A 66,241-nucleotide genomic window follows, 5' to 3' on the forward strand; every position below is an offset into this window, starting at 1 on the left:
GATGGTAGCTAACCTCCACTTTTAATAACCTGCTAATTACCTTCGCCAGGGAGGTTATGTTTTCACCCCTTTCTGTTTGTTGGTTTGTTGATTTAGTCAACGGGATTACACAAAAACTGCTGAACGGATTTCAATAAAATTTAGTGAAAGGGTGGGACATGGGTCAGGAAGGAACTCACCAAATATTGATGCAGATCCAGACAAAGGGGTGGATGAAGGATTTGTTTTTTCTTTAATATAGTGTGATAGGGCGTTAGCCTTGGCGGAGGTATGCAGTCTGTGTGTGGCCTTCTGCTCAACTCTGGATAGCTGGGTCATAACACAGTTCAACTGAGGTTGTACTCCACAATCTCAACAAAGCCATCATCATATACATCATTTAAAGGATCAACAGATGCAAAGACAATTGGACTGATCAGATGACATAATGTAAACCTGGAAGACCCCAGAACTGTAGCATGTTGGTGTTTTTAAACCCTTCTCCAATGGGACCTCACGTTGCTTGTGAAAAAGGAATGAAATGAAACCTCATATGAACATCCAGATTGATGCTCAAAGTTTTTATCAACAGGCGTCCGGAATACACCAACAGGGAACTTCGGGAAATGTGAGATATCTTCCGATGAAACAAGGTCCCCTGAGTAACAGGAATCATTTTGTTCTCAGAACTCACTGAGGGATTTTAAAGGGAAATCTGAGTGATGGGATTCCACTGCAAGAGTTGCTGCCAAATCAGTGTGAAACGATGACATGAGATTTTCATAAGCTGGGAAAAAACACCATAGAGCCGCTTTGTATTCTTTTCCCAGCCGCAGCATCCTACAGTCAGGAGCTTTCCAATTTCACACTGGGTTAAGTCAATGTTTGTGAGATTTTATGTGCATGTGGTGGCTGTGAATGTGATGTGACTGTGGACTTATCAGTGATCAAGCTTCTTTGTCGTCAGCTTGGAACGTGAGCCAGAACAACTCATTCTCTGGCCTGACTCCCAACAATGTCAACTTCACTGGCCAGGAGATCTCTGTAGGGCCATGACACGAATACAGAAAGACTTGCTTTGTTTTGGCTCAGGACAACTTACACATACATTTCATGTTAAACTTGAATGCAAAGACAAGTGAAGGCCTGATGACTGCTGCCCATGCATGTACACTCTGCACTCAAATGTCCTTGAATGAAGATTCAAGTGAGCATCGACAAGTAAGAACAGAAAGCATTTGTTTACCCAGGTCAGTTTTAGAAGGTTTCCCTTTGTGAGCCGAAATTGTGGACAGTGGAACAACCAGAGTAGGCGACTCTACCCAGTTGGAGTAAAATTTAAGTGAGCCTTGGATGAGGAAATTTACTCAATGGATCTGACTGGGACAGAATTTTCCCTCAACTTATTCACTGGGACCAGAGAGAGGCCAACTGGGTCGGTTAAAACTTTATGGATACTTTTTACGGCCCACCGGGACGATGGCCAGTCCCACAAAGAACAGAGCTCTTAGCTGACATTCAGTGGGCATTATTTCTACTAGATCAGTAAGTAAAAAAACATTATTTCTTATCAATATACTCAGGTGTTTTACCCTGGCTTTATCGTTGCAATAAGAAAAAGGGATATTTATGGTTGTCTGCTGCTTTGGACAGTAGCGAGGCTGATAGTGAAAGCCATGATGCTAATGCTACAGCTAGAACTCAGAAACAAATGATCCATTGTAGGCTTGATACTCTAAACATGTGTTTTAGTGGTATAAGCGGGCCACTAACTACATGATCAAGGAGTTGATGACCCGGTCTTTGTGACAGCGGTGCCAACACTTAAACCACATGGAGACACAAAAGGGAAGAAGTTGTCTATAGCAACGTTACAACCACAGCAAATGGGTTAAAGCACTGGTTTGCTGTAGGAAAAACTACTGCTTATAATGACAAATACTCAACAATGGCTAAGAAACATTGGTTTAGTGCTTCAGGCCCCTTTATAAAAATGTTCCGTATCTGGATGATCTCTGTCTTTCCCTCTCTCCCTTTTTCTTTCTGATAAAAAATGTCTCTTTCGGTTAATTATTCATGTCGTTGCTATTTTTACCACTCGTCATTGAATGCCACCCCTCTCTCTCACCATCTTACCAGCATGGGTCCCCTCCCTCCCTCCCTCCCCTTCCCCTCTTTCCCTCCATCTCATCACTGTTCATACTCCTGATGTTGGCTAATCTGATGCAGCCACAGATTTCCCTGTCTGATCTCGCATGGCCACATTTTCCATTACATCCTCTACAGCACATTTATCTAATAGGGACACGTCATTTTCCAGGTCCATGTCTGTCTGGAGGACCGATTACTGTAAAAAAAAAAAACATAGTCAGAGATCAAATAAAATGCTTCTTGCTGGTAATCAAGGCTAAAGTGAAGCCCATTTTCTCTCCGTGAGGAGGGTCAGATAAATGATAGATCATATGCACACAAAACAGATAGCTGCTTTACTGTATGAGCTGGTTCCTGAAATTTACAGATTAGCGGAGAGGGTGGCATGAGGAAGGCTGAGGTTCCCAGAACATCATTTTCCCATCACACACACACACACACACACACACACACACACACACACACCACACACACACACACACACACACACACAGGCTTCTATTTCGACAACCTCGAATACCAAGGAAACTAAAAAAAGACATTAACATCGATTCGTCGTCTTCCACATTCGGTTAAATTGCAGTTGGCAAACCACAGAATGGTTCTGGTAAGCAGTGGCTGAGGTGGAGAAGCTATTTCACAAACATGTTCGACAATGTAGTTTTCAGGGCAAATAATTCCGTGGCCCTTTCTGCTATCACTTAGCACGTGCATGGTTCAGAACAGCCGAGCGTAGGTGTTGTATTGAGATATCTTCCTCTGCGGTCAGATGTTGGCTCAACTTTAAAGAATCTCATGTTCCTTGTATAGCAAACAGGATTCACGCCACACAATTAAACCACTTTTATAGCCTTGTTATAATCGGATGTTTAAACACAGACATGGCTCGATTCACAGAGCTTTTATTTGGAAGTCCGTCTCAAGGAACAAACACTTCCTACAAATGTTTCAGACTCCATTGACTCTGAAAGATGAGTCCGAAGCTGCACTCAGCACTGCGGGCGTCTTCCTGAAATTTTCCGAAGGAGCTCTATGTGTCCGAGTCGGTCGCTTTAGACATTTTCCAGAACTTTTCCTGCCAGTCCCCTGGTAAAATGTGCGGGTGATTCCATGTGAGAATACAGCAGGAAAATGTCTGGAAAGTTCACAGTGATCGAGTGGCGATGACGTTTTCTAACACATGACAGAGACAAAACTGACCAAGACAACAAGAATACAAATATCTTAGGTGCCATACACATGGAGACACCGACGAAGATTTAAATTTGGAGGGAAAACAGGATTCGAGAGCTTTTGGTGATGAAGTCTGATGCCAGTGTCAATGAGCTGAAACCCCACAAAACGTGATTTCTGCAGCAGAGTTTATACATTGTGCTCTGCCTCCTGCAGGCTCTGTCCAGACCTTGTTTGAACGCTCCAGAGATTCTCCTGCTCTTGTGAACACGTCTGACCCAGAAAATCTCCGACCCAATTTTTAAGAAATTCATGTTTGAAAAAAGAGCCACGACACTTTGGATCTTTTAAATTTTTCTCTGAAGCACCTAATGAAGCCATTCAAATCTCTGGTCTGTGTTATGACCCTTATCTACAACAACGGATCAACGATTGAATGAAAAAAAGTTTGGACGGAGGACTCAAAAAAACAAAACAATATCTGCTTTCAAACTATTTGTTTGAGTTTGCTTTGCTCAGTTCCAAACGATATTGATTCTCTGAAGGCTCATTCACATCTCATCCCAAAGACATTAATAACCAGCGGCTGGTCCCATGGTGCTCGGACACAATGCAGCCACTGGCTGGTACTTTACCCCCTCCTGTCATCCCACTAGCCCAAACACGCCTCTCCCCTCCCCTCTCCTGCCCCCCCTCAGTCCTTCCATTTCATGACTATTGTGCCCTCCTTTTCACTCATCCTCATATCACCCATAACAAATGGGTCCCGTATTTCCCTCTCTCTCTCTCTCTCTCTCTCCTCCTCCTCCCCCTCCTTTCTCTTATTTTCTCTCCCTCACTCTCTCTCTTTCTCTCCCTCACTCGGTGCCGATGAAAGGCAGGCATTGAGCCGGCAGTGGCATTCCAAAACCTCAGGCCTCGGCTCCAGTGTGTCTGGCTATTCAACACTGCTGGGAGCCATTAGTTTAAGTAAGGCCTGACCCGCCTACTCACCCACGGAAAACCCTCAGATCTCCTATTACACTCGGCACACAGAGGGGAGACACACGGCTGCTCCTCGGGTGCAACGGGTGTGTGCATGTGTGTAAGTACAAGACAGAACCCCAAAAAATGAGTAAATATACAGAAGTGTGGGAGTGCAGGAGGGAGAGAAATGTACGTGTGTTTATGAGCGATGGGGAAAGTGAGTGTGCTGAGTGTGTATGAGAGAGACAGAATGAGAGAGTGGCAGCATGTGTGCTTAAAATTTACGAGCGCTGGGTCACACGCTCACTTGGCCGCATCTTCCTAAAGTTTCCACACGGCGAGGCCAAGTTCGTAGCCAGACGCCAAACGCTCCTCACCAATAACTCGCCTTAAACGATATTCAATAAGCACGCACTTCTCTAAGTCTCTCCAGCCGCTCTCTTGTTTAACTTATGTACCAGACACAGTCAGTTCTCTCCATCTATGTTACTCACAGCTCACAATCCATAAATGCACCAATTTTGCTAATTGGAAAATGATACCTCGGATCAGAACCTGCTCCTTGATGCCTGCCTCACACAATTGTCGGCACATAAACATGAGCAGTTACTCATAAACAACCCAGTGTTTGGGAGAAGCTGAGTTAAAGTAGTGTGCGTTCGCTAAGACGTGGGTAAGCCCACACACAGACATAACACACACTCACACACTGGACGCTTCTCTCAGTGCAACATGCTTCATTTTAGTGACAATACCGAATATTGTTCACAGCTGTCCAGTAAAAGACTTGTAACTTGCCATCTCTTTGCTTTTGAGTAGGGAATTAATTATGGTCCAAATCTGAATTCAATCAGCTGCATCATTTATAGGTTAACACAAGACTTTGTGAATGGTGTCATACTATCGCTGCTTCAATTAAAAGCACATTGCTGGAAGGCTGAAAAAAATAGTCTTTCCTCAAGCTACGTCCACAGTTATATGATTTCATTTTTTATTTTAGCATTTTACCTCCATATCAGAAATAATCTCTGTTCATACTTACACACCATAAATCATTGCCACAGATTCCTTGAATAATAGCTCGCCTCCTATCAATGTAGGCAGGTATAGCAAGATGAAATGCAGAATAAACTAGAAACGACCACAAGGTCAGCAGGCTTGTATTTTGTTGTGCAAATGGTTTCACCTCTGGCAGTTTAACTGATGTTGTTTGTTTTCTTATGGTAAAAGGTCACATGGCGAATCAGGGAAGGACACGTTGGGACCGATAAGACTCAATCAGGAAGCGTAAGTGTTGATACAAAAAAAAATGTTTTTCTCCACGGTGCATCATGTTCACAAAAGCACCAAAAACTGAGAGGCACTCTCACTTCGCTGTCTTACCAAATTAGTGCGTTCACCTGGGTGTCACATTTCCATCATTACCGATCGGCGCTGGACCCGGGGGCAAATGCCGATTGTATCCATCCGCATTGCAGAGCAAACGCCAGATGTTAGCAGGTGTTATTGGTTTTTTTGAGCAGTGGAAAAGGGGCTTAAGTTGCAGTTTCTGCCCGCCAAGCATTAAAATGCAGCCCCAGTTTTCAAACTAAAACAAAGCCAGCAGCGTGTCTGAAAGTCTCAGTTTTAAGGGTTCGAAAACTCTTTTAAAGCACAAACATGTGTGTGGATGTAGCCTGAAAGGCAGGTGACGAAAACACCTCTACCATATAATGTTACTTTAAACTTTATTTTTGCCTGATGTGCGTGAAGCCTCCTGCTACCAGCAGTTCTCTTTATATAAACCTTCCTTCTCTGGCTTTCGCTCCCCGAGGCTGCAGGAGCAGCTGTGTTGTGCTCTTCCCTGTCGATGGCCACACCTGTGATCTGCAGGTGGTTCATCTGGCAGCAGAGCCAGGAACACCTGGCCCGGCAGAGATAGAGCCTCCAGGCTTTCCTCTGTGTGTGTGTGTGTGTGTGTGTGTGTGTGTGTGTGTGTGTGTGTGTGTGTGTGTGTGCATGTGTGATAGTTTTTGGGATTTCTGAAGGGCTCAATTAAAGCTGAGGGAAGATAACGGCTGGCTTCAACCCCCCTCCCCCACCTGCACCCCCACCTACACACACACACACACACACACACACGCTGTGGCATGTGTTGGCATTTCCCAAGGTTAATGTTTGGACTTGTCAATGCTTCCTCAATTGAGTGTGAGAATTTCGTGGGGAGAGGGTGAACTTAAAGTTTTTCAGTTCTGCTTGTTCTTATTTCAAGACATAACAATGTGAACCAAACCTCCTTCTGCCTTCAAAGTGGTTCCTGCTTGGTTTACCGGATCAAATATGTCCAAACACAACGACGGGAGACTGTCGCAGCACCTGCTTTGTTGTTGTTTTGCAGATCCGCCACGGGTCTGACGTCTCGCTGCAGCATTCTGCGAGGACAAAGCAGCAAAGACAACAAGCAGAGACACCAGCTGAGGACAAGACACATAAACAACAGCACCCAGCACACATTCCACCCTGGGAGCAAGAGCAGACACAGTGCAGTACGAGTTTGTGTGTGTGTGTGTGTGTGTGTGTGTGTGTGTGTGTGTGTGTGTGTGTGTGTGTGTGTGTGTGTGTGTGTGTGTGTGTGTGTGTGTGTGCAGCGGACGTTCACAGGCCCTGTTCTCTGACAGCACAAGGCCCAGCAGGAGCGGCAACAAAGATGGGACAGATGAGGTGAACTTGACAATAGTCATAAAACTCAAATGTGACATGTGCGGAGACGAGCGTTAGCGTGAGGGACGTTGGCTTCCGCTAAGATCCTGAGTCACATTCAGTGCATGTGACTGTGTTTGTGTGTCAGACCAAGTGAGACTAAGCCAAGGCCACACATCACCCTCCTCATTATCTGTCAGGATGTGAAGCAAGTGATTATCTGGGTCAGAGAGGTTGCTGGGTAATTGTTGCATATGCTCTACACGAGCGCTACAATTGTCTCGGCCGATAACTGCTGATAATTTATATGCGTTTCTATAAAACCGACAGTTATCGTTTGATATGCAGAGATATTCCCGAGAGGCGTCTTGTGAAGCCCCTGTAATAAAATGATGGGGAAGCGAGAAGTGGAAAGAAGATATAAAAGGATTTTTTTTTAAACGTGTGATATTGCCTACATCTTGTCAGAGTCTTCAGCAGGAACTCAGCGGCGCAGCTGGACGTCTGCTTTTCTCTGGGCGATGACAAGCCAGCTGCAGTTGGACTCGGCATGGCGGCCAAGACAGATGAGTGGGGAATGGAGCGAAGGGATAAAGACAGATAAGTGCAGGCCACAAAAAAAAGGGAATGGCCACAGAGAGACAGTGAGGGAAGGAAGACGGGGGGGACAAAGAGGGATGGCTGGAGGGAGGGAGGCCGAACGTGAGACAGACGACACAGGAGGTGAGAGAGAAGCGCTGGGGTAACCCTGGAAGGCATGGAGAAGAGGGGGAACCAATGCTAACTCCTCTTTGTCTGGGGCAAGTGGGAAATGATGGAAGGAGGGGATGGGGGGGGGGTGTAAGGCATGAGGAGTGGGAACAGAGAAACAGGGGCATTAAAAAAGCATTAATGTGGTGATAAGTTCCCTTCACTTGCTCCTTTTTCTCTTTGCCCGGCCACTCTGAAGTGACTGGGTCCTTTTGTTCCCACATAATATCCCCCCCCTCTTAAAGCAAAGGAGCGAATAAATGCCTGCACACAATCCTGGGGGCCTGCATCCCGCCATCCCCGTGAAGGATACATGCTTTTTTGTTTTTTTTTATCCTCCTCGACGATTTAAATGAAACACTTTTAATGCACAAAAGAAGCATTAATCCCTTTTGGTTGAATAATTCTAAAGCCATATGACACAATATGCAAAGCCGCTCTCGAAACCCGCGAGCCACCATTTTGTAATAGTCAAATGTGTCAAGGCAATGTTTACGCTGCCTCGTGACACCTGAATGCAGAGGTCGTGGCGGTGGCTGGCGGTATAACAAAATACCAGTGTTAACAGCGCTCGGGAGCCGGGGCGCTGGCCCGCCATCAAATAAAAAGCACAGAGCGGGGGTTATCTTTTCAGAGGTGGAGGAGTGATGTTTTGTCAGAGGGGCTACGCAAGCACGGACACTCTCACAGCCCCCGTCTCTTGTACGCCTGCAATTCCCGAGGATTGTTATTGACGGGTGATCCCTGGCGCGAGATCACATCTGGATCCCGTCCTCCCAGCCGCTCCGTGCAGCGCTGCACAGCAACAAGAAACAGCTGTGCAAAACTGGCTTCAATTAGCTTCACATTCTCCCTGACAGTTAATCCCTTTCTACTCTCCTTCCATCGCTGTTTCTTTTTTTTTTCTTCCTTTAACTGTTGGGTCACTCCTCTCTTTCTCTTTTATGAAGCCTTTTGCTTCAGGTTGCCTGCACTGTCTGAAATAATTGACAGGGAAACAAACGCGCCCGGGAATTGGAAACAGACAACGGGGACAGAAAGCTCAGAGGTCTCACGAAACGGGAAAAGACGATCGCAGTGGTTTGGGATTCAACACAAGGGAACTTGATAATAAGATACAGAGATGATAGCTTTTCATTTCTTGTCACTAGGTAGTAAACACTTTAGTAGAATTAATCTCCAAATCACTATCACGCATACTGGGACTGCTCGGGGGGTTTCATAGTTATTGGAAGACAATCAGAGACAGCATGGAAAACGTTTTAAAAAGTAGGGTTGATTTTCCGGTCCTGTATTTGGGTATGATGCTTCTCTAAATCATACATTTCTAGAATCATGAAGAAGAGGCAGAATGGCCACATTAGCAGAATGGTTTAATGTGATGCATGATGATATTTGCAATGGAAAAATGAACATGTTCTTTGAGGCTCAAGTCAAAGGATACGTTTGACAAAAGTTTGAATGGATGGATTGAGTTTATTAACCCTTACAGAACAAATTTCATGTAATACAACCTCAACTGTATGGTAACCTCCCAGGTTCCTTGCTATACACAAACAGTTTGATTTTTATGCTGGTTTGTTTGTTTGCTTTGTGTGTGTAGTTTGTTTTTTCATGATGGGGTTCATGTATATTGTATCTGTTGACTGTCTAGTCAAATAAAAAGAGAATAAAAAATAAAGAATTAATCTCCAATTTAAACTCCTACTTAACAGCCGATAACTAGAATTAAAAGCCTATTTAAATTGTAGTTTGGCCACATATTATTACTCAAACAGAAGATGTAAGGTTCTTTGTTGTGGTTCTCACATGTGGAGCATGGGGCAACAAAAATGACCCCATAAATCCAGTGTTTAAACTTCTCTTTCCCCACCAAAACCACACTCGGCAAACACTTAAGTGCGATCCAGCCGTACAGAACGCTGGATAAAATGTTGTCGCTCATGAGTCATTAATCAAACTCAGCTCAAATCTAACCAGTTCAACAGCACACCATCTTGACTCAGCTCGACTACACCGGGGGGACTCCAGCTCCAGATTGGTCCTCTGATAGGAAATGGGAGCCAGATTTGAGGCAAGGAGGCCGATCTGATGGGCCTGATGAGCAAATCTGGAAGGTTCTGTAGTCATTGTAGCCCTGAGGCCTGAGTAAAGCACTAACAGGTGGTAGTGCTGGTGGAAAAGACCCACGCAGAGACCAGAGGGAGTGAGAAGGATACTGGGCTCGCAGCCTGACACACACACACACACAAACACACAGTGAGGAACGAGCATTCTACGAAAACACAGCCAACCGCGTGCATGACACATAGCAACACAAAGCAAAGCAGTTACACCACACAGAAAAACAGAGGAATAATGCATTTGAAGCCCCGGTGGAGGCAACTTCAACACACGTTCCTGCAACAACACACATGACAGGCATACAAACAGCCCTGCAAAGACCAGAATGTGTGATTCATACTTGATGTTTTCATTTGGAATTAACATTTACAAACTAAAACAATCTCTGTCCACATGAGGGTTTCCATACTAACACTCAGGTTCACTGGTCATAGACATGTTAAGGTCCCCCTGGACACAGCAATTGTCCCAGATCGCTTGAATAATATCTCGTGTCCTACACATGTCAGCAGCTGGAACTGTGTAAAATGCAGAATTTAACTGCACAACAGCTGTCAGCAAAGACAACTACTGCAACGCTTGTAATCGATTCTCCATGTTGCGTTCTACACTGGTAGCCGAGGCTGGTGCTGCTTGTTTTCATCTGGAAGAGGGTCATGTGACGGGGATACTGATGAATCAGCGAAGGCTATGACACGAAAAGACCCATTTAGCAAGTGGTTGTGAGTGTGTACCTAATTGGCTGTGTCTGACGTCACTCATTCACTGACCCCTACCTTACTCTAAAGGGTCTTACAGAGAACTATATAGTGAGCTCATCAGAAAAGAAAGAAACGTGTTGGGAGACTACTCGCGTCAGACAACTCGTACAACAACAACAATGTCGGCCGGTGGAAAATCCCAAAATACAATTTTTTTTAAAATGCTGAAATATACCTGTTTGCTGCAGTTTGTGCTGTGATGCTCGCTCCTCTCGTTTCTCCGCCGCGAGCGCAGTGCATGATGGTATATATATCGCTCAGTTAGTGACCATCAGTTGAACGTTATTTTTCATGATGCATTATGGGAAACAATGACTGCACTAGAAAGGGAATAAAAACTTTCACTATACATTCGGACACCTCGACAAGATGGCGAACTCTAAAGTGGACTATATAGTGATTCGTGAGTGATTTCGGACACGGCCATTGTTTCCAAACAGCTCAGTTTTCTATGATAAAACCCATCAAAGTAAAACGAGGCCAACAGCATTTTTAAACTCCTCCGTTTTAGTAGTGTAGTAGTAGTGGGGACGCCAGTTGACTTCTTTGCAAACTTGATGTGTTTTCAAACAAAAATGACGTAATGTGGATGTAGCCTGTGTAGCTTTGACTCAGAGGCTCCGAGTCTGCAGGCACCTCGCTCTCTACCTCCAGCACAGGCAACTCTCCCACATGGCAAAACACAAAAGGGCCCTCGTCTGGCACCACCACCAGCCCATTCAAGCCAAAACCAATTAGGTCTCTAATGCAAACCTGCAGGGCCCCTTTGTCATTTATTTCCCCTTTTTAATGTCAGAGGATTGGAATCTGAGTCCATAACCCACCCCAAAGAGAAGAAGGGAAAAGGCAAAGGGGAAAATGATCAGGGGTTCCAAATGATCCACATGTTTCTGAGTAGAGATAATTGAATCAAGGGAGGATGGAAATGATTGACTTGTGTGAGCAACGTTGACGATACATGATCCCTAACACATTTTCTCCAAGTGTACACACAGCGTCCCTGGTTCCCAGAGGGCTATTTAGGTTTCTGCATAACATCTAATTACTCCACCTAAACAATAATTATGGTAAAACCGAAAATTACACATTTTTTCGGGCTTTTATGGGGAAGTAGTTGAAAACCAAATTTTCCAAAATAGGAATTGCTTTCAAACCCAGCATCCGTCATGTTTAAAGTTTCATGTTACAGTACACACTCTGCTGCTCCCTGGTGGCCACTGTAGCTCCATCGTCACCATCACTGTATTTGTCAGGCGATTGTTTGTTATTCTGTAGAGAAATGGAGATCAAGTGGAGTCCGGTGGGGTCACAGTGACACATTGAAGCCTAGAGTCCAACCCTTACACCCCCACACTCACCCGTACTTAAATTGCAGGACTGTACATTGACCTGTGATTTAATTCAGGAAACCAAAAGCAAAAAGGAAGAAAAAAAAAAAAAAAAGCTCTCCTGGCATCAAGCAGCAGCTCCAGCCTGGTTTCACACCGCCTGGCGTTTTTGTCTTGAAAAGCGACAAACTCCAGATGGTGGAAAAACAGAATAAAAAAAAAAAACTTTGCCTGGTGGATTAAGGGCTCCAAATCCTCCTCTGAAAAGACACATAGACCGAAAGCTGCTATTCAATCAAATAAGAGCATAATAGCTGTCTTGTGCGGGCTATATAAGGGATAATACATTCAATAGAGTATGTGTTATGCATAGTTTATTCCCACTCTTTAATGGATCCTAATGAGCGTAAGATCTCGGCGGACAAAGGGACGACCGAGGTTTTGTTTGGTCATTATGATGATTTGATATGATCTGAAGCAGCTCCTTCTCAGGTCTTTTCTGCAGACTTCATCCTCTCTGTGGGACGGGACTCTGAGGATAATGGAGTGGAGGAGTTCTGCTATATTTTCATTACCAAGCAAAGACAAGCCTTAAGCTGGGACCGACGGTCCTTAATTATGTAAAACGCAAAGATGAGAACATATGGCACATTTGTTATGACTCAGCGTAGTGCATCATTGTGCGTGCAGCTGCAGCTACTATACATATAACACACACACACACACACACACAATTGTCTCTCTGTAGTGGTGAGGACACTGGACACCTCAGATTGCACCACCAATAACCTTTCAATAACCTATTAATTCATCTGTATATCTTCATATGCCATAATATAATTATATGTAAAAAAAACAACATAGATGTATGTAAAGTGACCTACTTGCTCGTGCTGCTCTTGACACTCGAAGTGTCCCCTAATCCTTATTTAACCTTAATTCTAACCCTCAATCCAAATCTTGAATTTGTAAGGACCAGCCAAAATTGGCCCTCATAACTATAGAAAGACCAGCTACCGGTTTTAACAGATATATTTACATGTTTTACTCAGCGCGTTCAGCATATTATAAAGTTTACATACAATTTAAGAGACTTGGCATTAAGACCATGCTCCTTGGATATATTTGAGTTTTGTTCTTTGCAGAATACTTCAACAATCAGTCTTTCTGAAGTCCTTCAGTTTGTTTTCACAGGCCCTCTGCAAGATTCAATCACTTAAAAAACATTAATCAAAGAAACACAGTTCAGTGCAGGAGACGATGTTGACGCATTTCACCAGCAGGCAGCAGGTATCTGGTCTCTGTAGCGGCACAGAGTATCATTTGAGTGGACTGTGCTAATTGTAAGCGTTTAATCAGTAAGACAATAACGCAGCAGCGAAGCGTAACGGTGTTCTAAGTAATGATTAACGCCGACAATAAAACAAACACCAGAGTTCAGCTCCAGGGGCGGACCTAGAGAAAGATTTATGGGGTGGCTATAGAGCGTGGCATGGTGACTTTAAGGGTTGTAAGTATGCATGTTGATTTAATTAATTAATTACATCATAACATATATTGATTTTTGCTTGGAAAAGCCCCTAAATAAAAATATTTTGGTGTATAAAATCTTAAGACATCTTTCCAAATGGATGTCTTTTTTCCATTGAGCATGAGCCCATCACTTAAATGTGTCTACAACTGATTGTGAGATTATTAATTTAGCTTTGTAACTAAAAGATTCAGAATGACTTAACTACAACATTTTACTTCAGCGTGATTTAAAATGTTCAATCAGTTGCTCCAGAAATTATTTTTAAAACATTTCCGGGCCAGCCCCCCTGTAAAGTGTATGATGTTTCTAAAGCTGCTTTCCGACACGTGCTGAACTCCACATAATCCGAGTTAGTCGCTGCGGACATTCTCCAGAGCTTTTCCTGCTGGGGTCAGATTGAAAACTGAAAAACCGACAGAATACAAAGAAGCCAGACATGTAGAAGACGCTGAGGAAGATGTCAACATGGAAAGACAGGGGACAATGCCAGAGTCAATGTGCTTAACCCTGCCACTATCCCTCCGCAGCCATACAGTATTTCTTCTGGTGAAACGTGGCAATCCACCCCCCACACACATTTATCAGGAAAAAAGCCATCAGTAGTAGTTGTGTGTGCCCCCCCCCCGGCACCTGGAGGCTCAACAGAACGCACTTGGAGCCAGGAGGAGCTGCTGCCCGCTGCAGGGACGGTGGGTGGCAGATGGGCGAAAGTGGTTTGTTACCAACCCTGTGTCCTCTCATGACTGCTGGCAACACAGTGTGGCTGTTTGTTTGTTTCCTCATTCCTTCACCGTCTACTCTGCCAAATACCTCTGACTCCACTCAATGTCGCTCCTGTTGGCGGAGGGGGTAGAACCTCGTCACTTGCACTTATTGAGGTTTCAGTCCTGTAAATTTAACCCCAACTTTTCATTTATATATTTATCTTTAGAAAATCGAACTGAATCGCCCAAAACCTCGGGTGGCAGCTGGTGTGGCACTGCATTTTTTTTTCCAGGGTGGCAGCTGTCACTCGATGCCACCCCTGTAGATCCGCCGCTGCTTAGCTCACATAATCCTCGCAGCAGACACACTTCCATCGCCTTGAGCAAAGTCGTTTAAGACCTCGACTTATTGGTGTGGGCTATTGATTTTTCTTTTTTTTTGATGGCCTGAAATGCGTCCGGGAATCGTCATTGAAACAAGCCATGACACTATAAATGTGTTTTGCCCGAAGGTACAAATTAGTATTGTAATTTAAAATGTGGAATGATATAACCGTGGTTAAAGTCTAAAATAAAAGTTGGTTAATAATCATCACATCTCACCGGAAGCCAAAGCTCACACAGTCGGAGTTGAACCTGGACGAGATCCAGGGTCTCACATGTTATTCTTCTTTACAAGCATAATATTTGGATGCTGGCTGAGACGCCTGTAGGCTATACCACCCCCAACACACACACACACACACACACACACACACACACACACACACACACACACACACACACACACAACCACCATTATCTTTCTATCCTCCCCCCTGCAGCCACCCACATATGCCACACGCTCCTATCCTCCCCCTCCTTTCCCTCTTCCCGTTCCAGCCCCCCCATCCTCCGCTCCTGCCAGGCTGCCACCTGCTCTCTGCGGCATGCTGCACAGCTGCTTTGCTACAATAACAAATTAAGGTCCACCATGGCCGACAGGAGTCATTACCTAATGCTCCTGCTATCGAGGAGCCAGGGAAGCATCAGCCACCATCTCACAGTGTGGGGGGGGGGTTGCAGGTTCCCTCCTTTACAGGACGTGTACATCGACGGGTCAAAGGCCACTAATTGTTCTGATGTGGAGCAGAGGATCGGGGGGGGGGGGCTACAGTTTGTGGATACAGGAGCCAAGAGTCACCACTTGCTGTGTCATTGTCAGGAGCAGGTCGCATGCTGCCAACTGTGCTGTTTTCACAACAGACAGGACGAGAAGGAGAAGAGACACAACATTTCCATCTATACACAGGATCACATTTCGGCTCGTGAACTCATTTATTAACATTATTCTTTGGAGCATCTCCACATCCCGTAATGATGAGCAATGCAGGATATAACATGAAGAAAGTGTGTTTGTGAATTACAAGTATTTTTTGTTTATTTACGCTAATGCCAACATTTCAAATTCAAATGAGGTTTTCTCTATCATCTGCAGAAGGTGACAAAGTTACTTTCTTATCACTTTATTTAAAATAATAATTGAACTATTTATATGTTATGCATGCAGCAACTGTGTTTTTATATTACCTTAATTGAAGAACATTATTTCATACTTCTTTTGCTTTTATATATTTAGTTGCTTGTTTTTGTATATTTTCCTTTGTAAATCACAATAACAGGTACAATTAAATTCGGGGATGACAGTAATTTCGCTGTGCTTGCACAATGACAATAAAGTACTTGACCCGTGAATTGCATTTTGTTACGTGACTTTTAAATGATTTCTTATTTCAACCAATCCAAAAACATTCTTTTAAAATCAAAGCCTCGTCTTTTATTTCATCTTGTAAGCCAATCAGTGGAATCTAAATCCAGTGCTCAGTCAGTGAGTTAGACGTTCAGCCAGTCGATCCAGACGAACCCTTTGATTGTGACAACACGGTCCAATCTAACTCATCTCGTCAACCAGCTCGGTGACAGCTCAACACAAAGATGACTAGTCAGTTAGCAGGAGTCAAAGAAGGAACAGGACCAGACGGTGGAGGGATTCTCCGTGGTCATTATGGTCCCTCTGTGTGACAGCTGGCCGTTGCCTCCCCACCCCCCACCAGCCCTCGTCATCACCTTTCAGGGTCTTTGTCAGAGTGTCTTTAATCACACCAGCAGGACTGTTACGCAGCAAATCAGCTGACCTGACCCGCTGTCGGACTGAGCCATTGTCTCAGTGTACAACCTACTGAGCTGCAGCGAAGTTCTTACGACATGTAACCAGCTCCAATTAGCCCATTAACATTAACCGAGGAACACTTCTCAGCATGAAAAGTAATATAAGATCATTTTGACATTTTCAATCCAAAGCTCCTGCCAAGACAATGGCAGTGGAATGTTTTCACATGGAGATCCAGTTTGATGAAGCACGATACTGAAATTTACACTGTTACCAACATTAGGTCAACTTAAAGGAAATAAAAGGTGAGATTTAGAGAATAAAGTCCTAATATTTACAAGAATAAAGTCGTAATATAATGAGAATCAAATCATTATTTTATATTATGTGTCATGTTAGAGGGGGAATATTAGAAAGCGGAGATTAATGTAAAGCATCTTGTTAAGTTATACTTAAGTATCGGTTTCACGACAAACTAAAATACTTCATCTTTTGGCACATTAGCAGAAAGGAACATTTTTAGATCCAGAAGAAGAGGAGGCCCTGCTGAGCATGAGGTTTTCTTTGCTGCTTATTTAGAAAAAAAATTATTCTTGTAATAATATGACCTTTTTTTCTCATTAAATTACGACTTTCGAGTATAACTCGAGTAGCATTATTCTCAAAACCTCCAATTTATTTTTCTTCGATATGGCCCAAATACTCTTGAGAGGAATAACGACCGTCAAGCAGCATCTATCTTGAGAGAATGCACAAATATTTTTTTTTTCATTTTCCCGGTGTGAGTGGACGCAAAAATCTATATATGCATAGAAAAAAAACAATCCTGTGTTTTCTCTTCTCCATTTAGAATCTGTGTTTTACTTAAACCACAATGTGGAGAACCTGTAGGTCTCTATTCCATCCACACACACCACAATTACTCCTCAGGCTCATGAGGAACTTGCTGCCCCTCCTCTCCTCTCCTCTCCTCTCCTCCTCTCCTCTCCTCTCCTCTCCTCTCCTCTCCTCTCCGCTCCTCTCCTCAGTAATCCCTGCCTCGGAGAGATCTGACACCTCCAGCAGCTCTGTGAAAAGATGGCACAGATTTATTCCCACACATTGGCAACATTACACACTTACCCTCTCTACGGTACAGCTGTTTACATGACAGATTCTTTATTCCCACGAGAGAATGTTTTCTCGAACCATTTGCTCTTTCACTGTACTGAGTCATGACGGGTCATGACATTAGCTGGGACTGTTTAACCTACTTTCTCAGCAGCTGTGCGATCTGCATGAGCTCTGTAGGTTGCATAAGGTCTGGCAGATAAGACACCTCCGCACAACCTGTTCCCTCTTAGCCATGTTTTCCTTCTTCTCCCTCCAATATTATCCTCTCTCTCCTGTGAGTCGTCCTTTTTATTCCCTTTGTCTTTTCACGATTTCCCTCTCAACTCGAATTATCTTCCCATGATTTATTTCTTTTCACCTACACCTCCCTTCCCCTCTCTTGCCGAATCCTCTCCTCCTGTCCTCCCCAACAACTGGCAGGCCACACACTGCCTGGTGGTGACACTTCACCCATGCTGACCCACGCTAACCCGGGCCAGATCACTCATCCATGTGGGAGCCAGAGCCAGGTCCAAGGCCAGGGTTTCTGCTTGAGGGAGGGGGGGTCTGAAGCCAGCAAGATGGCCCTACTCGTCATAATCATTCATTGCCTGCTGGTCCTTCTGTCCTTGGCCTCCTCCTACTCCTCCTGCTTTTGTGTCCTCCTCATGTCAGGGCCACACGGCACGTGTATCAGCTGAGCCCAGGATGGTCAGAGTCAACGGGGTCAGGTGGCAGACGCCTGGTTAATTCTCCTGAGGCCGCAAAGAGCTCGCGTCATCAAACGGAAACGCACAGAAGGGGAGACTCGCATTTACGTTCACACACATGCTCAGTATTTAATGCTCTGTCTCGTCCACGAAATAAGTCATTGCAGATTATAGATATAGAATATTGTTTTTAGAGAGAGCGTAATGGCTGATGGTCTGTCAGACAAACAGATCAGCATCATGAAGGAGGAGGGGAAGATTATTAATACATGACCAGATGGAAGGAGAGATAGCCCTATTATGTAGATCCTTCCATCCCTCGGCCCTGTCCCCTCTCTTCTGCTTAGATCCCTCATGCATATATACCTTTACATTATTCAGTAGGTTATAATGAGAGCAACTGAATGTTGTGGGGGTTAAAAAAAAAGATGGTCGTTGGGGCGGGTTGGATGGCAGAAGGTGGGCCACAGGTGTACAAGCCAGAGACTTATTCTTCTGTGTGACCTCTCATTATCACCCCCAAGTTTTCATTCATTATTATCCCGTGTCCCCGGGTGCAGGGTGGTGTGTCTGTCCACAGTCTGTTCACCGCACAGTCTGTCATTTCTGTGTTGAGGATAAATTATTCCATATTTTAATCTATTATTGTCTGCTCGTCTTTTGTCTGCATGCGTGTTCCATCTATCTGTACTTTTGTCTTATGTCCTCTGCTCATTTCAAACACTTTTCTGATGACTTTTAGCTCTTTTTTAAAAACTTTATTTTATCAATAACATGATTTACAGTTGCTTCAGTGGATAAATCTCCGCAGTCAACTCTCAACTGACTGTTGACTGAAAGCTTTTTAAAACCCAACTGTCACATCCTCCTCTCAATCTTTTCATCTGTTTGTCTGTGATCAGTTAATCTGTCTATCCACCAGCTTGGATGGTTTGGAGAGGAGAGGTCTGGTGTGTTTGTGCAGAGGAACAGTCTGGGCAGGGGCTCACACACACACGCACACACACACACACACACACACACACACACACACACACACACACACACATGCATTCCTGCCTTACCCATCACACAGATTACTCATATTTGTCTGTAGATAAGGAAGAAACTAGATTTCAGACTGGATCTGATTACTCTTTCCACTTTAGTTTATTGTATGATTCTAACTGTCTTAATTATATTGAACCTACAACATCCAAAGTACATTATATATTTCATTTCACTTTATGAAGAACAGTCACTGCTTCTCATTTCTGCCGCTGTGGTGCAGTGAGGGAGCAAAGTGACAAGTATATCTGTGCAGAACCATTTTTTCTTTGTGTTTCTCATTTTACCACTTTTCCGACGACTTCTCTGAAGCTTCAAGGGAAACCTATAAAAATCCTCTGTAGGCCACAACCGCCGTAAATGTCTTAATGTCTTCATGTGGTTAAAAGGTTGTCAAAAAGATCGCCATGCAACACACACACACACACACACACACACACACACACACACACACACACACACACACACACACACACACACACACACACACACACACACACACACACACACACACGCACACACAAACACACACATGCAAGCTGCAGGGAGGCAGGCAGTCAGCCACTCAGACACTGGTCCATATGGTAGACCTCTGGAGCTGCTGCCCTGAGCGGAGTAGGGGAGGGATATGGATGGAGGGATGAAGAATGGAGGCAGGGGGGGGGGGACTGAAATTAATCAGCAGGCCACCCCAACTGTCCGCTGTGTTTGGAGAGTTGAGACATGCATATATGTTGCAGACTGAACCCGGGGATGTGGGGATGACAAGTGGGGGGTCGTGTTTAGCGGTGTGTGTACATTACAGTTACATTTTATTTATTTAACGGACGTCCATACGTTTTGAATGTTTAAACACCCGTCACAGAAACATGAGCCCATATCCTACAACCTACTGTATGCATCTTCACTAATAAATAATCATGAAAGGATCAGATATTAGAGAATATTTTCTTTTTCCGTCTTCATTCTTTTATAATTCATTCAAAGTTTCAATTAATTAGAATCTATATCCAAAAACACAATGAAAGCACAATGTAATGTGAACTTTGACTTATTACCAAATAGCTGTTGTGTGTTGTGTGATATATCGTAGTGCAAATCACAAACACTTCATCCACTAAAGCTTTGACTCTGCACCCCAGCATTCAACGTCTTGACAGAATTTTAACAGTATATTCCAGTAGTAATATAAATAACCAACATTCAAACGTCCATAAAGCCACGAATCATTGTTTCAGCACAAGTCAAATGTGAGAGAGACAATGAGAACAATAGGAAATGTGTCACTGTGCAAATACCCCTCAAAGGCACTCTGCATATGTCTCCTTACGACCAGCAACTTTATCCATACCGTTGATGACCACGTCAACTCCTAACTACAGAAGTGCGCGTGTCCTTTTGAGTGTGTGATCCTCTCAAAACCTATTGTTCTAGTCACTGGCGCTTTAAAAAAAAACAACATATTAAGGCCTTGTACTGTGAGAGATAGGCCGGCCACCTGCCACTCACATCACAAAGGAACGGGCCGACAGATGTACAGACAGGAGGTCAGATGGTAAAATACTCTGTGATAATGCTAAACACGCACGACACGCACTGCTTAAGTCAAGCACTGTAGAGCTGGAGCTCCCTGGTCATTGTTGCTGGGCTGTTTGTATTCATGAGCTAGTTAGAATGCCAAAGAGTTCTTGTCTGTATAGGTGTTGTACAACAGTGCAAGTATTTGTGAAAGTTTATCGAGTGTCACCATAAAAAAGCTTCAACTCCCAGAGAAAAAAAATCTGCATTTCTTTATAACCCACATGACACAGATGATAATTTGTTTGCATTGACAATATGAAGGACACATGGATGGATGGATGGATGAACTCAATATCTGTACGACATTTAATCCTGGATTAACCAGAGCGATGTGGTAGGATGTCAGTTTATGACACAGGAATTGTATAATAATAACAATAATAATAATTTCTTTACTTGATACAAAGAAACTAATCATGCTGATATGTGGCAGAAACTAAAAGCAGTAAAGCTACTTTGTGACTATTTTATTTCTTTAATTATTTTTTGTTTCTTTCTTTATTTTTAATAACACTGATACCAGGCAGTTCAACCTGAATAAGTCGAAAACATACATCCCTTGCCAGACAGAAAGGATCAGAAAGGATGTCTGGCATCTGGCACCATGTTTTTTTTACACACGTCTGTCTGTTTTTGATGTAATGAAGCTATTTAGTCACTAGGGGGAGACAAAAGATTAAGAACCAGCTTTATCAAAGTGTGTGTTGAGCAGTGGTCAGTTTTCCATCTGTGCATTATGTCCAATCGATGAGTGAAATTCAGTTATAGAAAATAAAGTTACAGGTCAACGAGTGCTGAGGAAACATTAACCACTTACATTTAGCCGGGGCCAGTTTTATCGACTCAGCTGCTTTAATGTTAAAAGGAGCTTCTATGAACAAATTAGCATTTATAAACCATCTGCATGGGGTTGAGGGTAATTTTCAGTCAATGTCCCACAACTTGTTTTCATTAAGTGAGCACTTCCCAACCACCAGCCCACCCAGAAAAGAGTGTTTTCTAAAATTGGGTGCTGTAACTTATTTGCTGTTTCACCTGCTGTGAAGCAGATGCGACGCAGGCTGCCACACACACAGCTGAAGGCCGGGCAGATCACTTGCAGATGCAATAGAGCACACAAGAAATGTGGACTGCCTCATCAGCTGCTTTCAGTGACTAGCGCTTGTTTTAATGTCTACTCTGTGCAATTAAGCGCATCTCTGCTGAGTCACCAAGACGGTGCAGTACTCATCCATGACGAGGCCAAGGCCAAGTTGCTTGGTCATGGCTTATTACTGCTGGAATCACAGCTTATTGCAGTTTCAAACAAATATGAGAGCGTTACAGAGCGCTTCCCCGGGTTATTTAAAATATAGATTCACTACATAGTTAATTGTTTGTGCATGTCTGTGCAGAATAATTGCAAATTACATGAGACTGCTTGATAGATTTGACTGAAGTAAAGGAAACGAGTCAGGGTAAAAAATAGAGTTGGTTCAGAGTGGAGGTTTATTCCAAATGTTTTCCTGTGGCCTGAGAATAATGGGGAAATAATCTGAATCGAGGCAGACAGACAGACAGACAGACTGGTTTGTACAAATTGTTTCTTTCTAACTGTAACAGCGATGCTTTACTCTCCCCATTAAAATTGTTAAAAGGAAGCAACAGCCAGCTTCTTATCCAATAATTACAAGTGTGTTTTTGTCTCTTTAAGTCTTCCTCTTCACTTCCATGGAAATTAAGTCGGGTGCATCTTCTGCTTCTGGTCTGTGTCCAGTAATAATTTAGCTTTATCGGTGCTCATACACTGCTGCCAACACATTTAGTGCCTAATGGAGGGAAGCTTGTATTATGCTTGTCTTGTGTCTGTGCTTTATTAAGATTTTGCCAGTTATTGATTGAATGGAAGGGGGTTATTTTCCAAGTGGTTCGATTCAGGGTTACTTGAGGCTCCATGAAGCCCAGAACTGCCATGATCCTGATTTGGCATCATTTTCATCTGCAGCATCAGTGTCTGTTTTTGTGTGTGTGTGTTTAACCCTAAACAAGATGTAGAAACCTCACAGAGAGCTGTATGTGTGTGATCCCTCTCCAAGGATGGACAGAAGTGCAATAGATGCCGCATGTGGCAAAGCACATCGACAAAATAACATTATTTACAACATTCATGAGAAAAAAACAGTGTCTAACATAAATAACACATAGCACGTAGGAGCATTTTAAGGCCCAGATTGCATCACACATCCCACATCAAGCTCACATACTGTACAGCATGGTGGCAGTAGGGTGGTCCGGACCTGTTTGCCAGATGTGGACCGCAATAAGCAAAAGGTGGCCTGAATTGGTTTTGTGTTATTTGGGCCATATTCAACATTTACCACATGGGCCGCTTTAGGTTCACATCCACATTGCGCCTAGGGCACATCGTTAAGCCCTGTGAGTCAAATTGTGATTAGTGACTAAAGGCTATACAAACAACATTTAACTGATTGATTGATAGATCATGTGCCCCCCAATAAAATAGGCCAAATTTACAGCTGCTCCACACCTGAGCTGTGTTTTCTGTCAGCAGCAGAGTTCACGCTGAAGGGGATTTGAGGATTTCATGCCAGGGTACAGTGTCCTGGTGTCTCTGGTCCTGGAGGCATGTATTGATGGTTTCCTTCCCGACAGGACGCCTGTTACTCTAGATGCAGCAGAGGTCTCTGTGTCTGCAGGGCGCACTGCAGATTAGATATGTGATCTGTGCAATCAGTGCTCTTAATATAAATAAATAAAGAACCCCATCATGTGTGACTCACCCACTCACAGTTCATTAATGGAGGGATTTAACTAGAAGCCCTTTGAACTTTAAGTGTGTGTGTGTGTGTGTGTGTCAACACCGTAGCTAATCGTATCGCCCTCAATTAACTTTACTTCTGCATAAACCTCTTTAAAGACACTGAGTAGAGAGGGAGAGAGGGGGGGGAGAAAGAGTAGGGGATAGAGGGGGAGAAAGAGAAGGGGAGAAAGAGGGAGAGAGAAAGAAGGGGAGAAAGATAAGGAGAGAGGGAGAAAGAGAAGTAGAGAGCGAAGGAGAGAGGGGGAGAGAAGGAGAAAGAAGGGAGAGAAAGAGGAGAGAGAGTAGGAGAGAAAGAGAAGAAGAGGGGGAGAAAGAGAAGGAAAGAGGGAGAGAGAAAGAAGGGGGAGAAAGAGAAGGAGAGAGCGAAGGAGAGGGGGAGGTGAGAGGGGGAGAAAGAGAAGAAGAGAGGGGAGAAAGAGAAGGAAAGAGGGAGAGAGAAAGAAGGGGGAGAAAGAGAAGGAGAGAGCGAAGAGAGGGGGAGGTGGAGGGGGAGAAAGAGAAGAAGAGAGGGGGAGAAAGAGAAGGAAAGAGGGAGAGAGAAAGAAGGGGAGAAAGAGAAGGAGAGAGCGAGAGGGGGGAGAGAAGGAGAGAAAGAGAGAGGGGGAGAAAGAAAAGGAGAGAGAGGGATAGAAGGGGAGAAAGAGAAGGAGCGTGGGGGAGAAAGATGGGATAGAGGGGGGAGAAAGAAGGGAGAGGGGAGAAAAGAGAAGGAACAAGAGGGAGAGAAAGAGAAGGAGAGAGGGGGAGAAAGGGAGAAAGAAGGAGACAGGAAGAGAAGTAGAGGGAGAGAGAAAGAGGGAGAAAGAGAAGGAGAGAAAGGGAGAGAGAGAAGGAGAGACCCCGTCCTCCCCTCCCTCCTCCTCCTCCTCTCCGCCCCCCCCCTGTCTCTCTACAGGACTGCCAGCCCGTCTAGAGTTATTCCAGGAATGCGTTGAACATGGCTGCCGCGATGAAGGAGCAGAAAACGGGACTGCTGGAACTTCGCGTGACCGTGGACCGCTGGATCCGGGTGCTGGCCACGCTCACCGAGGACACGCTGACGCTGAATCCCGGCGAGGGCGCCGAGGAGCCCGCGAAGCCCGGCCCGAGTCCCGCCGGCGCCATCAACGGAGACCCCCCGAACCTGAGCTCGTCCCCGGTCCCGGAAACCATCACCAACGTGAAGCGCACCGTGCGAGTCACCAAGCAAGATGTTGGCGGACTCGGGATCAGTATCAAAGGTAGAAACGCGTTAGATCACCGATAATAAAGCTGTCAGACTCAGAAATGGCGACTTTCGCCGTCAGCGAACACAAGTTTACAGCCGGAGTTTGAGGAGCACTTTTCTGCCAAGGACGACGACGTCTCGCTTCACCGAGCTAACTCCAAGTTGACCGTCAGTTTAAACCGCGACATCAATCCAACTTCTGGGTTGTGTTTCATCGACACGAATTCGTATAAATACTGTTGGACGCACACGCGTAACAAACTACATTTCTGCGTGACGTATAAAAGTTGAAGCCGAGGAACCATGTGTCCGTCCCGCGGTCACCGGAGACGCCGATGAGTTACCGCGGTGTAACGTTAGCGTCGGTGTTTCACCAGCGTGGTGAAACTGAAACCACAGCAGAAAAATCACCGAGTTTTCTGTGTTTTCTTTCCTCCAAAAAACACCTGTTTTAGTAAATAAAGTCTCCAGAAGCTGTCAGTAATATGTTTGAATGCAAAATCCAAAGTTTTGGGGGGTTCAAAAGTTTTTATATGGTCTATTTATGAGTCATGTGCACGTGGGGAAACCAGAGGATGACATGTTAAAATGGGAAAATATTGTGTCTGTGCAGTTATAACATGGGAGATGATCTGTGTTTATGTTGTGCCGTCCTCGCCTTGGTGCAAACTAAAAGCACTTTACACTACAGTTTTGCCATTAACACGTATTAATACACATTAACATAGAGCATCTATGTGCAGCGCTTTCCATATCACACAGCAATCCCACACTGCCAGCAGGGGAAATTCAGTATATTACCCATGGACACTTTATCACATGGAATTAGGGAGAGTGGAATCAAACCGCCGACCTTCTGGTTCGTAGACAACCCGCTCTACCTCCTGAGCTACACTTTGTTGTTTTAAAATGTTTAAATCTATGAGTCATGTGGACATATGGAACAGGAGATTACATATTTCAGGTTTGTGGACGTCCCGCTCTCCCCCCTGGGCCACAGCCACCTGTAGGTGAACTGGTTTGGCTACAACTAAAATATCCTTTTGGCTGTTTAATTAACTTCCTGAGCAAAGATGAGCAGCTCAAAGATAGATATGCACCCTGCTGCTGCACATTACATAATGTTGCACCAGCGTTTGCTCCTTAAACCTCTCAATGGGAAAAGGCTGTGCCTCTGTAGAAGTTATAGAAGCCGCCATTAATCTTTTTAATTGCAACAGCAACACTTGTTTGCTATTTATGAGCCACGTGGACACATAAAACCAGGAGACAACATGTTAAATTGAGGAGAATTTTATAAACCAACAATATCATAACATGTCAACTTTTAGCACGTTTGCAGTCTTTTTCTGTTATACAACTTTGACTTTTCATCTCAATATTTAATTGCGAGGCATATATCTGAAGAGTGCTAAGAAAGATGGTTGTGGGAACTAACTGTGGCTAAACCAGTGGCACAAAAACAGGAGTAAACAGGATAAATCCATCAGCGTTTTAACAGAAGTAAATTGACTGCATTTATATAATACTTTTGTTGACTGAATGGCCTCTCAAAGCAGTTTCCACAGCAATTCTCATTCACAGATTATTTTCCTTGCACTGAAAAAGAAAAATGTTTCAATTGGTAACACAGAATTGAAGTTTTTTTTAAATGAAAGTTATCAATCATGTCCAATTGTATATTTTTTTACTAAGTAAACAATTTTGTTTTTTCAGTGTGCTTATGTCATGCTTTTTCAATCACATCATTCTCACATAGGTGTCAGGAGCAATTAAGGGTTGTATCTTGCCCAATGACAAATAAGAGAACCCAGGGATCGAACCACAACCTTCTGGCTGGTGGACGTCCCATCCACAACCTGTAAGTAAGCTGGTTTGGCTATAGCTAAAAGATCTTTATCACTGGTCGATTAACTTTGTAACCAAAGACGAGCAGCTCCAACGTGTATAGACCCTGCTGTTGCACATCAAGGTTACACCAGTGTATGCTCCTTCAACTTGTCAATGGGAAAAGGTTGTGACCTCTCCATATCTTACAAACCAGGCTCGCATACCTGCAGTGTGTACTGTGCAGCGGCTGATAAATGCCTTTTCCTTGTCCCGTTTCCTTAACCTGCAGCAACAGGTAACTTATCTCAGCCGCGATCTCAACGTGAAGAGGCAGGGGAGGGTTGAACTTTCGGAAGTTATGTAAATACAGAAGATGAAATAGGTGTTCCAGGGACAATGCCTTCTGAACAGTATTTTTAAAAAAGTCTTATTTATACATTGCTTGTGATCTAAATGATGCTTTTTGCATCTTTATATCACTATTTCAGTTTAGTTACAGATTAATCTATTCTACTCCAGTGCCCCACAATCTGGTTCAATCTCCCTAAACTGTGCTTGTTTGGGGTTATCATGGTGAAGCTTGGGCTGAGAATTGTGCTCTATCACAGCTAAGTTAGTAAATGATGTGGTGAATCATGGTCCGGTATTCTGATAGGTTTGTATGTGTGCATTATGTTTGAACATGCATGCATGAGAGTGAGCTACAGCCTCCACCTCCTGACAGGTTTGCAGTGGACAAGTATTGGCAGGTTATCACTTGGCCACTTGGCAGTGCAGAGGGTCGATTTGATTGACAGCCGCTGTAGTCTTGCTCCATTGTTGTGGTGCAAAGACGTTTGTCACTGTGGCTGCTGCTGACATGTTAATTTTAGTTCTCCCATCGTTGCCACCAACAACAACAACAAAGCCGGACCCCTAATGACATAAATGTAATGTCCATCTCTCTGGAAATTGGCGGCTTTGAAAATCAGACAGCATGTGATTAAAACAAAATCATTGCTGCCACCCTGCTGACTTGACACTGTTGTGATGCCGGTTGTTCAAAGGCGAAGATGAAGCAAGGGAGGAGAAGGGGTTTAGCAGATGGATAGAGAGAGAGAAAGGCGAAAGAAAGAGAAAAAGAGTGTCAAAAAGTGTAAAGCTGATGAAAGAACACGGCTAAAGTTGTTGTGGGCTAACTGACACCACATTGTGAACAGCTGAGAGGAGCAGTCCTCGGCCGGCAGTTGTCATTGGCCAAAGATGAAAGCTATGTGGCTGGGAGTGAACTACTCCACTAGTGTTAATTTTAGGGAGCCCACCCCTGCTCGCAGAGAAGCACGGAGGCAGTCAGCCTTTTCTCTCACATGTCTAAATTTAAGAGGGGAGCCTAGGAAATGAGGCTCCTGGTCTGCCGACAGGCCCACTGGTCAGAGGGAGGAGGAGCTTGCTGATGCAGACCTGGGATTGTTTTTCTGCTGAGCTACTTGGGTGTGAGCTTGCTGGGTGGTAGTTTATCTGAAAAGTTTGGACTTGAACACATTGTTTTAAATGTGCCTGTGGGCTTTGCTCCATTTATCATGGACTTGATGTAAATTGAAATCAGTGGTGGACCCATATTATGAAAGACATTCTTTAATGCCTGAACTCTTTTGCCACAGACCAGCTCATGTTCAGCAGCACAATGTTTTTGTCAGTTAACAAAGTTCCGGCGCAGCATTATGTAACAAACCTGTTAAAAGATATTCTCCTTATGTGGCTTTGCACCATAGCCTGTATATATGGACAACAGGACAGCTCCCAAAACCGAGGCCAAAGCGCCTCAATTGCCTCCTGGTGGCCGGCTGCAGTATAAGTCATAAATGCAGCCTCCTCCATGTTAGTGGATGGGACACGGACCCAACTAAAAATTCTAATTACACGTAAAAATGTTTTTTTTGCCAAAGATGTTTTTTGTCATTTAGGTAGTTCCTATCCCACTAATGTATGTCCGAGTGTTCATTTGTCAGGTAAGTTTGGCTTTAGTTAGTTATTTGATGCCGTAAGAACGGGGTAAAACATCACGGTTAACAACTGAAACTCACTCATGATTGGTTGAGCCCATTTATTGGCGGACTTCGCTCCAAATATCGCTACGACACAGACTTGATCCAAATGAGCAAGACGGCTGTTTTCGAATGCAGGATATTTTGACTTTGTGGGAAAAAGTGGGGACCTGTCATCCATTTACAGTCTATGCTTCACAGGACTTATCATGAAACCAAATTATTTTGTTTTGTGTTAAAACTGTTTGGTTGCTCTATGTCTATGAAGTTTGATGAAGTTAAGTGCTTATCATGCTACATTCTTTGAAAGGAACATTATCAACACAAACACACTGCAAGCACAAAACTACCTAATTAGGTACATGTTGTATAACCCAGTACCATTCATTTACCTGTCATGGGCAGCTCCACTGGCTCCTCCACACCTCCGCCACCACCTCCCCGCTGTCAAGTGAGTGACAGGCTGCCAGCTGGCGGGTGCTGAACTGTGTTTGCCAGAAAATAGTTTGAGGAAGAGGGGTGGGGATGGCAGGGATGGGAAGGCAGTATTGGAGGATTACAGGTTGTGCAAGGAGTGGCAGACATATTGACAGTATTTTTTCCGTTAATATGTCACGGATGTTTACTCAGCCGTCATTGTCAGTAAAGGGTGTTTGACATTAGAAGTAAACCTGAAAGTATGTGGAGGCGTAAAGGTGGAAGATGGATCATGCCACTGTTGTTGGCCCTCACTTCCCTTGACTGCCCCACTGAGGTCAGACTTTAAACTGTAGTTTGTACAAGGGTGAAAAAGAAACTTCTTATTTTACAGAGCGCACACTGGTATACTGTATGTTGTAGGCTTTAATGGAAATACTGCTCATTCCCATTCAGTTTGGTCAGATTTCATTTCGGATCAGCAGCTCAACACTATTGTTGTATGTACTGCATATTTTACAAGGCCATTAGAAATACTTGTAAGTTATTATTAACATTTTATTAATGTGCAATGCGGGTTAAGTGTCACAGCTGGGGCTACATCCTACACCTCAGCAAACCAATACCTGCCTATCTAAGTTGAGTGTTTTCTTATTTTAGACTGAGTGGTATAGATTTATATGTCAATTTAATTTACATGGAAATTGAGTAGATAGGAACATCCTTAGGTTTTGCTCTATTTTTTGGCAAAGATTGCTATAATAGTTTTTTAGCTGTTTTAATGTTTATTCTCCAATTTAGTGCAAATCATTGGACAATTATTGAATTTCTATATTCTTGACATAGACACAGTTGTCAATAATTGCTGGGTGTCTGGTGTTAAAGCTTTTAGCCTATTATAGGTGATACAGATAGTAAGTCTGCAGTTGTGTATTGGTAGTAGAACTGTGGACTTGTCATGCAGTGAATAGGGATCATGGAGTAATGTAATTCGCTATAATTTCTAGGGTTGTGCAAATTGGGGGTAAAGGTAACCTGAAGGTTAGAGAAGCAGCTTGTGACTGGAAGGTATTTAAATTTAATCCTCGAGCTGGGAAAGGTTTGTATAGGGGTGAGTGAGCAGGACACTGACCCCACAGTGCAACAGACTATTAAATTGACATTTAGAATCACACATTAATAATAATTCCATCTTAATTGTGTTAGATACTGAACAGTGATTAGCTAGAAAAGTATCAGCCATGGCTGAAAACTTAATCTTTGACAGCTAATTGTGGCAGCTTTTCTTCTGCAGTATAGTAGGCCGAGTTTAGCTGTTTTTTTCTATTCTGTTTCTTATTCTCGTAGAGGAATGTCTCTCCTCAAGAGTTGGCATGGCATATAATCACTGCATTTGTCCCTTCATAATCTTTCTTTATCTGCGATACTGTTGATGATGCTTCAAATCAGCAAAGCTAGTTTTCTACTTAGCCGTCTAGAACATGTCATTCCTGTAGCTGTGGATGCATGTACAGTTTTATTGTTTTCTAATTAATACTATTCTAAATAAAGATTTTGAATCAACGTTTGCACTCTGGCGTCTACATGCACTGAGGCATTGGATCTCAACAGCTGTGCGACATCTGCCAAAGTGATGAATTCGCCATGCATTCCAGATCAGCTTCCTGAAGGGGGTTATCAGCCCAACCCTGGTGTTGCTGTATTGAGAGCACTACACTGTAGCCTCCAAAGGAAGATGTATGAGTTCAATCCTAAGTAATCACCTATAGGAAGCAACCTGTGGGAAATGTATTTTCAATTAATTAAATGTAATCCTCTTTTGGATAATTTCTCCCTTGCCTGAAGGTCAGAGTCCAAATGATAGCTGATAATAATGATGATATTTCTCATGGAGAGAATAAGCCTGCTGCAAGATTAGCAAGACCAGCAGCTTTCTTGCTGACCTTCATTTAACGAGTGAGGTGGGGATCGGAAAAGAGACAGAACTTGAGGATAATTGCTGCTTTTTGTCTTGGTCCTCGAGTACTGTATAGAGGTTTAAGTGATTCAATTTATCTTTAATGCTGACATATGAGGAGGTTAATGGTTGAAAACAAAATAAAGGTAGCACAGAGGCTGTTTTGTTCAATCAAAGCTACTAACCAAGCTCTTAGTTTTATAATTCTGTATTTTCTTATTGCTTACTCACCCATTGTATGGATTGCATTGGTAGTAAAAAACTTAATTCCAAGCTGCTCTGTGAAGCTGATCAGGCTTCAAAAGTTCAAGTGTCATGGTTGTGTAGCTTAAGTGTGGGTGTATGTTATCATAGACGCAACATTGTAAAACAGCAGGTTCCATAGACAATGATAAAATGAAACAACATTGTTTTGTCTGTCTTGTAATGCAGGTGGGAGGGAGAACAAGATGCCGATACTCATCTCCAAGATTTTTAAGGGCCTGGCTGCTGACCAGACTGAGGCGCTTTATGTTGGTGACGCCATACTGTCTGTCAATGGTTATGACTTGAGGGAGGCCACACATGATGAGGCTGTGCAAGCGTTGAAGAAAACCGGCAAAGAAGTCATCCTTGAAGGTAAGGTATTTTTGATTCTGAACAAAAGTAATGCAGAAATGATTGAGATTTTAATCCTGTGTTTCCCATTTATTACTTTGACCGTCAAAGTCTAATTTGTCCTGCCACCGATAACAACAATAAAGAGGCAAAAGCGTGGACAGGGAATTCTTCGCGGAAATGTCCTCATTGGGTCTTGTCATCTCGCTTGTTGGCTATAGGCCTGGATGACGTAAAAGAATACGGACACATTTAATGCAGCTTACGACACAGCAGGATCTGTCCGTTTCTGTATCTAACGTTGAGCATGAATTGACCTGTAGTTGTGCACGTTCCCACCACAGGCCTGTAGTTTGCAGCAGCAACACCTGCCCTCTCTATTACCAGGCCATTTGGGTGCTCACAGGAGCGTGGTGCATGTGTTCATATCTACGTTTGAGAACCACAAAAGCACAGTTGAGTGCTTAAGACAAAACCCCAGACTCAGATGTTGTAAGAGGCTTTTCACAGTCACAAACCGTGTGGCAAATAATCATAAAGATGGAGGCGATATCAGCTGCTGTTGCAACTTTACATTTGCAAAGACTTGGCCCCAACATACACAGTAAAATGTGGTATATTGCAATATATATCATCATCCGGATATGAAATCTGTTCTGTTGCATGGTAAAGAGGCATTTCATAAACATTCCTTAACAATACAATAGTCAGAGAAGGGGAGAACAAAACAGTTATCTCTCATGAAAAAAAACTGAGCACTTCAAACCTATGTTATCTACACTCCTCAGCTCCAAATTGATACATAAACGGAGACAATGGGAAATTTTCTTATCTTTTTGATACATTTCACTTCGTTTGAATTTTCCTTGAGGGGCCATATGCGATGCACTGAGACAGACGAGCCGATAAATCTGAACTTTGATCAGACTTCCTCTGAAACATCTAAATAATGAGTTGAACTGAAAGAGCAAGAGGAAACCAAAGACTCAAGAATATTGTTGTGGCTCACTCCTCTGAGCATCCCAGCATGCTAATGAGCAGTCTTCCTGAACATCAAACACCTTTGACGATGATAGAAAGTACTTTAAGCTCATGCTAGCGCAGTGGAGAAGTTATGGTCTAAGACCTGCTGTGTGAATAGGAAGGTTTGCAGTGGAATCAGCAGGTGTTTGCAGGTGTTCCTCTTTCCTCTTGCTCATTCATCTGAGCAGCTAATGTGCTGTATCACTTCTTTTGTCCTTTTCTGTCTCATCCTTACAGTTCAGTCATTTGCTGTGTGTGTGTGTGTGTGTGTGTGTGTGTGTGTGTGTGTGTGTGTGTGTGTGTGTGTGTGTGTGTGTGTGTGTGTGTGTGTGTGTGTGTGTGTGTGTGTGTGTGTGTGTGTGTGTGTGAGGTATGAAACGACATGGTGAGACTGATCTTTAGTTGAGAGGACAGTGAAGAGAGGCTTAAAAGCAGCCTTTTCTCTTGCCAACTGGTTGCATCACAAGAATCCTGCATCTCCCACTAAGCTGACAAAGGTTGAGTGATGATTTATACAGGATGTTACTTTTCAAAAAAGCATATGTTTTTTTTTATCAGAAACCACAAAGCTTGACACGTTTTATGTTTTGCTTTTATAATTCTTTCTATAGATCTGTACATTCTCTGTGTCACTGTCCATGTTTTGTGAGAGCTTACCCACATTGTCTAACAGTTACGTTCAGTCAAACAGACGCTTCAAACCATAGGCGTTACCAGCCTTTGGTTCCAGATGAATGAGCATGTCAAAGTCTCGCCAGTTACTAGGATAAAGAAACTCTAACAGTATCGCCTTTAAAGCAGCCCAATAAGCTGTATGAAATCAAAATGACTCAGTGGGTGTAACATTAGATAAACTTTCCATCTGAGAAAATGAATGTAAAAATAGGGGAACACTGAAACCAGAGTTACCAGTTTTCCTTTTGACAGCATTTCTGCGGATGAACTCACGCAGTGGGCTCGCGCCAGTAACAGTCAGTCAGCTGAGCGGATACAGCCAGAGCTACAGCCAGGGGAAATCATTGCAAATCCCCCCGCTTTCCTTGTCCACAGTCAGGCAGAAAAGTGTTGATATCAGACGGCTCAACCAGCGCTGCTCTGTGATCCGTCATGTCAGGAATCATTTCATGGGTTCACCCCCGAGGACCTGATAGAGGAGTGAAGAGAGGAAAGAGGTTTGAAGGCTCTCTAAAGTGAGAGGGTTGAATGTGTGTGTATTTTTTTGATGTTCTGCAATTCCTGTTGGTGTGTAGATATCTGTCTAAATCGAGCATTATGCTTTAGAGTACTTTTTTAAGGAATAGAGGAAATAAAGAATGAAAGGTTTTGGTTAATACTTGAGGGCGTTTGTACGTTTCAGATTTTATTTCATGGCGATTTGTGCGTCTTAAAAATACTTATGAATATATATGACAAGATGTTCACTGCTTGTTTTGGTTTAGGCATTTTATCCAGCAGTCAGAGACAAACTCCCTCCTGGCACCACCACGGTGTTATAGGTCAGAGTAGCAGTGTTTCTTATGTGCACAGCAACAAACACTCCACCACTGCTGTGCTCAAGGCAATTTTCATTGCTGTGTGAAATTCATAATACAGAGGGCCTTGACTGAGATCAAGGAGAAACTGCCTCCATCACATTGAAACATCTTGAATATGTGAATCAGAAAGATTTGAATGTGCCAGATAAGTACTTTGACAACAGTTAAGCAGTTAAACAAGTAGCCTGTCGGGCATTTTTTGTGATGCCCAACAGGATTTTCTTGTCCTTTTTGACCTGTGCGGAAGGGAAGTGAGGAAATATTTATAATATCAAACAGATCTCACCTTAGATTACTGCAAATGTTTTACAACTGGAAATAGCTTTACTTTATAGCTTTTCAATAAGCCAAATGGTATTAATGTTTCATCCAATTTCTTAGCATCAAGGGCGTCTTCCAAGTATGAGTTTGAGGTGTGAATGTGTTTAAAAACTACTTCCTCCTTCAAGGTTTCCCCAAACCTCTTACTATAAACACTATTTTTTGCACAGTCAATCTGTCTGCTTGAAGAAAAAAGCAACTACCTTAATGTATGTTCTCGAAAACTCTTCCTCTTTCATATGTTAAATCTAAATAGTGATTGAACAATCAATATGTGTGTGAGGAAGAGGAAACACAATAAGGTCAGATAAATAAAACAGACCATATGAAAACATAAAACCACAACTGCCTTCACTTTCATCACAGGAACATTTACAGCCTCACTTTTATTTATGGGCGTGACAGGACTTGTGCCACTTCCATACCGGCAGTATGTGCTTATGAGGAGGGTTAGAGGAGAGGATGGAGAAGGCAGTTGCATAGGACAGCTTCACATTTTACCACACCTTATTATCACTCCTGAAAATGCCTTTTTAATACAGTCATGGAGTTTCTACCACAGGCATCAAATGTAAAATAGAGATGAGGAGAGAATTAAAGAAACTGCAGTCATGTATGAAGCAGCTCTAAAGGGACTGGATGAGCGATGTAGTACTCTGCTCTCTGAACTGTCCCACTGCCTTCTACCCTGTTTTAATTTGGATTCAACTCTCACTGAAAACACATCCATCATTGCCACCTGCTTGCCTGCCAAGACAGGGCTCATTCCACTACTGTATGAAGAAACCATGGGGCTAGGAAATTGTGTGTGTGTGTGTGTGTGTGTGTGTGTGTGTGTGTGTGTGTGTGTGTGTGTGTGTGTGTGTGTGTGTGTGTGTGTGTGTGTGTGTGTGTGTGTGTGTGTGTGTGTGTGTGTGTGTGTGTGTGTGTGTGTGTGTGTGTGTGTCTGTGAAAGAAAGGGTGGGTGGGTGGGTGGGTGGGTGGTGGGAATAGTTCAATGGTAAAGCTGTTCCCTGGGTAACCAGTGTCTGACAGTAAAGCTCACACACAGTAAGTATACCATGTGTGAAATAGACACTGAGGTAAGTTTGAATGTGGGGGTAAGTTAAGGGTGTAAGAAGGTGCATTTGTGCATAAAAGGCATGTGTATGTGTGAACGCTCTCCATGTACCAAAGGGGTCAAAGAGTTACTACAACATGGTTGGTAGTGCAGTAGAAGAAGGTAAAGCTTCAGTGATGGACAAGGAAAGGAATGTGAATTCTTGAAAAACAAATCTTATCTTAGACTTTCCATAGTAGTTATCCATACTAATTTAATTAACCACCAGCCATGCCTATTGTTCATGTGGTCCATATACGGGACAGAGTCAATTATAAACAGGACTACTGGTGGTTTAATGTCTCACGACTGAGCCAGCGTAAAAACACTCAAACATATGATCAATAGCCGAATAGAGAGGATTGAGCTGGCGAGGCCTATTTTAAGACCCACGAGAAGAGATGCCAAGCCCTGACTGTGCAGAGCAACTGTGCCTCATTAGTTTACCAGTTTGAGTGACTGGTGATGTACTTGACCTTTTAGTTTAGTGGATTAATGGTGAGATATGTTTGAAATACACTAGTTTAAAATCCAACCACATCTGGAGGCAGAAGTCTTATAGCTGATCCTTACAGCCACAGAATGACAAAGCTGCAGTCATAGATAGGGGTCGGATGTTTAATTCATTCATGTGGGAGTAATCATGTCATCTTGGACAGTCTCTTCTCAAAAGCATACATTGTATTTTACTTGTTTGTACATACAATAAGTGATGGAAATAGTTGAAGAAAACTGAAGTAAAAGCACTGGATTTATCAGTTGTAAGCTCTTAGGCCCTGTTCCAATTCCTCTCCCTTGGCCCTACCCCTTGATATGAAGTGCCCTTCGCTGGGAGTGTCCACCTGCAAAGGGAGCAACAAGGATGACGGCTAAAAAATCCTCCCCTAGGAATTGGGACACCACTCACTACATCATCAGCAGCCAACCAATGTTATCACAGTGACAAACAACATCAACTAACAACCATTATCAACCCACATTTTTACAACACATATGACAACTGCAGGACACACGGTACAGATTGATCAATACACAGCCAGTCAGCATGTTTACATTGGTTATTTCAATGTAACGTTTGTTCTGTACATAGAAACTTCTGCCCTGCACTGAAAACGTTATAACATGAGCAGTGAGAGAAATGAGACAACACTACCCCTTCACGGCCAGGCGCAAAACGGAGGCGTACATATCGATACTACACCTTCACAGCTCTTTTCTTGTAGTCTGTTTACATTATTCTGTCACTCTGCACTACATCACACGTTTAATTGCTCCGCTTGGTCGAAGGTCGATCCATTTGCGTCCAGGGACATTTTGGTCTGCAGCCGCAGATAACGCTCCTAGGAGATTGAACATAAACCCAGAGGTTCCAGACCCATTCACTAATGCGAATAGCTTTGGCAATGCCAGGTCTTCCTGCTTGGCAATATACTGAAATTTACCTTTTAAAATGACACTTTGGCCCATGTCTAACAAGAAAGTTTGTCGGTGTTGCACCGTGAGTTCATTTTGGTTCTTGGTGAGGGTGTTAGCTTAATGCCAGTCTGAATTTTTGATATCCAGAGGAACTTACTTTTCCATGCTTTTGTATGAGTGTGTGTGTGTGCCCAAGAGAGAATGAGGACCTGAGTTAGGAAAACCTAGTCTGTTCTGCCAAGACATTTGACTGCTGGCTCTTTCTGTCTTGTCCTTTTCATTAAGGTAGTTGTGCTCAGGCTCAGTGCACACACACATGGATTAAATAGGCTTAGTTATGGAAGCTGTACGGTTGCATGCTGTCCCTGGTCCAGAGCCTCCTTTATGTTTGAGAAGTGTTCTGGACGTGTTGTAAGCTGTATCACGTCTCCAGATTTCTGTCATCCCTGATGGGCTGTTTGCCAATTTGTAAGCTTGAACTATTGATTGACTTTGTACAAAGTCTTAATGTTAGTACCTCGTTCTGTGAAATATTTCAGCTAAAATATGTGAAACAAAACTGTTTCAAAACATAAATACCTAAATATTCATATGAGACTCATCCCATCCAATAATTTTGGCAAACCGATAAAATTGTTTTTTCTACATGTCCCAGAGACCAAGTCCTCACTATAAGAAACAGCCTCTGTTGAGCCAAGTGTTGCCTCACTGCAGATCATGACTATCATGGAGGCTATACTTTGAATGGGAATCCTTACATCTTCTGTCCCAGTGGACTCTGACAGAGTGGTTGCACTTTTGACTGTATTTAATGAATATGACTACATTGACGATATCATTTCCTCTAGACGGTGCATTTACACTCACTGTAAAACTGCCAGAATGTGAAATTTAAATATGGGAAAGCAGGAGTGTCTATCAGGAGTGCATGAGGTGAGATTAGATTTGAAGAGGTTCATTTGTGTCTGTCAGCGCTCTCAACAAGACCTAACACCAAACCTAATCTCTCCCCCTGTCTCTCTGACATGCACACACACATATACACACACAGCTCACTTCTCCTTTCATCAAATCCTTTTACTTACTGCATTTGTATCGCTGACGGGTATAGAAACAAGTTGTGTATGAATCTGCAACTACAGCACAGAGCCCCATTTAAACATAACCAGGCCTCATAGTTTTGGTTACTCGGGTATATTCAGTGAGAACAATGATCATATTGAAGTAGTAACGTCTGAGCTATTGAAGCAAGGACGGACACTGCGGCTCTTTCACAAAGCTGAAGAATGCAGACTAGCGATTTTAGCTTCATTTTGCTTTGAGGGCTAAAACTTTTATTTCCTATCTACAAATCAAGCTCTTCAAGGACATGTGGGTGTAGCTGCTCAAGAGGAGATATTTACCATACGATCTTTTTAACAAGATACTGTATATAATTCAGCCTTATCTTTTTACACTGATTCAATATGTTTAAGTTGGCGATTTATGGAGTATAATGGCTTTTTGGAGGAAGGTTTTCATTGGGACACAGCACATAATGTAATCTGTAAATATACTGAGCTCACCCGCTTGGCTATGAATGTGCACACATCTAAACTTAAGGTGGCCCCGTGGCCCCTGCCAGACAAGTGGAGAGGCAAGTGAGATTTTCTCAATTCGCAGTTTGCAACTGAAAATTCTCAGGCGGGCGTCTTTTTCCCAGATTGCAACAGCTCAGTCAGAGATGTGAGATCTGATGTTTATGTGTTTAAGCTAATATCTATTCATGTGGTGGGTGGCAGCAGCTGCTTTTGGAGCGTTCTTCAGTTGCACTCGTGTTTGTCCCTCTTGTGTCCCTTGCTTCTCAAGGAATGTCTGCAGCATTCTGAACTTTTTGAAAAAAAAAAAGACAAAGTCAATGTATTTCTGGGAAACCGGAGTGCGCTCAAACATCTCAAGAGCTGCTGTTGTTCTCGTCTCTCCCTAATCAGTCTCTGTTTTGTATATGTTGTTGTCTGCAGCATGATAATCCTGTCTGTTTTTCTTCCTCTGAGTCAGACCAGCTGGATTAATGAATTTCTTTTACTGTTGGCGTCTCAGACATTGTGTGGAAAGCTTTTCACGCTGGATTGGCACAGTCAGTGGTGTGTCCTCTGCCACTAAGGCACAGTATGCTGTCTTTGCTACATTTCTGGCTTTGGACCCATTAACTTCCACCTCCTGAAATGTAAATTTAAAATACATGGACAAAGTAGAGTCCATTAAACAGTGTTGCAGTGTTACCTGTAGCAAATACAACTGCTTTTCTAACTGGAACACAAAGTTAAAGTCCATGATTTTTCTGATATATCTTTGAAAATGAAAAACATGAACCCAACCATTGCTGATACTGGAACTTTGTGTGATTTGAGGAACCTCTTGGCAGCGTAGTCGGGTCTTAGCCCTGCTTTAAGCAAGCTGAGCGATGTCATAACTGCCTAAACATATGTTGAGTTCTGCCAATGACATGCATATACTTTAAAACCTAATTAAAACCTCCTTGATCTCACTCCTGTGACAGAGTAATTATTACTTTGAAAATAAACCTTTCCCCTAAACGCCTCAGCAACTTCTTGCTGGTTTCTCACTACCTCTTGGATCTTTGTTCTCAATACTCTCTTCTGACAATATGCAGTGGCAGACAGAAAAATCACCGCTGCACATTTAAAGCTTCTTATTATTGTAAGATATTGAGTGTACTTTGTGTATCTAAAAATAACACTGTTCTGTGAAAGAATGTGTTTCTATTTGGGGGAGCACCATTAGAGCATGTGGTCCCATATACTTTTATTGACAATGACCTTTATAAGTTGATGTAGACTCTTTTGCCAGCACTGGACTTTCCTGGTTCAAATAAGTCATACTTGAAAATGCGTTTTGTGTTTCCAGGACACATGAAGACGTTTGCTGAACTGGCTTCATTTTCATTAAAAGCAAATAAATTTCAGCCGTGTTTTTGCAGCGTTGCAAATAAATATTTGATTAAAAAAAGACGGAGCAGTTAAGTTAGGTAAAAGTGTGTATATTTATATCAAAACTGTCCAGTGTGGTGCTGTCGCCTCACAGCAATATGAGTTTGAATCCTGGTTCTGTGTGGAGTTTGTATGTTCTCTGCATGTCTGTGTGGGTTTTCTCAAGGTACTCCAGTTTCCTCCCACAGTACAAAGACGTGTAGATTGGGGTTAGGGTAATTGGACAGTAGATGTGAGTGTGAATGTGAATGGTGGTTTCAGTGTGTAGGCCCTGAGTTATGCTGGAAACTTGTAGTGGGTGTACCCTGCCTCTCACCCAATGTCAGATTGGATTGCAGCCCCCCCTGCAACCATAAAAAGGATAAGCTGAACAGATAATGGATGGATGGAATAACTGTCCACACCAGTCATCTGTTGCTGTAGTCCGCAATGTCCTCTTGTTGCTCGTGTCCTGAGTCTGAGTGAAATCCCTGCTGGGAAACCTCCCAACGCTCTGCACACAAACTTTAGTTCCCTCTCCTTCAGAGCTGCTGGCCCGTAAGGACATTGTGCTTCGACTCAGCGAGGAAATGGATTAACTCGCAAAATAACATAGCTTTATTAAATCACAACTCTCCCTCAGACGCTTCTCCCTCTGTGGCGTCAACTTTGCTAAACAGGCCCCCTCTGAACCCCACTGCCCTGATCCAGGGCCCCTGATAAATTGGTGGCCCAGTCTTTGTGCCACTCTTCTCACTTCATTACAGGCTTAGACTCCACTGAACCATCTCACAGCATTGTGCAGAATGTGCAAACTGGGGACGGATGGAGGAGGGTAATGGCATTGGAGGCTGTCTATGCAGCCATTATCAGGATTAAATTGGTTTATACACACGGTATAAATACATGTATGCACAAAACCATAAATAGATGAAAAGGACATGAATAATAGTGTCTACCATTTTAACATTCACTTTTACAATATTACTATTTAAAAATCGAGAAGCAGACGTTAACATCATTTCCATTCATCAAATGAAAATGAATTGTAAATTAGACTCATAGGTCACACAGCAAGTTACCACTTTGAATCACAGTGTGCAAACAAATACGAACCTATTAATGGGAAAAAGAGTTACTTTGCGCCTCAGACAGGAAACAGATCTCCAGGTAGAAAGTTATAAAAGAGAAGTTTGAAAGTGAAGTGGGAATGTGTGCAGCCGAGCTTTCTTTTCCCTCTGTTTTTGTCTGCTGCCAGATCCTGTTCAAGTTTTCTTCACTTTCACTTTGTTGAATTAGGATAATTAACTCTCCTGACACACTATGCAAGGTAATCGAATCTGTACTTGGGCAGTATGTGAATTTGTTTAAATCTGATTCAGGGTGCTCTGCCCACTCTCCCTGTCTGCCTCTCTCATACCATACCTTACATCCACCACCCGTGAGGTTGGCATCTATCCATGATTTTAATGAGTTGGGCTATAGGAGCTATGAACTTATCTAAATCATTCTGAACAGGAGAAATCTTCCGATGATGCTGCCAGGAAGAGACACGCGTTAATCAGCAAAACACTGAGGACACATAGCCAGCATTTATTATCTGTACTTCAGAGAGATCGATAAAAAGAAGCACGCACATGCACTTTTTCATTTGTATGTGTGCACACAAACCTCTTAGCCTCTTATTTAGGTTTGACAACTTCACTATTTAGATCTTTAACCAATTATCTTTTTCAAGCTTTCAAATGTATACTACTTTCTTAATTAACAAACCGAAGACAGACAACGCTACAACAAGCTGGTGAATGCAGTGTCGCATCTAACAGCTAAAAGGCCAAATGTGTTCTCAAGGTTTGGTGGAGACCAAAGAAGAGCTACATGGACGTATATTTGTTGGACATCCATAAACATGACTCCTAATGAATGCTAATGCTGCTATATGGTTTCTATGAGGTGCTGGTATATTAGTGTTGTGTACAGCTTGTTGGATTGGCCCTAAGTTGCCAACATGTCCTTATTCAATTTGTACTAAGCAGAGCCTTTTACAGTTTAAAGGTAAACTTATTTGTGCTATATGAAAACACATGTTACTGCAATTTCTGTCACATATCTGCAAACATATGTGTTCCTGTTCGAATGCTTAACTTTGTTTTCTAAATCTATAAAATAGAAGCAACATGTCTGATGTTGTTGCATCCTCTAATGCACAATCCACATCCCAGCTACTCCAAAGCAAGTCCCCCCTTTCCTACATCATCAGATTTGATAGGCAGATGCATTAAGTTGGCCCATTAATGCCTTTCTCCCTTTACATTTATAGACCTCAACGCATTGAACAGAAGCAGTAATTGTTCCCCGTAATTTAAACCGTTATTTATGACATTGTTTTGGCCCAAGACATCTTTCCTCGTTGGTGGTGTAACATGGGGACATTCTTCGCCTGACATGGTTTACAGAGCCAACTGCATGCTTCTGAGGTCGCTGCCTGGCCAATGACATTCCAGCTGCTCCCACGGTAACCAGTGCCAGGGGGAGGAGGGGCTGTGTCTAGCATTAGTTTAGTCTCTGACAAGTCAATGCCACTTTTTCGCCACAAGTCAAGAGGCGTGTTAATGACTGCCATCAACCTGCTGCTTTTATGAGTGGACACCTGATGGTTCAAAGCTTTTGAGAATTGTTTCTACAGTTAGTGTGTTTGTGATTGTTTGTGTGTGTGTGTGTGTGTGTTAGCTTTTTTAGGACCTTTTCCAGAAAAACATTGACCTTATCAGGACCAGTAGAGCTCATTGGGGCAAATGGGGGCAAAACATAAAGGTAAAGATGTGAGGTTAGGTTAAGGTTAGGCTGTCCATGTATGGATGTCAGTGCATGTCCTACAGGGATAGCTGCTCAAACTTCATTTATTTTATCAAAAAGTAGAGTCTACCAGTTAATCAGCATATTGGCAAGTATTGATTGAGAATTTAAACTTGGGACTTTCTAAGAAACTGGAAAAGAGAAGAAAAAGCCTCTCAACAAACCATAGTTAAATTAACTGTGTCAAAACTGAATTGTCTGGAAACGTGAGGTCAGGATTCGTGGGGTTCAATGTAAAGAATTTAAAAGGAAAAGCTTAGCGCTGGATTCTGCAGATGAAAAAAAAGAAACTTTTCATACACACATGCATGTGCACACATATACACACGGTACAAAGGTAGTTTCACTGGCTGCCAGATAAGCTAATGTAATAACAGTGCCATCTCAGCTAATTTTAGCTCGGTATTGAATGTGCCACCACTGGTACTCATGGCAACATATCTGGCTCAGCTTAGCTGCATGTTTAGTCTCTCTGTATTGCCTGTCTCACACTTTCTTATTCTTCTTTCTTACTCTCAATCTTCTTTTTCTTTCTGTGTCTCATTCCTCGCTTAGCACCCCCTTTCTAATTCTCCATCCTGCTCTTCTCCTCTTCTTTTCATTCACCACTCTGTTTTGAAAGCTATCTCGTCTGATTTGGGATGTGGGGCCACAGCTAATGCCGGAAATTTATAATCTGGGAAACACAAATATGATAATTTCCACTTTACATTTCTCGGAAAATAGTTAAGCCTCTATACAAAAGTAAACATCTCCTTATACCTGCAATAATTAGTGTTTCCCCCCAGACGGTTCTGCAGTTTGTGCAGCATGGATCGCAGACATTAACCCAGTCTTACATAATAAGATTTTAGTACCTACAGTCATGCCCCTGCTCTGACTTCTTGAAGTTCTTGAAGATTTTATTCTTCAAAGTGTAGCACTAGTTTTCCCATCTGGCTGCACTGTTCTGCCACCCACACGTGGCCTTTTTTTTTGTTGAAATTCTGCCGTTTGTTCATATTCAGTGTAGGGTTCAGGAAGTCTTCTGTAATGGCTTCCACATGAAACAATAATAGAGGGAATTCCAATTCCATTCAGTCTTGTGGCCTCGCATACCATATTGAGATTGACCGCATCCATTCTGAATGGCCTTGGTCCAGCAACAAGAAAGCAGTTGGCTACCCCATGTTACAAACATCAGTGGGTTGGCACATGAACAAATAGACAGAAGCTAATTTCCATGAAACATTACACATTCAAGTTGACAGCTACTTCAAAGTGTAGCTGTTATACATAACTGTCTCACTGTTGGATGTGTTTTCCCAGTAAGTTTGTTTTTTGTGTACATATGCACATTTTCTCTTTGTTGGTTGAGCTGGTTGGTGTTGGATAGTGTAACAGAAGCAATTGCATTCAAGTTTAAGTCCCGACTACAAACAGAAAACATTTTTGTGCACACATTTCATTACTTAACATGGGGACGAGAGTCATGAGCACTGGCAACCACAAACGGTAAATGCCAGTCTGATATTGGCAAAACAAAAATTTTAATCAGAAACAAGAAATCCTAAGAGAAGAGTACACATCTGAGCAAATTCCACTGCCAGTTTTCAGTTCTCTGTATCGCAGACACAAAGTCAGTACCATACCACTGCCCACACACAGATATTTTAATACACAGCACCTTGTAGGCTCCTGTGTGTGTATTTGCATGTGTTTTTGTGAGAAAATGTTTGTATTTAACCCACCGTTTGTGTCGTAAAAATGTCCCAGGAAACATTACTGGTACATCATACAGATAGAGAAAGAGGGAGTATGTGAGGAAGGCATTTAAAAGCTCTGGATCCAATGGGGGAAAAAATGGATGGATGGATGGGCGCACAGACGGATGAATGCACTGACCTCCCTAACTGCTCTTCCAGTTTTCAATGTTGGAATCATGCTGGCAAAGGAAAACTAATTTAACACCACATAACATTTTCTGCAACACTGTTGTCTGTCATTAAAAGCAATTTGTCTGAAAAGAGACTTTTGCAGACACGTGTTAGAGACAGTGTTCAGACACTGAAATAGGATAACAGTTGTCCCTCCATTCTGAGGATGAGATAACAAGCGAACAACCTAGCTTCCTGCGAGGCTTATTATCATGTGCTAGATGCCAATCGTGTGAACATTGAATCTGTATCAGTCATATCCTTTTCAACCGAGTCGCCATGAAACCATTCCAGAGACTTATGTATGCCTGAATGCTGAACGCCCTTACTTGAACTAGCAGTGTGACAGATTAAATGTCCAGAAGCAGCTTTACAGTGATTGAGAAGCTGTGTTAGGGGTCCTTCTCAAAGACACTGCAGACGGACCCTTCCAAAACGTCTGACCCTTTAATCGACGAGTCACTCAGCCTCCTCAACAAAATATTTTAACAAACAATCTGACAGACTGAACTTCTGAGGCTGTACTTTGGCAGCCTCGTCTCTCCCTCCTTTTGTCCTGTGCAATGACTCTCTTGCGTACCCTCTGGCTACATTGTACAGTGCAAGACGAGCACTTCACACTTCCCCAGTGAAACCAGAGCTCTGCCTTGAGCCTTCAGCCTCATGCCTTGCCATGTCCTCTGCGCTATTTTTACTCCAGTAGTGGCTAAGCCAAACCCATACCACAGCCTACTGGACTTGAGCTGAGACCATGTGTTTCTGTGTGCATGTTCTATGCATGTATGTCTGTGGCTGTAATCATGATTAATTGTGCAAAACTTCAGTAAGACTGGATTATAGCCCACAGAAATTGTGTAATTATGGGGGGGCCCTTGTCTTGGAGGTTGAAAATGCTGACCATGTGCCGCAGCTTCACGGGTTTGAATCACTTCAGAGACCTTTATTGACCTTCTCTCTCCTATGATGTTAAATCGATGTAGATGCCAATATCTAATAAACACCCATTGAGTGTCTAATTTTAAAATAATGAGCCGCAACAGCATGAAGTCTCAAACTTAAGGGGCAGCAATTCTGTAAATATGAAGACCATAGAAAATGTTTTAGCTATGAAAGGATCTAGGACTGAAACAAACTTAAATTTATCTGATAATTTTTTGGAATTACAAGGACTCATTTTGCAGTATGACTATGCACAACCACGTTGCCGATGGCCATTATTGGAGGGAATTTGACAACTTAAATCATGAATACACAGGATAAAACACTTTTAAAACTCTTTAACTAGAGACTATGATTTCTGAATATCATCTTTCTATTATTTAGAATACTGTGGGCGTGGCTCCACGTGTACCAGGGGAGTAATCAGGGCAGATAATGGCTGTGAGCTGATCGGTCCTCAGGTTTAAAAGGCAGCAGAAAGCTGCCACAAGAGAGAGGAAACACAGGAGAGACACATCAGACCCTCATGGAAAGACTGAGCTGAGCTGCCATGAGGACAGCAGAAACCTCTGGACAGTTTGTGTTGTTTAAAGACAGTATGTTTGTTCCTGTTTGATAGAATAAAAGCATGTTAAAAAGCGAATGGTTCCTCTCTGGCTGTTGTGGGAGAAAATACAACTTTACAAATACAAGTTGTGAACACTTCAAGGTGTTTTAGTGGATTTGATCTCCTCAAGCCGTGGCACATTCTCTAAAGTAAAACAAATGCTCCCTAAATAACAAGAATGTCCAAGTGGTTTTTAATTTGGTAAATTATACTATGTGTGTGTCTACCTCTTCATCAGAATAGAATAGGTAATACACCTCGAAATAGTTGCCATATAAGGAAATGTCTTTTCTTCATAACTGAGAATGATACGTTTTGTATAATAGCTTCTGAGTAGAAGTGAATCGTTTCCAGATGGATTTCCTGCACGTGTTTTTGAAGCCTATCTGAAAGTGCTGCTACAGTTTTCAACTCATCTCTGAAGCCAGAGGCTCCATATTAATATCCCCAAATTCCTTTTCTCTCCCTCCTCTATCCTCTCTTCTCCCTTTTCTCCATATCTAATTCTCACTCTGCTACAGTGAAGTACATCAAGGAGATGTCGGCCTTCTTTAAAAGCTCGGGTTCTCCTGGGGCTGGCCACCCCTGGGACTCTCCCCCCTCAACACCTCAGAGGGGCACTGATATCTTCCCTGCTGAGGTGAAGGAGCCCCGCAGCATCCCGCTGAAGATGTGTCAGGTGTCGCGAAAACAGTGCCCCCCAGACACAGAAAACAGGTACTACATGTGAGGATTCCAGTGTGAAAAAAATGTCTGACAGATGTCAACCTGAAAATAACAAAACGGTTTTGGAGAGAATATTGTAAACGGCACTTTTACTTCTTGAGAAGATCTTACTCACATATTCTCTTTGTTAATATCTGACACTTCCTCTTCACCCCCAAGCTTTTCTCTCTTTGCCATGTGTCTTTTATTTCTCTAACTGCCCTTTTTTCCACCTCCATTTTGTCTCCTTGATCGCTCTCTCTCTCTCTCTCTCTCTCTCTCTCTCTCTCTCTCTCTCTCTCTCTCTCTCTCTAATCCTCTCATCTCATCTGCCAGGTATTTCGAGGTGATTTCATCCAACAGAAAGAACTCTGTGTTCCTCCGGGCAAAAGACCCCGCCATGGCCCAGTCCTGGTACAATGGGATCCAGGCAGGCGCTGCCAACCTTTTACCGCGAGTGAAGGAGGAGATGAAGAGCATGCAGCCTGGCATGGAGGTGAAACATCTGGGCTGGATCGCAGAGCAGGTATGCAAGAATACAGCTGTGCATGGTTCTGTACTTCAAAACAGTGTCTGATGTTTTGTTTAAGATTCTTTTTTTTTGTTTTTTTGCTTATTAAATCATGTTTGTTAGTATTTTGTTTGTATCCTGTAGTGATTTGTTCAATATGTTACATGCTCTTGGTTAAAGCCTGGTTCAGGTTTCAGTTTACAACCCTGTTTTTCTTGAATGGGCCCTGCTGATTCCCACTGGCACTTATTGAACGTCATAAATGTGCTATTAAAAATAATCATAGAAAAGCATTGGAGAGATGATGTGTTGTTTATACAGTCAGACTGTCCATAGGAAGCACGTGGAGTTTTTAACCATCCTCTGCAGGCAGACAGAATTGAGCATTAAGTCAGTAAATACTGATTTTGCTGTGCACGTTAACGAGACAAGATTACAGTTCTCAGCAGGCAGGCAGACCTCGGCTTAACACCAGCCCTGCTCCTGTAAGAGCGCAATGTGTGTATGTGCCCCCACCTCGGACCAATTCCCACCAAGTTTGGTGAAAATCCATCCATTGCTTTTTATTTAATTTGTACACACACACACACACACCGAGAGTTGAAAACAACACCCTGCTTCCTGCTTTGTTGACGCAGATGAGTTTGTTCAGTTTTGTTCCATATGTCCACGATGCAGGTGACTCAGGGTCCGGAGAGACCAGTTATGGCTGTGTTGACTGACAAAGACCTGCTCCTGTATCCCACCTTGCCTGAAACCATAGAGAGCTTCATCAACCCCTCCAAGAGTCACCCGCTCATCACTACCAGGTCCACATGCACGAATGTCTTCTTATACAGGACACACATACACCACGTACAGTACAATACAGTACAGATATGCACACAACACAGAACTGGCAGTGTCATAAACTCAGTGGATCTGTCCTCCACCCAGAGCAGCCCAGCATAGATTCAACAGATCCTTCCCATGGGTTATTTTGAACTAGCCAAAGAACACATATTTACAGTACTCTTTCCATAACCAACTTGCTGGACATCTCACCACATGTCGTCACATTCATTTGGAAGACATTAGTGGAAGCAGAACCTATGAGTCATGGTATTTTCCTCCCTTCTTTCTCTCCTGAGGACTTAACATTCCACTTTTCCCATCTGCAACCCTGTCTCTCTGTGACACACCAACATGCATGATCTTTCATCAGCTTTTCTGGCTCCATTGTTTCCTATAAATCTAAGTCCCCTCATTTTCTCATGTTCTCCTTCAGACTGGTCCACTCTGGTCCAGGAAAAAGTTCTCCTCTCCTGGACTCTGAGCTGTCTTTTGGCCTGCGCTCGGGCACCAAGCAAGGCGTGGAGACCCACGTGTTCAGAGTGGATTCTGCCAAGGAGCTGTCCACATGGACTCATCTGCTGGTGGAGGGCAGCCACAATGCTGCTGAGCTCATCAAGGAGGTCACCACGGGTACGGAAGACTTCCAGTTCTCTGTCTGAGCTGGTGGCTCAGTTCCTACACCTACATGTTAAAAATGTATAGTTATAGTACAAAAGACAGGATTCTGTTGAGATGCCAACGATGGACTTGTCATTGCAGTGGCCAACTCTAAGTTAAAGGTCAGACTCAGGTTCTCTGGGTTTGATCAGAATTTGAAATATAGCGTAAATAACAATGTTCTAAAAAATATGAATCTGTAATAACTGAAAAATCTGTGAAATACCTGCCAGTTGTGCATTTTAACTAAGGGAATGTTGTGTTAGCAGAACATTGTTTCTTTTCATTTCTCTGTACAATTCCTACAAAACAGAATATTTGCTAAAAACATTTTTTGTGTATGAATAGAGAATAGTCCCTTTGTCAACAGGCAGACTAGAATCTGCTGCCACTGTCAACTTGATTGGCAGGTCTATTGTTTCTTTAGTTGGCAATGTTTACTGGCCCTGAAAACATTTGTTTTCCAGAGTAAAGCAGTATAAAATGCCGGGATTAACAAATTTCCTTGGATTAGATTATTCCTTCATCTATAGCACAAACTCTTCAGTCTTATCTATGAATAAACCCCAAATTGTTTTCATCCAAACAAAAAAACGCTCAGGCTCTTTGCTTCTATTCAGCAGGCAAACATTTCAATATCTCTCACGAAGCAGAATTAGAAGTTAAGATTTATTGTTCTGTGCACAATGATTTCGGGACTACACTGTTTTGCTGAATGTCTTCTTTCTTTGCAGATTTCTTCTGTCACCATGTTTGTAAAAGATTTGGGTTTTATTTGTTTATTTCAGGTTTTAGGAAACGGTAGAGCGGAGACAAAACAGTTTTTGTATCAATTATTGTACATAAATATATATAAATGGTGTTTTTTGAGCCCATGTTTGCTCTGAGTAAAGCACACAAATACTCTCTTTACTCCCATAATCCAGATTCAGCATTTTATACAGTAGTTAATTCAGAAAATGTGATCATCTTACTTTGTGACGGGCATTAGTTCACATCCAGTGCAGTTGTAATATACATATACAGTGCCATCTGCTGGTGGGACTAAAGATTTTGTTCAATCATGTAAAATAGTTTAATTTCAGTATCAGAAGTGGGTTTTATATTTATCTAAGATTTTGAATTTGTCTCTTTCTGAACAATTTGTATTATTTGAACAAATCAAATCTTTCACCTCTCTTATTGCATAAGGGTATCACATTGAGAGGATACAGCCAAAACCTCTGGGCTCTGTATCAAAACTGTAACTGACACGATAAGTGTGCACTGTAAATCTGGATCTCTCTGTGAACGACTCCATCTGGGAGCTTTTAAATCAGTATATTGCCCCTCTGTGTGCTAACCCTGTGTTTCCTCTACCACGGCAGCCTGTAGCTGGAACGGGAAGGAGTGCAACCTGGGAGTGCACATCGACGAGGGCTTCACGTTATTCACAGAGGAGATGGGTGTCAGGAAAAGTATTCTGCTCCAGCAGCCCTTCGAGCGCCTGAGGATGTCCTCAGACGACGGAGTTCGTATGATGTTCCTCGACTTCGGAGGCCCAGAGGCAGAGATTGTAAGTTACCGTTATCTATAGGACTTTTCTCGGTGTGTATAAGTTTTGATATTGTGAAATTATCATCAACGTAAACTTGAGCTATTATATTGAATATGTCAGAATTATTATGCAAGCAGACAATGGAGTCTGCTCAGTTGTCATAGAAATGGTCAGCAAGCAATCTGCTGATGAGGACTGCATGTTCCCAAGGTCAAGGGTTTTGCTTATTAAACGTACTGATGTTTAAAAATCTGTTTTTACAGGATTCAAATCTATTCAACTGTGGGTTAATTACTTTATTATCAGTCTGCAAATATATTTATAACAAACTGAAGGTTATTTATCTGTATTTATTTATTTTTATCTCTTTTTCCTCTCTTTTCTGTCCCATGCTCCTCTTCTCCTCTTGCAGCAGCTGGACCTCCACAGTTGCCCTAAGACCATAGTCTTCATCATCCACTCTTTCCTATCTGCAAAAGTCAAGCGACTCGGCCTCCTGGCATGATAAAGGCCAACCGTCACAGAACATCAACAATAGGATCTTCAATAAAAACACACAACCCAGAAGACTAAAACACACACACCAGAGGACTGGGTCGAGGGAAAGATGTTCACTAATCACTTCTTTTCTGGTGTCTCTGGTCCGGCATCTCCTGGTCATTGTAGTGGGAGGAAGGGAAAACCGCAGCATTGATGGACCTTTGTTGAATTTGTAGTTGTGAGGTCAAGAGAGGTTTTTTTTCTGATGGTGTCAGTCAGCAGCCACTGAAGGGATCTGACTTCTGTTGAGTCCGTCACGTAGGTCACGACACTTTGCGATGCTAAACTATGTGATTACAGCAGCTCGCATCTTAATGTTTTTAAGCTTGAACACCCAAACATTTGATTTCTTTTTTTTGGTCCCATTGTTAAGTTTAGTTTTGTTGGATGAGTCACAGCCGAGCTTTATCACCGACATGCTTTCATCCTTCAATCGTTGCTCCGTGAGAAGTCAGAGAAAGTTATTTCACAAATGTCCTGATTGATGTTGGACTAACTGTTTTTTGTTGTGAAGGCAGCTGCACGATCAATTGTCTGTGCTGAACAATTGAACAACACGCTGTGTATGTGGATGCTTAAGTTGCCTTTACCCTGATTGTCCATGAAATAAGCTACGTGTTTTATGTTTTGACAACTTTCAATGGAAAATCAAATACTGTGTATTTTTCATTACAGCTGAACAAACCTCTTATTTTATATTCCTCTCTGTTTCTCTCCCTCCCCTTTTAAAGCATGTTTATAACAGCCTAGAGAAAGGACTAACTGTTTTAGCTTCACCAATAAATTAGGTATAAACTTATTCTCCTAACGAAAAACACACATATTAGTTTAAATCTCGGCCTTAGACAGTGCGACTCTACAATTTCACCCTGTGAGACGTAGAAAATAAGAGCTCTTGTATTTTTGGTGTCCGGTTTTTATAAATAGATGACAAACAAGTCAAACTACTTCTGTAAGGAAAAAGCTTTGAGTCTAGCTCCTGAATGAACTAGTTCTGCAGAGCCCAGTGTTTGAGGCTGGAGATTTAATCCCAGGTTCATGAGAGAGCACTAATTCTCACACAATATGTCCAACATACGTTTATAGTAATATATTTATTTAAATTCCAGACGAAAGATGTTAAATTGTTTACATCATAAAGTGGTTGATCCTTTTTTTTTTCTTTATTATTTTTGTCAACAGAATATCCACGACTTTGGGGCCTTCTCTCTCTCTCTCTCTCTCTCTCTCTCTCTCTCTCTCTCTCTCTCTCTCTCTCTGTCCAACACTAAACAGACTTGTATTAATATATATTTAAAAACTAAAACTAGTTTGCTCTCCAGAATAAGATGCATTGTATATTCTTATTTAAACAAAGGTGTGCCTTGCAGGGTTGTTTGTATATAAACATGTAATAAACTTTGTTAACTTTTACTGTTTATTTCTAATGTGTTTTATTGGCAAACTCAACATTTTACTGAAGATTTTTTACATTTTCTCCACATTTACACTTTGGTTGCATGAGCCTGCCTGTATCTTAGTGTAGATATTAAATTATAAACTAGCGGAGGTCAGTAGAAAACACATCCACCAACGTCTATCTATCTATCCATCATCTATCATCTATCAGTCATCTATCTATCAATCACTCATCTATCTATCCCTCTGCAGGTTTTCAGGTCATATATCTCGTGGTCTTTAGCGAGTCGTGGCACAGATCTGCTTCAGACGGCAGATCTAACCTTCGTGCAGTCTTTATTTAACAGTCCCAGCGGGGGGCCTGACAGTTTTATTAAGTCGGGACAGATCTGTACAATGGGCCGAGTGAAGCTGATGATGAGATGCTTAAGTCAGCGGGGAGCGTGTGATGGAGACTGTTAGTCCTGCTGCTCGGCCCATTGTACGAGGAGAAAACAAACAGTCCCCTCTTATATGCTTTTACAGCGATGAAGCAGTGTTATCAGTGAGGCGCAGATGCTGTTTGTCACTGTGTGAAGTGCGAGTCTGTGTGTGTGTGTGTGTGTGTGTGTGTGTGTCAGCATGCATATGCTTTTTAAACACGCGTGTGTTTGCATGTGTGCGCCTGAACAACAAATCGAAGTGGGGAGAGTGTGGTAATAACAGACTGTATATCAGCCTTTCAAATCAGAATAGAGTGTTCACATTTGATCATATCTTCTCCCTCTCTCTCCCCATCCCTCCCTCCCTCCTTCCCTCCCCCTCTCTCAGCTCTCGGTCCTCTTGTTGCGATGTTGCCATGGCAACGCCAGGGAGCGCTCAGATTGGCTGCGTCCGTCTCTTCCTCTGAACCTCTGAACTGTGGTTTTGCTGCTGAAATTGCCAATCAGCCTCTCAGATCCGCCGGAGAGGAGGAGGAGATTGTGTGTGAATATATTTTGATTAACAAAAATGGAAGGGCACTTAGGAGGCTGAGAAAATATGTTGTTAGTAATGGAGGGGGCCAAGAGAAAATGTTGCACCAGAATATAAAAAAAAATAAAAAAAACCTCTCTGCAAAGCTGCTTTTGTGTTGCAGCCAGGAAAACAAACATCACGGCAGACAAAGAGAAAGAACATTGACTATAAACAAGATCGGAGAGGCACTGGCACATTTTACCAACCGAGCATTATGGTTTTTCCTCTAATTTCTACAATAACCAAGAATGTTGTCAGAAGAAAGAGTGAAAAGAACAGAGAAACGGAACTGATTGTACTTTCATTTGACAATCCATGGAATTTTAGTCTGTTTATTTATTTTTCTCAGCAACATTATAGAAAGGTGATTATTTTTGTTTATTTCTGCAACTAGTGCTGATGTTTCATATCAGTGAAGAAATCAACTGCATCATATAACCAACGAGGAAACAAATACAAAAAGAGACAATTGAGAAGATAGAGAACAACATTACGTATATAAATATATAAATGAGCTGAAATGCACCAAAAACCTGATGTGGTCCATAACTACCCCAAATACATGTATCACCTTCTGTATTTTCGCATTTTGCTGCAAATCAAATAAACCTGATTATGATTTGAAGGTGAAAATCTGCTGCAAACGCTGACAAAATGTTTCCATAGCTGTGTGCTGCACTCTTTCTTTCCCTCGTCCTGCACAGCTCCAGACTAATGACAGCTTTAATGTCCTTGATGTTTTATTGCTGCAGTAAAAACAGTCTTATGTGAGCTTCCACTCTCGGTATTTAAGTTTAACTGATTAAAATCTATAACATTTCTACCAGGTCTTTTTCATTAATAATACCTTTCTTTTTGTATATAAATTCTTAAATGAATCCCGATGTGAAGAATTGCTTTATTTTAGTGGAGCACAGTTGCAACAGATCTGCTAAATGACAAAATTAAAACATCTTGAATAACTGGGGAGGAAACGTGGCTCAGGTCCAGCTCGTCCATTTGGCATCATCTGTGTTCCTCCATTAGAGCTTTATCAAGTGAGCATCACATTTGTGAAATGGCCAACAACTGGTGAAGGTGAAGATCAGAATCACTCGCATGTTGTTTTCTGTCTGTCTCTCTTGCTTCCTGTGTAAAACCATCAGTGTGTAAAGCCGTCGTATCATCAGCGCCGTCACAGCATTCAGATTGAATGGTCTCACTGAATCACAATGTTCGCAGATCAGCAGGCGTTGAAAGTAGAACGGCTCTCAGCAGAGTGCATCTGCCAAAACGTCATTTAAATCCACTAGATCCTGATTTGGATTTGGATCTGCACCACATTGTACACACTCATAAATATCTGTCTCCTAAATATTCATCAAGATCCATGAATTATTCTCTCACAATGTTGAAGACATATCTGCAACCAAACTGCATCCTCCCAGTGTCATGGTCGTCTTTCCAGTAGTTTTTGTGTAAAACACCAAATCTTGATTTTGCATTTAAATCAAGTACATTTACTCAAGTATACATTTTAGATGCAAATATTGCAGTTAACTAATGATGAGCTCCAACTCAACCAGCTACACTGTGAAACACTGCTACACGCTAATGTATGAATAATAACACTGTAATAGTATAAAACATGTTTTTGGACTTATTTTTTAATGGAAAGACAAATATCTCAACAAATAATTTGTCCACTAATCCAAATAATTGTCGTGCTGCCTTGCAATTAATTGAAACTTGATGATTTTTTACATAATGATGTATGTTACCAGTCACAGTCCGATATATTTCACACACAGGGCTGTTTTATATCAGTTTACATGCAGGTTTTTATTAAATCAGCACATACAATAATGGCAACTGTGGCCTCATCCTTTATAGACACAATCCAAAATGTAAAGATTGAGAAAAGAGAAGAACTTGTCTGATTATCTTACTTCTTACTGCCCAAGAGTAACATGCACGTGTTTCCTTTCCATACACATGGATTCAATGCAGAGGGATGCATGTTACATGTATGTGCAACATCACATGTCCCTGCATGCTTTGTTTGCTTCACCCTGCAGTGTCCATCACAGCAGACAGGTGGCAGTAGAGTATAGAGGGAGGGTAGCCACTATCAGGGCTCACATGTTTTATAGTACCACCAGAGAGGGGTAGGGGGCGCTGCCCCTCCACACAGAAAAAGAGAGAGAGAGAGAGAGAGAGAGAGAGAGAGAGAGAGAGAGAGAGAGAGAGAGAGAGAGAGAGAGAGCATTTTAGCTTTGATTGGTTCTGACCTAATTCAGAACAGGACATCCCACAATATCCACCACTCTCTTTCTTGTTTTCTCTCTCTCTCCCTCTATCTCTCTTTTCCCCCTCCCTCTTAACACAAAGGGACTGGAGAGAGGAAAGAGGGCAAGAGATTAATACTAAAGCTCAAGCAGAGCAATTCATATTCCAATTGGAGGAGCGTGTTATCTATTTTCTCACACTCGTCCATTGTGCCTCTCCTCCTGCAGCGTTTGAGGATTCAACAGGAATCAAACGGGAACTCTCAAGGAACCGAACAATGGCGGCAGCATTTAGCGGAAGTAGAACCAGGGTTCGAGCGTTAGAACCTGAATCCAAAAGAGGAGAGAAAACTGCCCAATCACTTCCACATCGACTCCTCAATGAGTGTGTCCAACATGCACAGACGGGTCGAGGCCTGTGTCGTTGGAGGGTCGTTCATCCGAGCTTAATCAATATGCGTCTTTGATTCGATTCAAAGTTCCTCGCAGGCAGAAGACGAGAGGAGCGAGAAGAAGGAAATGAAGAGTTGAGCGGACTCTTTCCAACTTCTCTCCATCTCTTGTCTCCTTCATTTCTCCCTCTCTCTCTCTCCATCCTTCTCTCAACCTCCTCCTAGAGGCATGAATTATAGCTCCTCATTTCATGCTATGGCATAGCTTGGATTTTTTTATTTTTCTCCTCTGGTCCCCAGTATTTTCTCTTTTTTAAAAAATATTGTTATTACTACTGTATGTCTTAAAGAGCAGGTTAGGGTTATTAAATATGCCAAAGCGAATTGTATTTTCGCTCAAGTAAGCTCCTTGGAAATATTCCATCAGGGCACCCTTTTATTCTTTCCAAATGTAGTTATGAATTTTAAAGTAGACTTGTATTACTAGAGGAGCCGGGAGTGTGATCGGAATACTGAGCAAAGCCCAGATTGGAGTTGCTTGTTCTTGGGAGCATTGGACAGGGAGAGCGAGGGGAGGTTGATGAATAAATAAATAAATAAATGAATAAATAAAGGGGGTTTATTGGCCGCTGATGACGACCAGCACACGTGAGTTTTCACTTGAATCAATGGGAATCGGTCACGTTGTTTTCGGAAAGTTATTGCACAAAAACAATGAAGTAGATGATGAGGAAATTACAATGAAAATGTCAGATTTGTCACATTGTCATCGCAGCTCGTGCTTTCTTGGATAACATCGTTTTATTTTTTTCCAATAACACCATCATACAGACATTTCTGATCCAACACCTCCAACCACCCCTCCCGCTCCTGTCTTCATTTTTTTTTTTTTGTATTCATGAGCATATGCTCCTGTGTGAAGTCCCCTGTCAATAAATATGCACAGTCTTAATTGTTCCCATCGTAATTAGACTACAGTTCTGTTCTTTTTGGCTCAGGTGTACGTTAAAGCTCTGTTTCTTTTGTCTGCGCTTTGGCACCTCTGATGATTTCCATGACAATCATTTGGGTGAGCGAGAACACGGAGAGAGAGGGAGAGAGGAGGTGAGAAACAGTTGCTGGAAAAAAGCCCCATCTCAATCTGAATAGCTTATTAATAGAGCTGGTCCCAGGCAAACAGATGGCAGCTGCCAAAAACAAACACAGAAATCACAGAAATGAAAACCCTAATTCAATTAGGTGGGAAGCATTCCTCACTGCAGCAGTTATTGAGCAGTTTCCATTAATTTGATAATCCGTTTTTTAAAGGAAATGTATGAAAAGTGCCTTTTCCAGACTGTTCTCCTGTGTTTATTATCTGAGGCCGACAAGCCGGGGAAGCAGCTCAGAGCTGCGTGAACGGTTTGTGGGTGTGAGAAGAAAAACAGGCTTCAGGTCTTTACTGGCTCAGGGTTAACGAATGTAATTAAACGTACCAATGAAATTATTGGATTTGCAGTTTTTTCAGGTTCAAATGAGCAAGTTGGGTTGTGGTGTGTTCACATATCAGCATCTTACCTTGTTTAGTTTGTAAAATAATGTGCTGAAAGTCTGAATTAAGGTCCGTTAGGTTCCCTGCTCAGGAGGATGCTAGGCTACTTTACTAAAGTACTTAGAGGTGGGGCTCGCAGCACTGAAGGTCCCTGATTGGTCGAGTAGTTCACTGTTTTATTTCAGCCGCTCAATCTGCAAAATAGTTCGAGAAATCTGTCTTCGTACTTTAAATAAAGCTTTTTGTGTGTTTTGAACATGTTTCGTTACCGGTGCTTCTCTCTTCTGCGATTAACAGCAGCCCGATTTGATTCGTCTCCATTTTTACTGTTGCTCGATTCATTTAGCGTCTTTGTTGATGTATAGTCGCTGCTTTACTATCGCCTGGTTTACTGGAGTGGAACAGCTTGTTGTAGCCATTGTTACATTGATGGAATCTTTACGCACTGGTACCTCACTGAAGTTATCGATGGTCATAAGGTCAGAGGACGATGGTTTGGGTTAAATGTAAATAAAATAAACATGTTCTGTCTTATATTTTGGCACTTTTCGACAACCTTAAACCTAAAAGTAATTTGGTTTTAACAAGTGGAAACTCTCCGCAAGAGCAGATGTTGGAAAATCTAATTGTATCCAATGAACATTTTAGGACTTCGTAGAAGAGTTTGTTTAAAAGTTTCCTGAGATGTTGATTGAGATAAACCTCCTCCCCAGTAGCATTAAAGTCTTCAGCGATGAGGGGACATTTCAGGTGGGCAGGCCCAAAAAGACATTCATTTAAGTTCTGGTGTTTCTGTTAAAGAAACTGAAACCTCTGGAAACGTCTGATCCTGACCTGTGGAGCACAGAGAATCAACAGCTGCTTAACATCTCAATTTAAAGACTGATGGTAACAACCCAAACATTAAAATGCTCTTAACTGAGAACAAATATTTATTTATAAAACACACTGGCTGTCATCGTGTGTACTACATGAGGGTTTACGGCAGCTGGTGAAACTCTCTGTGAATGATTGAACCGAATCCCAAGTTAGAATTCAATCCACATTTTTCACCTGCTCCAAGTCTTTTAAGTCAGTCCCTTTAAAACCAGGGGGACTGATTGAAAACCCTTTAGAGTGATAGAAAGTATCATTACTTGGAAGTGAGACAGAGCGGGAGAGAAAAAGGAGGAAACGATAACTTGTGTATTTGATTCTGATGAATGCAGATGCGCCCCGACAAAAATAAATGTCCCTCGGGACCCAAAGAATAAAAGTTTGTCACACAGACATAAATAGAGACAGAGCGGATTTACAGATAGAGCGATATACACGATTTGAAATAGGAAAATTACAGTCACGTATAAACCATCTCAAATTCTGCAGGTACATAAACACTGTAAGTGGTGGAAGAGGGAAAATTCTCAAGTATGACATATGTGCATCAGACAGTAGTGACTAAACATGACCGACTCCTCGATCTAACTTCCTTTATGTAAACACAATTCACTTTCGCTTTGCTCAGTAATTGATTGTGTCTATTTCCAGAGATCAGCAGATACAGAAAAATACAAATCAAACATTAGCAGTTGTTAGTCTTTGGCTTGCTGCTGTTATTACATGTAGTTTATTCCACCTGCAGAAGAGTTCAAACCTTCAGGACTTTGTTTACACTGTATTATATATACTTACAGTAAACTTTGTATTTACAGGTATACATTGAGTCTTTTTACGAATACACATTTAAACATAATAATGGCATTCTAATGTTTCTCTTTTTTCAGGGAATAGCAAGTTTTGTTGCCTAAAAGTTAAATCAAAGTCAAAAAGAAAACGTATTACGGAGTGAAAAACAACCTAATATAGATAATGAAACAAATAAATAAATAAAACTAGCACAGCCCAGAGTAGTTTTTAAGCTTCTTGGATGATGATTTGATCTTTCAGAGGAAGAATAGATGATAATGATATAACTTGCTGACCAGCTGCAGCCCTCATGTCCACCTGGAACCGAATGCTTGGTCAGATGTTGTCTCTGTTTGTGGAGCTGGCAAATCTGAGCCATACTTGAAGGATGTGCTCTACATGCATCATTTCTTCAACTGCTTGGGAGAAAGTGATTATTTTCTCTGCACAAAAAACCCCAGGAACATATAACACAAATAACCCTCTAATACATTTACTTCCCTATGTGTTGTAGATATTTGTGGTTTTAAAAGGTATTTAGAACAGTTTTAAATCACAGCACTGACCAAGCAATGAATGACTCGCTCAGAGAAGGACTCTGAAGTTACATTGACTGTACATTGGCAGAGTGTGCTCCACAGCTTGGTTGCTATGGTGCTGCTTTTAAGGAAGTGGACCTTTTTTAAACCGACCAAACGTGGGGACCGTCTATTATACAACATCCCAACATGTTGCACTATATTCCTACTGAGCACTCAATCTCATCTCCAAGCCCTGCTCAAGTAGAGTAACATGCCATGTGCATGACAGAGCCGAATAACCAACTTCCTGAGTAACTATATTGTATTTTCATAACAAGCCTCTAATCCTGAACATCTGGACCCAAACCTTATTACACTAACACAACCATTTCTCTCCAACACTCTCTCCAACATGCAATTACTGGAGGATCTGAGGTGCAGCATGTGTGGGCGATATAGCTCAAATAGAGCAGCTGCTGTGTTTAACAAACATCTGAAATGACTGCGTATGGCTGGTCCCGTGTGTGTGTGTGTGTGTGTGTGTGTGTGTGTGTGTGCGTGTGTGCGTGCGTGTGTGCGTGCGTGCGTGCGTGCGTACGTGCGTGCGTGCGTGCGTGTGTGCGTGTGTGTGTGAGGTGATCCAGGGCACAGAGAAACCTGACTTTCACAGACGAATGCAGGGGTGATGAGAAAATAGTCATGTGTGTGGCTCTCAGTCTGACTCATCTCCACTTCAAGTCAAGATTTAAAAACTGCTGAGATGGAGAAATGCGAGGCACTATTATTTTACCTCTTAGTCAGTATAAGCACCGTAGTTTCTCTGCAGCTCCTGGCCCCTGCACAGCCCACAGCTTCAGTGTGTGTGTGTGTGTGTGTGTGTGTGAACGAGAGAGAGCGAGAGGTACTCTTCACTTGTAATGAAACTAGCCTCTCCTCTGGCCACCATTTGCTTACAGCTCTAACCACAGTTTCCATGTCTCCATAAAGATCAGAAGTGCAGCATCAGCCCGATCACACCACTTTCTCTTAGCGAGCAAACAATCTGCCGGACACGTACAACGTCTGACAAATCCCATTCATTCAACACAATACGTTACAAAAACCATAAATGTACAGTCTGTTGGAGAAGGTGAAGGAATAAACAAAACAACAACTTCCTCTGGAGAAACAAAGACTAGGATATCAAGCCGGGTTTAATCTGTAATTCCTATCACCTATTAACCATATTATGGGTTAAGTCAACGATAGCTTTAATAGTCTAATCCACAAATTGTAGCTTTTGCTTCTAAGTGCCCCATTATTGTGTTTTATTTTTATTATTGTTATTATTGTATCAAACCCTGTATTTCTTGGCTGCTTGGGGTAATGGAAACCAGCAGTAAACAAAAAAACTGCCACGCTAATTACCTTTTAAATTGATGTGGCGAGCTTGATACCAAACAGTTGTTTACCTACTAGAACTATTAACTATTACTATATACCTAGATATCCAACACATCACTGTGCTGGTTGATCTCCTGACTGGCTCAGGGCCTCAATGTGAGAACGCAAATGTCCGAGTCAGAGGCTGCGTACAATCTGCAAAGTTCTGCCTGCCAGCCCCCTCGTAACAACTCCTGGTAAAGTCCGAATGAGCCCATGTGAGAATGCGGCAGGAGATTCACCGCGAGCGAGTGGGCGTGTTGATGCCGTCTCTAACGTGCAATGGACACAAAATAAGAAAATCTTAAAGAGAACACTAATGAAGAAGAGGAGCCATGCACATAGAAGACGCCGATGAAGATGTGAACTGGCAAAGACAAGAGATTCCAAAGCTTTCCGTGATGAAGATCAACGCACATGTGTCAATGTGCCGTTAACAGAACCATGTGATCTCTGCAGCAGGCTGCAGAGATTTCCCTGTTGTTTTGTATCTGAACGGAGAATCTCCTGCTGCGTTCTTGTGAAAGCCAAACTCCTCAGAAAGTCCGGACCCCATCGCCCCGACATTTTCCAGAGCTCATGTCTGAAAACAACTGTACAGAGTGAAAACCGCTGCCTGATGAAAACAACACTGTGGGTTAGCTGTGAGCTGAAACCCATTAAAAACCTCAGTGATAATTCTCTGTGGGTTTATTGCTACAAACACGTGCATTAATGTACATAACACATGTACAGTATATGAGACAGCTTTGTTAGAGAGGCATTTGTAATACAGTAATATCGAGTTGTTTTAGGGTTTGGTAGATAATACTACTTGATAAAGAAATGGTTACATGTTGTATTTCTTTTCATTATTATCTAACATAACATATCTAACATCAGTACTGACTTTGGACACAAAGAAACTCAAACACAAACTTTACTAAAAAAGATATATAATGACACTTCAGTGTGTGAGAAAAATTAACCGAAGTGATATTGAGACATTTATTCAAATTCAGTGTAATCGAGTCATGTGGAGAAATTCTTCACCTGATGTTTCACTATGAGTCTGAGGGGGATTTAACATGGAGGGAAATTGTGCCTGTGGTTCTTTCAAAGACAATAGAACAACTTGAAACAGGAAATGGACTATATTTGGCCAGCGTGTGCCACAAGCTAATTTCTGTTAAAGTTTACAGAGCATGCACGCTGGATTACAAAATATCGATAGTGGTGAAACCACAAGTTTGTTTTGTGTCTCACCCGTTATGTCGTCTATTACATTTTCTCACCCTTTGTTTGCTCCAGTGTGTTTTTGTGTGTAGTTATGAATATGCAAACTGCGGCTGTCATGTCAAAGTTACAAAAAAACACGTCTCCTTCATGAAACACTGTGAAGAACTTAATAACTCACAATTGTTTCCAAGTTGCTAAATATTCAAATAAAAAAAAGGCATTGCAGTTAATTCTGGAAAAAATAATTAATTAACCCCTTGGCTTATTGTTCACAGCTCTGCAGACAGTTTTGTGTTTTTGTTATTATTTTATTTTGTGCAGTTCAGTCAGCATTAAAAAAGAAACCTTAACTGATTGTGAGCACAAATCGAAACCAGTTTCTTGTTAAAACCACCCACGTTTCCTGCTGGTTGCTGCTCCACCGCAGCACCAAAGTTGCAACTGAAACCTTTTGCTCGTGCAGCTCGGTGCGTTGGGTGTTGGAAACGTGCATGAGCCTCCAGTTCGGCCGCAGCACTGACCCTCTGCTCTGCATCACTTTAAAGTCAAAGCGCAGAACAGCTCGAACACCTGGTTTTGTCGAGGGGCCGGATGTTCACATGAGAATCGGTGATGGTGCGCCGCTTCCGCCACAACAATGAACACATGAGGTACATTTAGAGAAATAAAAAAATAAAGAAGTCACACTGGGTGGATCTAAACAAGCCTGTTGGTGATGGAAAATGTTCGCGCGTCCACAAATGTCACACTGAGGTTGACCTCATGTTCATCATATAACAACACGTTCAACCTGTCCCCAGGCGTAGATTCACTTTCCTTAACCATTTAATAACCAACTAAGAAACTACAAATTAAACGAGTCGCTGTATCTGACACTGTTTACGTCACTTATCCCACTGTTGTTAAATGTGAAAGATACGACCACATAAACAACACGGGTCCAAAATGACTGAGGTGATTTAAAATAATGTTTAATTCGGTTTATATATAATGAGCTAAAGTGAAAACTCACATGACATATATCAGAGTAATAACATATCAAATCCAAGCAGAGAGTGAGACGTGATTTAAACAGTGAGTTTACTGTCGGTTTGCATCACTCTCACTCTGCTGTCGGCCACGCGGACGCCACTCTGACCTCGTCTTTGTCAACCAGCCCCGCCGTTATTGATGTCATCCATTTTGTTGCCGCAGTGGGTCTTTTCAAATCTATGGAAACCAACAAGACCAATGAGTTCACCTCTTCTCAATGGCATCCTCCGCCATAAATCGTAGCTTTTCATTCTCCGGTCGGCCCCGCGACTTTGACTCGGAGACGAGGGATGGGATTAAGGGGCGCTGACAGAAGTGTCAAATTGATACTGTCTCCTCGCAGTATTTACTACAGTATTACTATCGACAGCGGCTGTGTACTGAGGACGCTGGAGAGAATATGTAGCGAAGGGAAAGCCATCTTGTCTGGAAATAAGAAAAGAAGAAGTGTTATAATGTGTGTACAAAGATGCTTACACCTAAAGAGGACAGGCGACAGAAGAAACACACACAAACACAAACACATATTCATACAAACACACGATTGTACGCGCGCCAAAGACACTGAGCTGTGTGCACCCAAAACCCCTTTTATCCGGCACTGCATTAAGAATGTATGACTGTGATTTTCATATAATGTGTGTCATATCACAAAGTGGCAGGTTTTCCAATTGTCCAATAATGATCTATTTGCCAATTCAATACTATTGAAGAAGAGACAGGAGGCAGACGTAGAATGAATAAAACATCGAACGGAGGGATCGTGACAGTTCCATTTCAATCTCTCCGTCTCTCGCTCGCTCTCGCTCTCTCTCTCTCTCTCGCTGAGTCTCTAAGAAGACTTGTGTGCAATTGGGGTAAAATCAGTACTTGGACGGTTGCCTGAGTTTGTGTGCACATTGCATTTCTCTGTTCTCTTTATCTCACACTAGACGCCTACGATGCACCACTTTCACAAGCAAAGAAGAAAGAAAAAAACGTCTTCTCGCATCTGCTCTGTTTGTTAAGATAGTTTACTGGCAATATCCACGCTGGCTGGTGTCGACTGCATCCACGGCTAATTAGGTAATGCCACCGGAGCCCCGAGCTAAATATATAGATAGGATACAAATGTGACCCTCTTCAGTGCAAATACACTGTGAGGTGCGGAGAGTTGTGGGTGTCTTTAAACCGACGATTACCACGTCTTTAAAAACCAAGTGTGATCGTCTCGTTAGAGTGAAAACGGGACAAAAAAGGTCTGCAGGGAAATCAAGAGACATAAGGCATTTTTTCACTTTTTCACTTTTTTTTATTATGCAGGTTTGAAAATTAAAGAAGCGTTGTGACACAAACAGATGCTGCTGGCAAGGAAAGAAAGGAGCAGCAACCAAAATGTAAAAAAAAATGAAAGAAATAATAATTACTGTGGTCATCATCATTATTTTTTATATATCAAACCAAAGGAAACAAAAACAATAGATTAAGAATAAAAATACACCTCCATTGTAAGAAGCAAAAGTGATCTAATTTCTTTCATAAATAAGAAAAAACCTGTCAAATGGCTGATGGGCAACTAGCGAAAGAGGAAAAAAAAAACAATATATTGATAACCATTTAAAATATTTATCGTTTACTGGCTTTACAAATAAAATAACTACAATTGGCAGGTTTTTATTTTTATTTTTACACAACTTAGAATGTTATAGTTCTGTAACAACTAAAAGTGGATCGATGCTACAGAGTAAAGAGATGAGAACAGATGTCTTTGTCAGCAAAAATGCATTTCTGTTAATCACACGAGAGTTAAAAAGATGAGATCAACACAACCAAACACCGACTAGAAACTTATAAAAATCACTGTAATGTGGATGTGATGGCTCCATTCACATGTTCCATTACTTCACTTCTGCGTGTCGAGGAGACGAGAATCGACATCATGGTCAGACAAAATAAGAAGAGGGAGCGAGGGATAGAGGGAGGGAGGGGATGGGGGCGGGGGTGTTTTGAGGCAATATCTTTTTCTTTTCTTTTTTTTGTTCACCTGCAACATTATATCTCATTTTATCTCCTGGCGTTTTTTTCTTTTTCTCTCTCTGCGTGTCCTTCCTCTCCATCTCTCTCACCTGGCTCTTTCCATTTAATGATCTGCAGGACACATATTGTGTATTCAGTTTTAGATTGAACTTTATTGGAAAAAAAAACACACCAGTGAGCACAGATTTAATGCAGGAACGAGAGTGTGAAATACTCCTCTGAAATCCAGCTGCACACGGCTGTTAAAATTCACCAGAAAGACTCTGAAACACTGAGACGCTCTCGTGCGCGCGGGTCCGTGCACGCGCTCAACTGCGTGCGCTATGAATGGGGTACATTCTAACGTCCACACACACACACACACACGCACGCACACACGCATCCATACACACACACAATGACTTACATGTAATATTAAAGAAGAGACAAATCTATCTGGACCTCCAATTCCCAATCTGATCCCATAAAAGTGATATTTACAATCACACTGTGACAGCTCAGTAGACCCGAAACAGGTCTTTAATATAAAAAAAAGATTATTTTTGTTTTGTTTCTCCCCCCCCCCCACCCAAGCTTTTTTCATATTAATTTGCAGGCCCTTAAGCAAAGCTACCATAACATCGAGGCCTGTGCTGAACCTACTAGAAGTTAATATTTCTCTACAGCACAGGGCCCCAACAAAAAAACAGAAGAGGAACAATTTTTGCAAGCCAGAAATAAATAAAACAGCAACGACA

The 66,241-nt window shown here is 42.3% G+C and overlaps 1 protein-coding gene across 1 annotated transcript; it reads left to right on the forward strand.

Moving 5' to 3' along the window:
* Nucleotides 1–24,352: 24,352 nt before the first annotated feature.
* On the forward strand, nt 24,353–52,459 carry snta1 (syntrophin, alpha 1). Its single transcript, XM_035151842.2, has 8 exons — nt 24,353–24,769; nt 31,417–31,602; nt 46,784–46,979; nt 47,304–47,493; nt 48,157–48,287; nt 48,746–48,942; nt 50,337–50,524; nt 50,919–52,459. The coding sequence occupies exons 1-8, from the start codon at nt 24,487–24,489 to the stop codon at nt 51,009–51,011; spliced, it is 1,464 nt and encodes a 487-aa protein (XP_035007733.1). The 5' UTR covers nt 24,353–24,486; the 3' UTR covers nt 51,012–52,459.
* The last annotated feature ends 13,782 nt before the right edge of the window (nt 52,460–66,241 follow it).

Source organism: Hippoglossus stenolepis, chromosome 3 (assembly GCF_022539355.2).
Source record: "Hippoglossus stenolepis isolate QCI-W04-F060 chromosome 3, HSTE1.2, whole genome shotgun sequence".
Lineage (NCBI taxonomy): Eukaryota > Metazoa > Chordata > Actinopteri > Pleuronectiformes > Pleuronectidae > Hippoglossus > Hippoglossus stenolepis.

Coding starts and splice junctions, on each gene's coding strand:
- snta1 (XM_035151842.2), top strand. CDS start 24,487: ATGGCTGCCGCGATGAAGGAGCAGAAAACGGGACTGCTGGAACTTCGC. Junction 48,288..48,745: donor CACCCGCTCATCACTACCAG/GTCCACATGCAC, acceptor GTTCTCCTTCAG/ACTGGTCCACTCTGGTCCAG. Junction 48,943..50,336: donor CATCAAGGAGGTCACCACGG/GTACGGAAGACT, acceptor CTACCACGGCAG/CCTGTAGCTGGAACGGGAAG.